This window comes from Oryza glaberrima, chromosome 7 (genome assembly GCF_000147395.1).
Source record: "Oryza glaberrima chromosome 7, OglaRS2, whole genome shotgun sequence".
NCBI lineage: Eukaryota > Viridiplantae > Streptophyta > Magnoliopsida > Poales > Poaceae > Oryza > Oryza glaberrima.
This window is the reverse complement of record NC_068332.1, coordinates 977,652-1,048,158: the sequence shown is the minus strand read 5'-3', so window position 1 is coordinate 1,048,158 and position 70,507 is coordinate 977,652. Positions and strand designations below refer to the sequence as shown.

General features: G+C 42.1%; 6 protein-coding genes and 2 pseudogenes across 6 annotated transcripts; 3 read left to right on the top strand and 5 right to left on the bottom strand.

Annotated features, from left to right (window-relative positions):
- Nucleotides 1–2,172: 2,172 nt before the first annotated feature.
- Nucleotides 2,173–8,726, top strand: LOC127779886 (mitogen-activated protein kinase kinase kinase 5-like). Its single transcript, XM_052306805.1, has 11 exons — nucleotides 2,173–2,797; nucleotides 3,116–3,766; nucleotides 3,861–3,948; nucleotides 4,272–4,334; nucleotides 4,410–4,573; nucleotides 5,541–5,616; nucleotides 6,036–6,095; nucleotides 6,701–6,820; nucleotides 7,116–7,325; nucleotides 7,395–7,474; nucleotides 7,580–8,726. The coding sequence occupies exons 1-11, from the start codon at nucleotides 2,262–2,264 to the stop codon at nucleotides 7,791–7,793; spliced, it is 2,262 nt and encodes a 753-aa protein (XP_052162765.1). The 5' UTR covers nucleotides 2,173–2,261; the 3' UTR covers nucleotides 7,794–8,726.
- Nucleotides 8,727–8,794: 68 nt separating this feature from the next.
- LOC127779887 (putative F-box/FBD/LRR-repeat protein At4g03220) lies at nucleotides 8,795–11,872 on the bottom strand. Its single transcript, XM_052306806.1, has 3 exons — nucleotides 10,800–11,872; nucleotides 9,836–10,024; nucleotides 8,795–9,242 (listed from the first exon to the last, which is right to left on the bottom strand). Exons 1-3 carry the CDS (start codon nucleotides 11,820–11,822, stop codon nucleotides 8,898–8,900), a joined length of 1,557 nt encoding a protein of 518 aa, XP_052162766.1. The 5' UTR covers nucleotides 11,823–11,872; the 3' UTR covers nucleotides 8,795–8,897.
- A 2,461-nt stretch (nucleotides 11,873–14,333) lies between these two features.
- On the bottom strand, nucleotides 14,334–16,924 carry LOC127778638 (F-box/FBD/LRR-repeat protein At1g16930-like; annotated as a pseudogene).
- A 20,744-nt stretch (nucleotides 16,925–37,668) lies between these two features.
- On the bottom strand, nucleotides 37,669–41,010 carry LOC127778666 (uncharacterized). Its single transcript, XM_052305288.1, has 6 exons — nucleotides 40,705–41,010; nucleotides 40,525–40,620; nucleotides 39,943–39,983; nucleotides 38,799–38,910; nucleotides 38,280–38,360; nucleotides 37,669–37,955 (listed from the first exon to the last, which is right to left on the bottom strand). Exons 1-6 carry the CDS (start codon nucleotides 40,933–40,935, stop codon nucleotides 37,890–37,892), a joined length of 627 nt encoding a protein of 208 aa, XP_052161248.1. The 5' UTR covers nucleotides 40,936–41,010; the 3' UTR covers nucleotides 37,669–37,889.
- Nucleotides 41,011–42,565: 1,555 nt separating this feature from the next.
- On the bottom strand, nucleotides 42,566–43,338 carry LOC127780400 (uncharacterized). Its single transcript, XM_052307309.1, has one exon. The coding sequence runs from the start codon at nucleotides 43,140–43,142 to the stop codon at nucleotides 42,714–42,716; it is 429 nt and encodes a 142-aa protein (XP_052163269.1). The 5' UTR covers nucleotides 43,143–43,338; the 3' UTR covers nucleotides 42,566–42,713.
- A 3,352-nt stretch (nucleotides 43,339–46,690) lies between these two features.
- Nucleotides 46,691–47,236, bottom strand: LOC127780642 (uncharacterized; annotated as a pseudogene).
- Nucleotides 47,237–50,964: 3,728 nt separating this feature from the next.
- LOC127779243 (disease resistance protein RGA2-like) lies at nucleotides 50,965–54,707 on the top strand. Its single transcript, XM_052305978.1, has 2 exons — nucleotides 50,965–51,247; nucleotides 53,182–54,707. The coding sequence occupies exons 1-2, from the start codon at nucleotides 50,965–50,967 to the stop codon at nucleotides 54,705–54,707; spliced, it is 1,809 nt and encodes a 602-aa protein (XP_052161938.1).
- On the top strand, nucleotides 53,342–58,466 carry LOC127780843 (disease resistance protein RGA2-like). The gene is made up of 4 exons (XM_052307817.1): nucleotides 53,342–53,459; nucleotides 54,892–56,389; nucleotides 56,527–56,567; nucleotides 57,727–58,466. The coding sequence occupies exons 2-4, from the start codon at nucleotides 56,344–56,346 to the stop codon at nucleotides 58,387–58,389; spliced, it is 750 nt and encodes a 249-aa protein (XP_052163777.1). The 5' UTR covers nucleotides 53,342–53,459; nucleotides 54,892–56,343; the 3' UTR covers nucleotides 58,390–58,466.
- The last annotated feature ends 12,041 nt before the right edge of the window (nucleotides 58,467–70,507 follow it).

Genomic DNA, 70,507 nt, shown 5'->3' with positions numbered 1-70,507 from the left:
ACTTTTTTTTTACCTTGGTATAACTCTGACTAGCTCCCCCATAATCTAACAACCTCATTGTTTGGCATATAGGAGGAAAAGGCAAAACGACATATTTAGAAATGAAAAATAGTTTGTGAATTGAACTTTTATATATGTGTCCTTACGATCTAAAAGCAAAGGCTGAAAAATAAACTACGATGAAAGATCCTTAAAGATTAAAAATTTAAATTTTAGCTGATAAATACTACCTCCATATTTTAATGTATGACGCCGTTGACTTTTTGTCCAACGTTTGACCATTCGTCTTATTCAAAAAATTTATGTAATTATCAATTATTTTATTACGACTTGATTCGTCATCAAATGTTCTTTAAGCATGATATAAATAGTTTCATATTTACACAAAAATTTTGAATAAAACGAATGGTCAAACGTTGGTTGAGAAGTCAACGGCGTCACACATTAAAATATGGAGGGAGTATAAAAATAAGAAAAATATGAGGCTGTAAAGCTCCCCAATAAGGTTTCCCTTTTTTTATTAAGACAAATTTTATCTCGGTTTTTGTTATCATGCTTATCAAATTGTTAAGTGGTGTATTTCATAAAAAAAATCCATATACAAACACCTTAAAAATATCAAATAAAATTCAATTTTCAATTTTAAAACAATTAAAACTAAATTAATTATATGCCAATGACTTTATCGTTTTATGTGCCTACACTTAATCTCGTCTTGAGCTAAATCGAACACAGCCCAAGTCCAAATTTATTCATTTTGTCAAATCTTTCTAAAAATCGAACGCAACCCAAGTCCAAATTTATTCATTTTGTGAAATCACTCTAAAAATCGAACGCAGCCCAAGTCCAAATTTATTCATTTGTAAAATCTTTCTAAAACTCGGACACAACCCAAGTCCAAATTTATTCATTTTGCAAAATATTTCTAAAAGTAGTTGTAGCTGCTATAAGTATCCTAAATAGGAGAAAACCCACTATGACTCGGAGAAGAATAATAACACTGAACCTGAATTAATTATTAATAAACTAATAGTGCCAATTTTTTGAGAGCTTGAGATTTTAGAAGACCTGAAAAGGCTGGGTTTTTATCGGCTGACCTTTATTAGTTCGGTGACGCGAGGTAAGCGAAGTCACCATGACATCATAATAAGTTTAATTGCTTCAGAGCAATAATAATATAATCAGCTTGAAACTGACAGAATACGAGATGCAATCATCATGACATCATCAGGACGTAATTAGAAAACACTGGATAGACATGGTCACAAGGATAGTAGTACCATTAGGATCATGTCTAATTTGGTTATTTAAAGACGTAAGACAAGGGTCCTGCTTAAAAACAACATGACCTTAGACTTTTGGTATTCAGTAGAAAAACAGATTTGACAATTGACATGCACTCGTTGAATTCAACTCCACCAACATAAAATTCAACCAATTCAGTCTTTGGTCCCACATGACTATACATTGACTTGCAACAAAAGCAAAAATAACAGTACTAGACTGTTGGTAGTAGTATATTTGTAGAGACCACATCGGCAATAAATTATGCATTTGGAATTAATTAACCGCTCATCGTTTGTCCTATAACTTATAAACCATTACTAAAATATAAATTTTAGTTTCTTTTTTTGAAAATTTAAATTTTAAAATTTAATTATAAAGTTGGTTTTAACTTTTTTTTAACATTGGTTTTTAATCACCAAGCATACAGATATAAAAAATTTACCCACAAATTATTCTTTAATTTGCTTTCACCTTTTTTTTTTTATGGTCTGACCCATATGGTTGGACTTCTTCAGTATTGACATTGCCGCGTTATTTCTCAACGTAATGAAACGAAAGTAAAAGGGACCTAACGGAATGGATGCTATTTTCAACTATACTATTTTTTTATAAAGTTTTTTAAAAAATATCTACGTTTAATTTGTTGCCAAATTTAGTATATACATTAGAAATCCTGCTAAAATTTTTACATATTACAATCTTGCTAAAATTTTAGTCAGAGTACAGTCTAAACATGTCCTTAAAAGAAATTAATCTCCATTAAAAATGCAAAAATAAAAAAGAGAAATGCCACGTCAGCAGGAAACCGCGAAGCTAGCCACCTCTCCTTTCTCCCCCTCTAAACAAACGCCCAGAAATTGATTGAATTTTTTTTTTTAAAAAAAAGAGAGGCCGCCCCAAATGGAGGAGGTCGCCGTCGTCGCCGTCTCCGTCGCCGCCCACCAACTCCGCCGCCCTCCTCCTCTCCGCCTCCGATGCCATTAACCCTACGCGCACGGGCCTCCTGGTCGCCGCAGGCCTCCGTGATGCCGACGTGGTGGAAGCGCTCCAAGTCGGCGTTCCAGCGCTCCTCCGCCGTCTCCTCCGCCCCGGCCTCGCCGGCGAGGGCCTCCACCTCGTCGTGCGCGGCGCCCGGCCGCCGCAGCGCCGCCGTCAGGTGCGCCGATGACGCCGGGGACCTCCTCCTCGCGCGGCGCAGGCAGCTCACGCGGCAGCGGAAGCTGCGCCACGTCGACGACATCGGCGTCGGGCTCGAGAGCCTCAGCCTCGTCGTCGCGAACTCCTCGCCTCCCCCCAGAGGCCGCGCCTCCACGTCCGCGGCCGTCGGCCACCCCGTCTCGATCCCGATCGCGAGGTCCGCGAGCTCCGCCGAGTTCAGAGCCGTGCACCAGCCGCCGCCGAGGGCCGCCACGGCGGCGTCGCCCGTGCTGCTCCCGCTGCCGCTGCCGTCTCCCAAGCCGGTGGAATCGGACACGTCGGAGCCGGATGTTGGTGGCGAGAGGGCGACGAGGTAATGTGATTATATTTTATAATTCTTTTCCCCTCTGAATTATTGGATCATGTCGAATCCTGCGATTGAATGAATTATTATATATGTGATGATGATCAAGAGATTTTTTTTTTGTATTTAATTGATGCGATGCAAGGTAAAATGTGATTGTTTTCCTCAAAATAAATTAAGTTTTTGTTATGCTGCGAAGAGATTAAGACGCATAGGAAGGTGCAAATTTTGTGATTGATTAGGCATTTGGATGTTGGGCATAGCAATGTTAACCTGAAACTGCAAATCTATGTTGTTTCCTGATGCTCACTTGTCTTGTGGTTGCAGGGTGACAAGCCAGATTGTTCAAAATTTTCCTGATAATAATAATAATCTTCCTGACAATAGTTCAAAGCGTACTACCACCTCTAGTCACCACAGGAAGGTGTTCCGAGAGAAGTTCCAAGATAAGAGTTCAACTGAAACTGCCAACTTTCGGTTGAACATTCCTGCTAAAAGTGCTCCAAGCAGTGGGTTTTCAAGCCCCGTGTGCAGCCCTCGAAGATTCAGCAATGCCGAATATACGACACCAACTGCTCAAGGTCCCCAAGCGTGGTCCGCTCCGTCTGTCCGCTCGGTAGATTCTATGGCAACTTCATCTCCACGGATTTCACCTGAAATATATACAGGGGTTACAGAGCAATCAACTTTTTCTAACTCATTGAGAAGTCCTATTCTAATGTCGAAGAATTCCAGTGCCCCTCCATCACCTCTGCACCCAAAATTATTCCCAGAAAATAATATGTCACGTATTGAAGGCAATGGGAATGTCAGTTTCCACCCATTACCACGCCCTCCTGGAGCTATAAACTCAATGCAGACAAGCATTGTTAACCAGTCTGCTCCAAAAGTTGAAATGCCCTCAGTGGCTGGTCAGTGGCAAAAGGGAAGACTCCTCGGTAGCGGCACATTTGGCTGTGTATATGAAGCTACCAATCGGTATGTGAGTGTTTTTCTTTTTTTGGTGTTATCAAATTTACGGATGCTACTTCATGTTGAGCTTTGAATGCAATTTACTGACATTAACATGCAGGCAAACTGGAGCTCTTTGTGCAATGAAAGAAGTCAACATAATTCCTGATGATGTGAAATCTGCCGAGTCTTTGAAGCAGTTAGAGCAGGTTAATTGACTGTGTCCTAAATAAGATTACATGATGTCCATTTGGGGCAACATAAAAATCTTCCATTTATCACTCCATTAGTTTATCTAAATGTATTGTTATATTAGTGTTCCTGTTTACTTTTTTTATGCTGAGAAATAAGCTTCTATGCCCAATCTAAATACAATCAATCTTCCTTTGAATAAAAAAACTAAACTCTAATGCCCTCCATTTTGTACTCCATTTCTTAGTTCCCACTGCAAGTTGAAAAATGCAGTATTTTCCCCTCCAATGACTTGACATTTTGGCAATTTCCTTTGTTCACTGAGTTTCCTATGTTTCAGGAAATAAAGTTCCTAAGCCAATTCAAGCACGAAAACATAGTGCAGTATTATGGAAGTGACACTGTAAGTCCCTGTGGAAATCTGATCAAGTATGTCCATTGTCATGATTTATTCTGAAGTTGTTTTTGGATCGTGCAGTTTGAAGATCGCTTCTACATTTACCTGGAATATGTTCACCCAGGTTCAATTAATAAGTATGTCAAACAACATTATGGAGCAATGACGGAATCAGTTGTCCGCAACTTCACCCGCCATATTCTTAGGGGTTTAGCGTTTTTGCATGGCCAAAAGATTATGCATAGGTGTGTGCAAATCTCTATCCTTGTTTACTATTTTTTTGTTGCTACATCATCTATTAGTTTGACTCCAACTGCTGTGTGTGTGCAGTACTTTACATATCCTTCTTTTGGTTTAAATATTCATTTCAACATGGACAAACTGTCTTTTCTCAGTTTATTTTGGCATGTTCTGTCTAACTGTGTCTTGCTCACCTCACAGGCCTCATCTTCACTTTCACCTATCTTGCTAGTACTTCAGAAAATCATTATCTTTATGCAAATCATTTATCCTTTTAATTGCTATTTTGCTGCATGTAAAAGTTGGAGAACATCAAACTAATTTTAGTTTGAGTAAAGTGTACGGGCGGTCCTTAAACTTGTAGGGTGTGTCATCTAGGTCCCTAAACTCTCAAAATGCATATCCAAGTCCCAGAACTTGTCATAGTGTGTCATCTAGGTCCCAAATCACCACAATCCCTTTACGATCCTACGTGGCGTTGATGTGGCATGCCACACGAACATGACGTGGCATTATTTTGACTGACAAATGAGACCCATTTATTTTTTTCTTATCTTTTTTTCCCTTTCTTCTCCTTTCTCTGTGATCTGTGCAGAAGAAAGGGAAAAAAAAGAAGAATGAAAACAACACGAAAAAGAAAAAGGAAAGAAGGAAAAAAAAGAAAAGGACATGTCACGTCTATGTGGCATTGCCACATTAGCGCCACGTAGGATCCTAGAGGGATGTGTCAATTTGGGATCTAGATGATACACTTTGACAAGTTCTGGTACCTGGATATGTATTTTGAGAGTTTAGGGACCTATATGACACAACCCTACAAGTTTAAGGACCGCCAATGTACTTTACTCTTTTAGTTTTTTGTGAAGATACTAGTACTTTCTGCACTTCCAGAATTTTGTTTATGTTGGTGTCCGCTTCAATTTATGTTACCTTATGTCATGTATGTGAAAGTAAACATGTCGACTCTTACAGGGATATCAAAGGAGCAAACCTGCTAGTTGATGTTAGTGGTGTAGTCAAATTAGCTGACTTTGGAATGGCCAAGCATGTGAGTATATCCTCAAACAGAGTACAGTAGCATTTGTACATATGGTACTTTATTGTGTATATCCATTTTAAACAGCATTTGCATGTCATTTTAGAATGACTGAGCAACAGCTTAAGCTATCATCTAATATTTTTCCAAATCTAACTAGCATCACTAAACAAGGGAGTTGTTGGATGCATTTGATATGTGCATATAACTTTTATCTGCTGTATGTTGTTGAGCTCTTGAATCCCATTGAGTTTATGTTCATTGTCAGCACTATTTGACATATAATTGTATTTTGTGGTACTATTAGCTCAGTCATATGCACGGAACCGTTTGATAACATGCTCTGCTTTGGGTAATTTTTAAAATAAATGTATTCCCTTATTACATATATTCTGTTTAATGTACTGCTTATGTTAATCTCTTTCTTTTAGTTAAGTACTGCAGCCCCCAATCTTTCACTGAAGGGAACACCATACTGGATGGCCCCAGAGGTAGGCATACACGTTTCTTAATAAGTTAAAACATCTTCTATCAAGGTTCAAAGAAAAACAAACATCGAGCTGTATAAGCGGTAGCTCCATATGATGCAGTGTTTTTCTTTGACCTTATACTGTTTTATCCATACTAAAGATAGGAGCTCGCTTTGTTTAGCTTCTCCTGGATTTGGTTCCTGAATTGTAGGGTTGCAGTATTTAAATGGATACAGAAAAATAAAAATACTTTGTCCGACACATGTGCCCAGCACATGGGCTTGTACAGCTCCAACCCAAACTCAGTTTATGTAACAGATAATGCAAATGTTTTTTGAAGTTGATAGGTTTGGTTTTGTCTTGTTTGCTTTAATTCAATTGAAATTACATTCTTTAATTCAGTTGGTCTCAGATGATTAGGCTACCCAATGGTTTAGTACGACAGATGTCTGACCTGAAACAACCTCACTAACATTGCTTTTTCTAATTTACAGCTGTGTTGGAAGTTCTACTTTCGAATGCAAATAAATTTAGCTGTAACATTCTTCGGAAAGGAGCTACGGAAATTCTGTTACACTCTTGTACCTTTATGCCTATTGAAATCTAGATTGTTTCTTCTCCTGCAGATGGTTCAGGCTACACTTAATAAAGATGTGGGTTATGATCTTGCTGTTGATATCTGGAGTCTTGGTTGTACCATTATCGAGATGTTTAATGGAAAACCTCCCTGGAGTGATCTTGAAGGGGTAAGAACTTGGAGTGTTCATCTTTACATGAAGCTTAGTAACATGCATGTCATGACTGTAGTCTGCCTATTGAAATCCCTAAATATGAACCACTTCACCCAACCAACATTTCTTGGTATCAATTATTGTGTTTCAATGCAAGTGTCACGCACACATAACCATTGTAATACCTATGTAACATGTTAATGTGATAGGTGTAGCCACTGAATGGCTTGGTAGTTTGGGTATGAACAACTAAACATAAAAAAGTATTATTCTGAAACACTAGTCATAATAAATCATTTTTGTTCTACAGCCTGCTGCAATGTTTAGAGTTTTGCATAAAGACCCACCAATTCCTGACAATTTATCTCATGAGGGCAAAGATTTTCTGCAATTCTGTTTCAAGAGGAATCCGGCAGAGAGACCAACTGCAAGTGAGCTGTTGGAGCATCCATTTATCCGGAATTCAAGTCATTACAACAAACATGGTTCCATACATTCATTTGCGGGGATTAAATCCAATGTAAGTCTATGTCTCCCAGATAAGCTCTTTGCCACCCACATGAGTATGTGATGTCACTTTATATGACAGGATAATAATAATGGAAATGGTTCAAGAGACAAAGCAGCCTCGAAGAGTGATTCCTGCGTGAAAGGAAAAAATACTGTAGGGTGAGTAGTTTCCTTTTATTTAGTGCTGTCTTACCTTAAAATGTTATTTTATTTGATTTTTCATCTTCTTAGATCATAACATAGCTGACATGTTTTATTTGCCAGTGAGCCAACCAATGCTAGGCCTTCCGAATCGTCAGCTTTTCGATTGACTCCACTATCAATCCAGGAAGTTGCACCTAACTTCTCCTCTAGACCCTTAGGTCTAACCTCCAATCCTAGTCCATCAGCCAATTTAGTGAACACTGTATATTTTCCGATTGCCAACTCTCAGCGTAGTCCTTTGCCAAGACCTAATGAAAAGGAGGCTCTGTTCTAAAGATATCAAGCATGCCATGGGGAGTGTGATTTCCATCTCGGATCATGTTCATGTGCACAACTTTGAATGCGAACTCGGTCCTAACTGTATTTATAGAATTAAAGCAGAGAAAGAATAGGAAGATATAAGAAGGAAGATAAATCTTGTGAATCTTGGATGTTGTGCTGTTATATCAGCTACACAGCAATAAGATAAATGGTGGAAGACAGCCCAGAAGAGACATACCTTGCACTAACAATCATGTGATGGAAGACATGAAAGTTTTGCAGCAGCCATCTTTAACTAAGTTAACCATTTTTGTGCAATAGTTGCACTATATGAATTTGTACAGCTTACATGTTCTTGTAAAATAGTGATTGCCTATTTGGACATGCGACTAAATGTTGCTGAATGTGACGGATCCATGAAAGCATGGGATCTTCATTGTTTTGGGATATTCTGATGGCATTTTTTTTTTTGTAACATACAATCAGGAATAACTGTAGATAAGTTGAAAGTCCCTTATTCTAATCTCATCTAACAGGTTCCACTGCTGTGTAATCATATTTTTGTTGTATTTTTGTACAAAATGGTGTGATTATAAATACTAGTATTTACCCAACATGTTTCATTTGATTTATTGGCGGTAAAAAGCTTTAGTACAGTACTTACTTTGTATGTGCATACTGTATGATAAATTACAAATCGGTATATCCATTATGAACACTAGATGACCAATGGCTCAAGTCAAACTACCTACATACGCGATTGAGAATGTGCTAGTTTGTAAACTAGTTGTACAATTTCTTCACAAAATTAATCGCTATAAACAGTCGCTTAAACAGTTGTACAGTTTTTCCACAAAATTAATCGCTATAAACAGTCACTTTAGACATAACTCGTCACCGCTCTTCAACTTCCAAATTCAAGCTTCTGAAAATAGTATTTAAACCCACATGAAAAAAAACATATAAAAAGAAAAGACATTAACCAATAAAAAGTCTTTATCATGGGTAATAGAATTTGTGACACTAACCTTGTACAGGATTCTGTTACCATTTTGATGTTTACATGCAATACAGTTCATACCAAAGTATACAACACTGGAAAGCAAAATGAGTACAATCAAGCAACAAGTTTAGTGCGGTGCATTTGTCCTCTGGAACATACAAAACCTGATGTCGTTTGTTGGTAAATGTAAAAATTCATGAGTATTTCTGGCCTAGAGAAACTTAGTAACATCTGGCACACCTTCCTTGCCATGCTCTCAGTGATTGAATGACAGAAATTTATTGTCATGTCTTTCAGCATTGCTGCCCAACCGAATAGCTGCTTCACAAGAGCAATTTGATGTTCGGTTCCCCTGAAGTTATTGATTTCTACCTCATGAAGGAATGCCAACTTTAGTTCCTCAGTTTTCCAATTTGGTGGAAGATCACAAGTGCAACTTGATGAACATGCAGCTCGTGCCTGGAACGAATGGCATATTAGTGTAGTAACATCAACTTGCCTAAAGTTGCCGGGCTGCCTAAACACCCTCAGGATGCATCACTGAACAAAGATTGCATAAGAATGACAACTGCAAACTAGTTTGAAGCCAACCTTTCGCAGAAATTGTAGTTATGTGCTATGATAAAGTTGTGCGAAAAACGTAAGTATAAAATTACCTAGATCCTCAGGTATCGCAAAATTAATAACAAATTGCCAATCAGTATCATCCCTAAATCCTAATTGTGTTTCCAAGAGCGTGTGATAGCCATGTGACAACTCAAACTCAGCCAACCCCATCTAGAGCTACGTCCAAGTATTAAAAAAAAGGGCAGTATGACACTTGCTGAGAAAAATGTTGTCAAGACGTGCATAAGCCATAATGCCATATATTTACAACATATATCAGTAATTCAATATCAATTCAAATCACAACCTAGGGTAGGGAATCTAGCCAAATAAAATAGCAAATCAAGCCTAGGTGTGACAAAGCATGAAAATGCAGACTGTAGTCCACAATTTCCTTAGTAACTCTGTATTATATAAGCAAATTAAGGATAGTTTTTAGCTTTTACCTGCGGATTACTAGAATAAATATCTGTTGCCAGCTCCAACCTTCTTATACTAGTGCTCATTCTCAGAACATGGAATACGCTGGGACCAATGGCATGTCCACTTGCCAATACAGTAAGGCCCAGGAACATAATGTCAGGGAGCATTGTCATTTCTTCCATCAAGTATTCATTTTCAAGGTCATTTAGTTCCTGTTGTAGAAAGTAAAACATATAAGGACAGAAAGATCTCACTTGAAAAAAGTTATTAGCACAAACCAATCAGTTGCCATACGTTAACACTTTAATTTTCATTTTCTTGTATACAATCTGGAGATTCTGAATCTAGAAAAGAGGGGATCATATATAACAGTTGGAGTAGAGAAACATATCCTTTGGGGAAGTAATTAGGGGTCATTACAAGCTAACAATTTCATTTGGATTTGTAAAAAAAAAAAAAGGTCTGGACACTGTAAGTTATAAGTCTAGCCAAGTCAGAAAAGTGCATTGGTTATTCCCATGAGCATACTGCATATCTCAATTTTAGAATGGCAATGATAATATATAGTGCACAAGTACAAATATCGTCTGTACTCGGTTCACATTCCCTTGATTATTGAGGTATCATGTTCCCTTCAATAAATAATAAACTAGTACTGTATTGCATAGTGCTAGCATATGCTAGTTCTCATGGTAAAGTGGAAAATGTAGCACCATCAATTAACAGTAAGATCTAGTGGGAAAGAATAAAATTTTAGTGTGATCAAACATGATGTATGGGCTTCACTCTTGAGCAATGCAAAACATACATGTTAGTACCTCAACAGCATTTACTAAATTTCATATGTCTTGACCAAATATTAAGATATTATGCAAATGAGTATGGTGAGATAATCATCTATGAACCACCTTGATTTGTTCGCTGCAGTGAATACACGGTAATGCACAGTGCTCTCATCTATGATGCTAGTAGAGGAATTGAACTCACCGACATATAGGCAAGCGTGAGGGAAAGACGGTCGAGGGCATCAAACTGAAAGCGCTGCAACAGCCTTAAACAATCGCCATTGTGGCCGAAGTCCTCTTGTCCAAATGCAAGATAAAAGTGAGTTCCCAGACACTTGACATTTGCCATGTTGCCAAACCGGACGGAGCTTGGATCGAAAGCATCCTCCCAGTGGAGAGTCTCCAGCTGAGGGGCTGAGATGTCGGCCACCGGTTGACTCATAGCCAGAGGATCGGAGAAGCAGGAGATCACATATAGCGCGCCGAGTGCCGGCGCAACGACATTGAGCTGCTTCAATCCTTTCAGTCCCCCCAAACGAATCTGCAGGAGAGACTCCGAGTGGATGCTGAGATTGCTCAACCCATGGGCATTCTGGATGGTGAGGCTCTTCAGGAATGGGGACCGTGGCGAGGAGACGGCGTCGCCGAGGTCGCACGGGCGGTGGAACCGGACGTTGTCGAGTGAGAGGAGGGTGAGCCGGGAGAACACGCCGGAGCGCGGCATGGCGACGGCAATGAACCCTAGGTCCAGCGCGAGGTTGGCGGCGCTGGCGAAGCAGGGCAGCTCAAGAACTTCTCCGGCGGCGGCGCCCTCCCCCTCGTCTCTCTTCGTCTTCGGCACCACGTTGAGAAGCCCTAGATAGCCGGAGAGGCGGCGCGCGGCGAGGGGGAGCCATTCCGCGACGGATCCAGCGGTGGCGCCCACGGCGGAGACGAGGAGGAGGCGGAGGGGAGGCGCTCCATGGTAGGCGAGGGCGGCGCGGATGGCGCGGGCGTCGGCTGTGGAGACGAAATCGAGCTCCGGGAGGAGGTACCAGAGGGAGCGCCAGCGCCGGGAGAGGACGCTGGTCCGCGCGGCGGCGCTCGTCCCTACCCGGAGAAGGATTTGGACGAGCAGGTCGTCGGGAAGCGCGCTGAGGCGGTCCTCGCCGCCGCCGCCTCCGCCGTCGCCGGCGGAGAGCTTGGCGCGCTTGGCGGTGCCTTCCTCCCCATCGCCGTCCTCCATCGACTTGGGTGGGTTTCGTGTTCGGGGGCCCAAAATCCGGAATACTGGAGGAGTTCTAGGGTTTCGATTTGATATGGTATGAATTCAAATCTCCTCTTCGTTTTGAATTTAAATTTAAACCTTGCGATGAACAAATTTGGATCAGGCTCCTCATTTCACCACAAATTACAAATCCCATACTCCCTCCGTCCCATAATATAAGGGATTTTGATTTTTCGTTTGTAACGTTTGACCACTCGTCTTATTCAATTTTTTTTTTTGCAAATATAAAAACCGAAAATTTGTGCTTAAAATACTGTAGATAATAAAGTATGTCACAAATAAAATAAATAATAGTTTCAAAAAAATTTGAATAAGACGAGTGGTAAAATGTTGCAAGTAAAAACTCAAAATCCATTATATTATGGTACGGAGGGAATAATTCATTGTATCGAAACATGGCTCCATATGGAACTGGAGATGCGGTTGGTTAGTGATGGAGGCATGTCATGAGGGTCTTCGACCAAACCTGCCGAAACCACCAACTCATGAAATGTCGGTTGAACCCAAGGGGTGCGTCTAAGGGCCTGTTTAGTTCACGAAAGAAAATTTTTGAGTGTCACATCGGATGTTTGACCGGATGTCGGAAGGGGTTTTTGGACACGAATGAAAAAAAACCTAATTTCATAACTTGCCTGGAAACCGCGAGACGAATCTTTTTGATCCTAATTAATCTATCATTAGCACATGTGGGTTACTGTAGCACTTATGGCTAATCATAGACTAATTAGGCTCAAAAGATTCGTCTCACGATTTCCCCCCTAACTGTGCAATTAATTTTTTTAATCTATATTTAATGCTCTATGCATGTGTTCAAAGATTCGATGTGATGTTTTTGGGAAAAAAATTTGAGGAACTAAACCAGGCCTAAGGCGAAGCCATAGGGCGAAGCTCTTGAGCGAAGCCGAATGAAGAAGACCAAAGGGTTCGCTATCAAGCTCACCAACCGCCTGAATCACCACAAAGGGTGAAGGCCATAAGACGAAGCAAAGAGGCCGTCGCCCGAAGTAGAAGATGCCTTCGGCTAAGGGCTTAGGAGGCTCTGTGGCTCATGGAGGCCTTTCGCCACTAATGGGCTGGCCCAAGAAAATCGCCTTAGGGCCCATGAATACAAAAGACATTGTATAACTATGTAAATTTCCCTTATTAACTAAACCCTAAAGGGTACGAGCCTGTACTTTGTAGGGTCTATTCGTTTTGAAAGAATTTTGTAATACATAGAAATAGGACAAATAGAGGAATAAGAATAGTAATTTTTAAAGAGGTTTGATTGGACGGAGAATTTCTTATATTTTTCTCCCTACAACTAGTAGGAGAGAAAATTTTCCTTCGGTATTTTATATCTATATTCTTCTGAATCGAATGACATTTATAGGAATTAATCTTTAGAAATCCATGTCCTTTGAAATTCCTCCAAAACAAATAAGCCTTATTCATTTTTACTACTGATTTAGCTGGTGAGAATTCTGATAATTTAAAAATTTGGAAGTAGCCGCATATGCCAGAAGCTCTCCATGTGCCCTTTGCCACCATTATTAATCTAGGATGTTACTCCTAACATTTCCCTTAGATCCTTATGTATGTCTAGCCTCCCATTGTTCATCAACCAATTTAGTGAACACATTAATCTTTCAAAAACAAACTCTCAGGTCTCAGCCTAGTCCACATTGCCAAGGCCCACTGGAGAAGAGGTTCTGTTCTAAAGATTTACAGCATATGCCAAGGAAGCGTGACTTCCATCTCTGTTAACTTGTACCTTACACAATTGAAACATAGAAAGATAACGAGATAAATCCTGCACATCCTCCATGTTCTAACTTTCTATCAGCTGCTCAAAATTAAATGATGGAATGAAACATTACTGCATCACATATGAGCCCTGCCTGCTCTAACACTCATGTGATGGAAGATATGCCAAAGTTTTGCAGCCATTAACTTTAAGTTCTAACCATTTTTGTGCAGCAGTTACACTACATGAATTTGCACGGCTCACATGTTCTTGTAAGATAGATGGCTGACCTGCATTTTGTCTAATATCTGAGAGCATTTTGATGTTTACATGCAACGCAGTTCAAACCAAGTACAAAACTAGAAAGCAAAATGAGTCTAATAGTCAAGCGTCAAGTCTGGTGCGGCGCATTAGTCCTCTGGAACATACAAAACCTTACGCCATCTGTGGTAAAAATAAATTTTCATGCATATTTCAGGCCTAGAGAAATTAAGTAACATCTGGCACACCTCTTTCGCCGTGCTCTCAGGGACTGAATGATAGAAATTTATCGTCATGTCTTTCAACACTACTGCCCAACTGAATAGCCGCTTCACAAGGGCAATTTCATGTCCAGTTCCCCTGAAATTATTGATTTCTACTTCATGAAGGAATTTCAACAAAAGTTCCTCAGTTTTCCAGTTTGGTGGAAGATCACAAACGCAATCTGATGAACAAACAGCTTGTGCCTAAAACAAGCAGCATTCTATTAGTGTAGTTACATTAACTTTGCCTGAAAAACACCTCGGGATGCATCACTGAACAAAGATTGCAAAAGCATGACAAATGGAAACTAGTTTGAAGAAATTGTAGTTGTTATGTGCTATGATAAAGTTGTGCGAAAAAACGTGAGTATGAAATTATCAAGGTCCTCAGAAATTACAATATCAGTAACAAATTGTCAATCAGCATCATCTCCTAAATCTTAATTGTGTCACCGAGAATGATAGCCATGTAAACTCAGACTCAGAAAACTTTCAATCTGGAGCAAAATGCTTCCAAGCATTCAAAAAGGAAAGAGCAGTATGGCACTTTGTCAAACTTGCAGAGCAAAGTTTTTCCAATAGGACATACATAAGCCACATGTTTACTACATATATCATTATCAATTCAAATCACTACCTAGCGTAAGGAAACTAGCCAAATAAAATGGTGAATCGAGCTTAGGTGTGACAGAAAATGAAAATGCAAATTGCATTCTGGACTTCCTCGGTAAGCCTGTAGTAGATAAACAAACTAACAATAGTTTCAGCTTTTACCTCGAGGTCAAGAGAAATATGTGTTACTAGCTTCAACCTTCTTACACTCGTGCACATCCTGAGAACATGGAATAAGCTGGGGCCAATGGCATGTCCATTTGCCAATACGTTGAGGTTAAGGGACACAATGTCAGGGAGCATTGTCATATTTTCCATTAAGTATTCAAAGTCACGGAGGTCCTTCTGTAGGAAGTAAAACATGGCGATTATATATAGCAATTGGAAAGGAAGGATAGAAAGATCTCATTTAAAGAAAGTTATTAGCATAGACAAATGGTTGTTGTAAGCTAACAATTTACTTATGATTTTCTTGTAAAAAATCTGGAGATTCTAAATCTAGAAAACAGGGAATCAAAAAGAGCAGTTGGAGAGGTACAGAAACATATCCTTTAGACTATGTGATTACCAAACAGGACATGGTCAGTAGAAGCTAAATTTCTTATTAAAAAAAGTATGGCCATTGCATGTCTAGCTAAGATATAGGAAACTGCATTGCTCATTCTCCTTAAGCACACATGGTATCTCAATTTAAATTTGGCAATGATAATATACAGGGCATCATTACTTGGTTTAAATTCTCTCCACTATTGAGGGATCATATTTCCTTTCAGTAAATATTAAACTAATGCAGTACCGCATAATCATTGCACATAATTCTCATGGCAAGGTGGAAAACATAACACATCAATTAAGAGGATAAAAAGACATAATGGGAAAGAGTGAGATTTTGGTGTGCTGAAATGTGGCGCAGGGGCTTGAGCAATTTAAGACATACCCGAAATACTTCACCGACATTAACTAAGTTTCATCTGTCCTATCAAATATCAGGAGATTATGCATATATGTATGGTGATAATCTAAGAACCTCCTTGATTTGTTTGCTACATTGAAAACATGAGTAAACAGTGCTCTCTTCTGTGATGCTAGTAGTATGATACTATGATGTACTCAACATAGGATAGGAATTGAACTCACCGGCAGAAAGGCAAGCGTGAGGGTAAGTCTGGAGATGGCATCACGCCGAAAGCGCTTCAAGAGCCTCAAGCAATCGCGGTTGTTCTTAAAGTCTTCTAGTCCATATACAAGAAAAAGGTAGGTTCCCAGACATCAGAGACTCGCCATCTCGCCAAATTCGACGGAGCTTGGATCAAAAGCATCTTCCCACTGGAGAGTCTCCAGCTGCGGGGCTGCGATGTCGGCGACCGGTTGACTCCTAGCCTGAGTATCAGCAAAGCAGAAGAACACGCTTAACACTTGCAGTGCAAGCGCCACGACATTGAGCTGCTTCAATCCTCTCACACTCCTCAGGTCCAGCTGCAGGAGAGAATCCGAGTGGATGATGAAATTGCTCAAACCCTGGGTGTTCCGGATGTTGAGATTCTTCAAGGATGGGAACCGCCGCGACGAGGCGGCGTCACCGAACTCGCACGGGCCGTGGAACCGGACGCTGTCCAGTGAGAGGTCGGTGAGCCGGGCGAACACGCCGGAGACCGGCACGGCGAGGGGAAGGAACCCTAGGTCGAGAGAGAGCTTGGTGGCGCTGCCGAAGCAGGGGAGCTCAAGAAATGGGGAGCCATCCTTTCCCTCCTCGTCGTCGTCGTCCTTGGCATCTCTCTTCGGCGCCATGTTGAACAGCAACAGATCCCCGGCGAGGCGGCGCGCCGCGACGGGGAGCCATTCCGCCATGCCGTGAGGGGCGGCGTCCTGGGCGGCGACGAGGAGGTGGCGTAGGGAAGGCGGTTCATGGGCGGCGAGGGCGGCACGGATGCTGCCGCCGTCGGCTTCGGGGACGAAATCGAGCTCCGGGAGGAGGCACCAGAGGGAGCGCCAGCGGCGGGAGAGGACGCTGGTCCTCGCCGCGGCGGTGGTTCCTCCTATCCGGAGAAGGACTTGGACGAGCAGGTCGTCGGGAAGTGCGCTGAGGCGGTCCTCGCCGGCGGCGGCGGCGGCGGCGGCGGCGGCGGCGGCGGAGAGCTTGGTGCGCTTGGCGGCGCCTTTCTCCCCATCGCCGTCCTCCATCGAGTTGGGTGGGTTTCGTGGGCCTGGAACTCAAACGTGTTGGCCCAGCCCAAGTGCCTTACATAACTGAAGCAGCAGAGAAAGTAGAATAGGACCCTGTTTAGATGGGAATAGAAATTTTTAAGTCTCTGTCATATCGAATGTTTGAACACTAATTATAAATAGTAAACGTAGATTATTAATAAAACCCATCTATAATCTTGAAATAATTCGCGAGACGAATCTATTAAGCTTAATTAATCCATGATTAGCCTATGTGATGCTACAGTAAACATTATCTAATTATGGATTAATTAGACTTAAAAAATTTGTCTCGTAAATTAGCTTTCATTTATGTAATTAGTTTTGTAAGTAGTTTATATTTAATGCTCTAAATTAGTATCTAAATAAAGAGACTAAAGTTAAAGTCTCTGGATCCAAACACCAGAAAAGACGAGGAAATAAATCCTGCACATCCTTGATGATGTAATCCTCTACCAGTCTACAGATGCTCACTACGATGGAGTATAATTGTGTAAGGAAGCATTATTGCATTGAGTAAGTTCCACCCCCTCTGTATCATTATATTATAAGTAATCAAACATTTTATAGAAAAAATTAGCAACATTTAAAATATCAAATTAGTTTCATTAAATTTAACATTAGATTTTGACAATATGTTTGTTTTGTATTGAAAATACTACTATATTTTTTTCTATAAATCTAGTTATATTTAAAAAACGACTTATAATATGAAACCTACGGAGTAACTTTTTTTTACAGCAGTTTGTAATATATAAATTGATACAGCTTCCTTAGAGAGCATGGAAACTAGCCAAATCTATATCCAGTAAACTAGCATACTAAGTCTAAAACTCAACACGTAACCATACCACGTCATCACTCACTAGCAATAATTATATATTTAACTTCATGCAAGCATACAACATCATCTACAATTTATTTAATTATACAAATCAACATGCAAGCATATCTAATCATCACCCCTCACATCATTTACATAATATTTTAACAAATCTATCTATCATTTTTATAATATTTAACATATACTTATTAACATGTTTCACATCATTTGTTTGTTTCATGGTAAGTACTGATAAACACAAATGTTTTATTATTTTTTTCCTTTTTACTCCTAGCTTGATTGTCGAAAAAATATATTGAGAATTACTTAGTAATTCCCGCAACAAAGTACGGGAAATCACCTAGTAAAATAGCAAATCAAGCCTTAGGCGTGACAAAAATGAAAATGCAAACTGCATGCATTTTGTGGCTTCCTTAGTAACTTTGTCCTACTCATATACTTCATTTGATAAGCCCAACGAACTAAGGATAGCACACGTGCGAAAGATGAATCAACGCGATTGTGTTCTTGTAATATGCCATTGTCCAATGCATTGTGAACCCAACAAAACGCTGTTACTTATAGAAGATTCACATTGCTTACGTACAAATTATAATTTACAAACATGGCGCTAATGAAGATTGTTCTCAATGGTTCTGCTCAGTGCTCTTGTGAAGAACATTATCTTCTTCAAACTGTTATCTTGATTCGTGAGTTAAGAGCTTACTCTAGAAATTGCACAACAGAAGTACTAATGTGGTTAAACAGGGAAAACATACAGAATGGTGACGGCCAGATGTGAATTCCTACCGACGCCCATCGGGGTATTATCAGGCATGAAGTCTATGCGATAAAGGTGCATGTATTTCAGACGATTAAGAGCGAGGCGACTTGTTGGCTATAAGGTTTTTTACAGCCTTTTCTTATCCCACATATATAATAGTTAGCTATTTATAATTAATATAGCGTCCACTTGTTTCTCTCACAGAATTTTTTGGTTCTTGCGTCCAAGCCGGCTGTAGGTTTATAGCCCACTTCTCCTCTCTTTCCTCTCTTCTCTCCTCCACCTCAGCATTTAGTCCACTCATAGCCTCCTATTATACTTGCTCTAAGGGCCTGCCGAATCTCCAACGTGCTTCAGCTTTTTAGCGACATGCAAAAGATAAGCTATTAGCATATTACAACTTTAAAAATAGGTTTATTTTTAAGGAACTTTTATATGAAATGTTTTTTTTAAGAAAAAACATAGTAGTACTCCCTCTATCCCAAAATGCACAAGATTTGGGTGGATGTGACACATCCTAGTACTACAAATTTGGACAAGCTAGAATGTGTCGCATCCACTCAGAATCCCTTATATTTTGGGACGGAGGGAATATCATTTAACCATTTGAAAAGCATAACATAAAACAGGGAAGTTTAGTTGGGAGTTGAAGCTGTAGTTTGTTAATTAGTCAGTAGAATGAAGGCAAATTTTGCTACAGAACATCGCGACTTCGTGGTTTTAGCTGTAGGACACCGCACAAACTCTTTTTTTATTTGGGGGGGGGCGCTTTCTAAACATTGTTATTTGCCAGTGGACACCACACCCATTAAAATATTAATTTTCGGTTGAATAGGAGACAAATAGCGTGAAAGGTCAAAAATGCCCCTGACCTCACTTGTCGTATTCTTCTTCCTCCTTATTTCCCTTTTCTCCTAGTCCCACGCCGCCACCGATGACGGTGTCCCCACCACCGACTTCCGGAACGACGACCGCGTCGGGCTGGCGACGCTGGAATCGGACAGGATGTGCTGCACCCTGAGGCGACGCGGCCTGCCGTGGGGATAGCCCTCACCTCCACAGGAGGAGGCGACGACTACTGCTACTGCTGTGACTATCCTGTGCTGCACCCTGAGGCGACGCAGCCTGCCGTGGGGAGCCCTTACCTCCACAGGAGGAGCCGGTGACTGCTGCTACTGCTGTGACTACAAGGGCGGTGGCGGTGGCAGCGTCGGGCGGTGTTTGGGAAGCAACAGCGTTAGTGGTGGGAGTGAGGACGATGCCGTGGACAATGGAGGCGCCGGCACGGCCGTGGTCAGGAGCACCGACGCGGTGTGGTGGGACATGGCGAGAGATGGGTGGCCTTGCACGAAAGCGGGAGAGCGTGGCAGCGGTGAGGCGGAGGGAGCGAAGTTAGTCAGCGTGGGCCGAGGCAAGTTGCTGCCGCAATGCTACCGCACCCTTCATGTGTCGCCACTGCTCCTTGCACTACCGCACCGTGTCCTCCTGCTCCACCTTGGATGCCGTGCATCCCGTCGCCCCCCGTGAACTAGTGACGCTACCGCCAACTTCGGCCTGTGCACCACATGCTGCCGTCGGTGCTCCCCGCTTCCACCTCTCGCGCCTCACTTGATCTACGCCACAACTGTCACCGCTAATGTCATCGCTTCGGCGTGGGCGTCGTTGCACGGTGTCCCCGCGCTGCCGCCGTCCTGATTGTCCCCTTTCCTCCGCCGTGCCTCTGTCATCGTCGCACACTCCGCCTGCTAGTTGCGCCGCCACTCGCGGCTCGCAGTCATCACTAGAGGGAGATAGAGGATGAGATAAGGAAGAAGAGAGGATGAGGAAAAGAAAGGATGGGCAATTTGGTCACTCCGCATAAAAATATAGGCCCCATATCGCCTCGTTAGCACGAATACATTATTTTAATGGGCGCGGTATCTGCTGATAAATAACTACGTTTAGAGAGTGTTTTTCCTTAAAAGTGAGTTCGTGTTGTTGTTCTACAGCTAAAACCATAAAGTCGTGATGTCCTGTAGCAAAATTTACCTAGAATGAAAGAATGGTGACATATCATAAATCTATATATAGAAAGATACGGAGACCAAGTTGATTATACAATAATTAACAAATTAGAATATACGAATTGAAGAAATTTTAAAATAAAGTGCCAGTGTCCTCAGTTCCTCACTACCTGATCAACAAGCATGAGGAGAGACTTCAACGAAAATTTGCTACTGCAAATGCGGAAGAAAAGGTCGATCCAATCATCTAATCATCGCAACATTCTAACTAAATGGATATGCTGACAAGCAATAGAAAGACATAATTACTGCTACTCCTGGTGATATGGAGTATTGGTGTCTTCACTCTTCAGGTGATATGGAGTATTCCTGCTACTCCAGTTTGCAGCCAACACATTCCTGCTACTTCAGTGTGAACTCAACGTTTGGTAGGCAGAATTCTAAGTGCTCAGTCATAAAGTAGCAAGCATAATCTGAAGTAGTAGCATTACTTGTTTATGAAAAACAGAAATGTAATTATTGTTCCAAATTATGCACACTTACTATGCTAAGTGCAGTACTAAACTACTAAACCACAACCCGTGCAAAAGACTCATACAAAATACTAACAAGCGCAATCCATGGACAAATCTTAATGCATGTCAAAACTACACCAAACATATAAAGCAGGACCTCTCTAGCCACACAAACTTTTGAGTCTAAACTTTACCTAACCAGAACACACAAAGCAAAGCGAGCAAAAGATATTTTTTAGATAATGGAAGCTTTTATTGAACCTAGTCAATTACATCAAGATGATATAATTAATCTGAGAACACTTCTGGCCTTTGCATAATTAAGATGCACACAGCCAAACATACAAAACCACACTCAAATGGAAAAAAAGAATGACATGGAGTATTGAAGACCATCAATCCAGGGGCATAGCTACAGGGGGTGCCTGAGGGGGCCAACATCCCCCTATCCAACCCCCTCCCTGTTGTACTAACTAGCGCATTAGTATGTTAATTAGTCCATTATCAATAAACATGATATAGAAAATTAATTAATAAGAAAGAGACAGAGAGACAACGCAAATCAACTCCTCGTCTTCATTGCTTCGGCTTCACATGTCTCTCCGTACTCCCATTGCGTCTCGCTGTCGAGCATGGTGTCTCAAGTCTCAAACTGTTAAACATCGAATGATACAACTAAAGAGCTAAATTCAAGCTTTTTTATAGCAGAACACATGATATTTTGTTTTATCGTCGGTATTGCTTACTCTGACTTACGACTTGTTTGTCCTGCCCACACCCCCCTAACGATAAATCCTGGCTTCGCCCCTGCATCAATCCAAAGACTAAATTGCCACCCATGAACAACTCTTTGGCCATCTCCTCCAAAAGCATAGAGTATTAAGAGTTCACCAACCCTAAGACTAGATCGCCACCCATATCCCTAGGTAAATAATTCCTTGAACACCTTCTTCAAATGGAGACAAGCTCCAAATCCGGCGAACCAGGCTTCTGTAGGATAGCCCATGTACGAAGCCAATGGACAAGAGAATATATAACCTGCAAAGATGAAGGTATGACTTTTTTTTACCAAAAACCACATTATTCATGCATAGCCAAAGAGACCAACAAGTAGCAGCTGCTCCTAATAGGACACGTGCTTTCAAATTATTATGAATTCCAGCAAGCCAGCTCCTAAACATATGCGCTACATAATGCGGTGGAGGAAGTCCAGATGCTACTTGGATGATGGACCAAATAAAATGGGCAAAACAACATTCGAAGAAAAGATGTCTAATTATCTCGTCATTGCAACAAAAACAACAGTTCTTATTGCCTTGCCATTTTCTTTTTGTCAAATTATCCTTTGTTAACACCACTCCACACACAAGTACCAAAGAAAAATCTTAACTTTTAGGGGTATCTTTAATTTCCAAAGACGCTTATTATTGTTGGGAATATTGATGTGAGTTAGAGCTAGATAATGAGACTTCTCCGAAAACTCCCTATTTGAGGTTAAGTTCCAATGAAACTCATATTGCTCCTAAGTTAATTGAAAACCAGTGATGCGTGGTAATAAATTATTTCACACCGCTAGTTTTGATCCTATAAGGTCTCTTCTCCATGAAAAAGATGGAGGATTGTTTTCGAAGACTTGTGCAACTGTAGCCTGCATATGCCTAACTATGTTGTAAAGGCAAGGATACTGTTATTTCAAAGTTAAATTGCCTAACCATTTGTCTTCCCAAAACCTGATTTGGGAGCCATCTTTAATTATAAAGGATCCAAAACGGAGAAATTCATGTTTCACCTTCATGAGGCTAGACCAAAAGTATGATTCCTGGGCCTTCCACTAAACTTAAGAAAGAGGTTTATCACTTAGATACTTATTACTTATCAACTGTTGCCAAGCCCCTTCCGTGAAGAGTAACTTGAATAATCACTTACTAAGCAGAGCCATATTCTTAATTTCCAAATCATGAATTCCCAATCCCCCTTGTTCCTTGGGGCAACACAGTATGTTCCATTTAGCAATATGATACTTTTTTTTTCTGACCATCACTTTGCCAGTACAACCTGAAGCGAAAGTAGTCAAGCTTTGTAAGTATCCCTGTTGGTATGACAAAGAAGGACATCAGATACAACAGGAGGCTACTTAGCACCGAGTTAATGAGCGAGCAAAAACATATAGTACATCACGACATAATCAACGGGTTAATTCCAGTTAAAGCTTGACAATGATAATATTAGTGCAAACATCTTTACTCGTCACTAATAGATCATAACAGAACCAACTCCAGAGTTTGGCACGACCTAATTATTTATCACTAGAAACAGGAGCAAACCAAAAGTGATGGAAACCTAGTGGATTGACTTAGAACTAGATTTCTTTAGCACACTTTCATCTAGTGCACCTTCGCTATTGATTTTACTCGTTGTAGCTGCTCTTTCGCTGTTGCCCTTCATCTTAGCTACACATCCATTAGCTTCAACACGAGCATTTCTTCATTTCCTCTTCTCAAGAGTAAAATTCTTCTCATGTGTTGTGCATTCATTTTCCCAGTTCTGGACCTGATAGTTGTGCTTCATGTAGGTCTTTTCCCAGTTAGAAACCTGATAGAGAACACCTACCGCTACCCCAACCATGATAGAAGATCGCCAAGGTTCAGGTTCTCAATTTTCCCGCGCCCTCCAAGCACTCAATCCTTCCCATTATATCACAACAACCACCTTGGAATCATATCACAACCATCACCTCTTCTCATTATATCACAACAACCACCCGAATTATTGGGTAAAAAACAAAACAAATTATACACAAGGATGTCAAACCTTAAAAGATTGTCAATAAGAGTTACTAATGAAAACCACCCAAAGCTTTCAAACACACGACGCTATTCGTGTCTCATTCATATTCCTAGTCCTATTTTAATAAAATTACTATATCATACGATTTTTCAAATACATTGTTTCAATATGTTGAAACACATTTTTGCTAATATTTTTAAGGCCAGTTAACATATTAATCTTCTATAAATAAGGTCAATTTTCATTAACGAATAAAGATGTAATCATATAGTGTTAATTGTTAAACGCTAATTTTCTAAAGCTCTTATTTCGTTCAACATTAATTTTCTAAAGCTCTTATTTCATTTCAATTGTACGTAAGAGAAGGAGTGATGATGTTTATACTTTACACCTATTTATGCAATGCGACCTATAGCTATTTTCACACTTCTCAATATATTACAAATTATAATAATACATAAGTAACTAATTCTTTATTATGAGACCATTTACAAATATGCAACTCTCCAATCAATATTTATATTGTAACATAAGGATTGTTATGCAGCTTATGCCCATTAGATTTGTAACAAATGTTGTATTCTGCTTTTTTCTAATTTAATTCTAGTATTTCTTGGACTATCTCATTATTTCTACATATGGAATTAATATTGTACACTCAATGTGTTATAGACAACTCTAGTACAACACAGAGGTAAAATGCTTACTCATTTGCATTTGTGTATATGGTATACCTATGCCTAGAAGATTACTAGATATACATAATGTATTATAGCATATTTCAGGGCAGAATTAACATAGTTATTATATATACTAGTTGATACCCTGCATTTTGCTGTGGGGTATATGGATGAATGCATGCCACTAGATATACGTAATGTATTATAGCATATTTCAGGGCAGAATTAACATAGTTATTATATATACTAGTTGATACCCTGCATTTTGCTGCGGGGTATATGGATGAATGCATGCCATACATTATAGAAATGGTATATGTATATGTTTAAATAATATGAAAATAAAGTTAAAATATTGATTTGACATTGCTTGCATATTGAGTTCTGAAAACACAACAAAATTTTAAATGATATATCATGTTTACATGATATTTAAGATAGTCTAGATAATAATTGCTAGTAGATGATAACGTGACACACTTACATGTAATTTAAAATACTCTAGAAAATAATTGCTAGTGGGTGATATGTGACACACTTGCATGTTGAGCTTTAGAAGTTAGTGGGCATCAACTTTATACTAAGATAGGATAAGTTTTATCACTACTCTGGTGTTTGAAACTGATGAAGATGAAGATTGAGTTGGTTCACGTAAAATGAGAAAGCTATTAGCACATGGTTAATTAATTTTTAATTATTACAAGTTTTAATGCAATATATTTGATATTTTAAAGCAACTTATATATAGAAAGTTTTCGCACGGAACACACCGTTTAGTAGTTTGAAAAGCGTGCTAACGGAAATCGAGGTAAAATATGTATCTTAGTGAGAAAAGAACATTGTTAGGAAAGTTTTTTTTTTCATTTTTTAAGAAACTAATCATAAGCAACATGCTTTACAACAAAATAAAAATATTTATATATATGTGAAAGATCAATTGGAGATCTTGAAAAGCTCTTGTACCAATTAAACATGCACTAAGGACTATAGATGTCCCCTAGAGAGGGTGGATGAATACGCATTTCCTACGATTACAAAAACTTGCAGCATGTTGACCAGACATTCCGATGCCGCTATAGATAGTTTGACAACACACAGTGTCGTACAATCCGACAACAACCGGATAATCTGATCAAACATAGAGAAAAAAGGAGAACTAGCCTACTAGAGTGTAGACCCAGACAGTCCGGTACCGCACCGGACAATGTTCGAAAATCCTAGAGCTATTGGACAATTCGGTCCTATAGAGAAATTGAAACCTATGGGAGATTAAGTACTTTGCACACTAGTTATAAACTAGAACTAGGAGGTGGTCAACAAGATACAAGCGTGCAACAATAAGATCACCAAATAGCTCAACATGAAAGCATAAAATGAAAAGTAAAGATAGCAATAGACAATGCACTGATTTTGTTTACTAAAGTTCGGATCCAACCTGTACACATCTCCATTGAGGGTCTTAGAAAAGTCGGATCCCTTTTTCCTCTTCCAAGCTACCACCTCCCTGTTGAGTTGTGATCCAAATTCATTTGTACTTAATAAAGGCCAGCTTCTGTCGTAGTGAAGCGGAGGCCTGTTGCTGGGAGGCTTGGGCCTAAACGGATCGTTATCCCTTTTAGGGTTCCACCATATATATACCTCTTGTAAGCCACCGTGCGGCGATGTAACCTCACCCCAGATATAGTGAAGATATTTTGCTGGCTGGCGCCCGTGGTTTTTTTCTCTCCTGTTTTAGGAGGGTTTTCCACGTTAAAATCTCGTGTCTTCTGTGATTAATCTATTGTTCTTTATCGTTTGTTTGCCTATCGTTTCCTAACACTCCCATGGTGTATTGGTCTCTTCAAGCAATCACCAAGGGCAAGCTCATCCTCCAAGCGATCCACTTGGTCCAAAGCTCAAACGCCACACAATTTCCCTCCAATGAAGCTTTCTCTACCAAGCACCCACCGAGATGTAGCCTAGCTTCCACTATTTCCTCTTCCCTTGGAGAGGCAAGGTATCAACCTTCACAAACTTCTCTTGGGCATACCACACTCCACTTGGTTGCCTGCAGGATTCTCCTTCTCCTTCTCCTCTTACAATGGCTCAAGTTCTTCAACTTGAAGCATACCAACTCCAAATTACTCCCAAATTCACTCCCTAACAAGCACACAAGCTCTAGCCTTCTTATAAATGTGCAAGAACTCACTCTCAAGGATAAACTCTCCCTAAATTCCTAAAAGGATATTCAATTAGCTCTTGGGGCTCTTGGGAAAGCACTCAGCTTGCTCAAGTAGAAGAGGGTCCAAACGTATTCAAACAACTCCATGGCACCGACTATATATAGCCTCAAAGGACTCTTTGATATCGACTGAAGTTCTCACTGCAGGGAGTGCAGCAATTACCTGTCCTCTACAGGGTATGAAGTGGTCAGAGCACAAGAGGCTCCTCTCCACCAAAGTTAATTTGCAACCTGACGCAAAACTGATGGAATTGGAAAGGTGAGTAAACGATATTATAAAGACTGCACTGTTTAAAGAGGGCTCTCACACTGGATTAGTAACTAGCAAGTCTACTGTAATAAGTGTGCATACCCCCATTTGAATCCAGTAGGCTGCATTTCAAATTGATGGACCATGTTTCTTGTTTCATTTATCCAATGGATTTTAAAACTTGAAAAATTGTTTGGCGCTAGCTCTACAGTATATATAATCGTGATGATCAAATCATCAGTTAATAACACCCCTACCCATACCCTTTTTCTCATGTTTTTTGTTTTTTTGGGCTCCTTGGACTGCTACCACGCTGTTTTATTCGAAGCAGTGCTCCTCAATTGGGTAAGGGAGACTGACAACACTATTCCAACAGTCACCCCACTGTTTGAATAAAGCAAGCGGTCCCCTCGTGTCCGGTGTGCTTCACTGGTTATGGGCGGTGAGGGCTTGCATGGAGGCCACGCACCACCCTACATATTTGTCATAAAATCCCCTGATAATCTGAGAAAGTAAGAAGCAACCCTTCCATCATATTTTTCTCATTATAACTTTTATGAAAATAACCATATACTTCTAAGAAATATAACACGGAGAAGAGAAAATTCGGTTTTTTAAGGATGGCGCTGTAATCCGAACCAGAATAAGGATATTTTTGCAAAATAACCTCCCAAACATATCTCCTCTTGTCTACCTACCTCATCCCCAACCCGTCACCGGCGCTACTCCCCTCACGCGCCTCCTCCTAGCGCCACCGCCGCTCCAGGACTCCTCCTCCTCAGCCTTGCTCGCGCCCCTCGTCATCGCCATCCACCCCATCTCCTGTTGCCACCCTCCTCCCATGCCCATAAACGCCGTCATAATACCCCACATCCCTACCTCCATCATGCGTGCCCGCGTGAGCCGTCGCCGTCTAGCTCGTAGATCCATCACGAAGCAATGCTTCTTCCGTCCGGTTTGTCAGTGCGGCGATAACCCAGTCGACGTGCTCTTCGGGCAGTGGACCGCCAGATCAGGTCTATGGAAGCCTCAAGCCTGGGAGGTGCAACGCCGTCGGATCTGGCAGCGGCAAGTGCAGTTTGGGTACAGCTGCACCCCCTGCAATTGCATTTCAAGCACTATCCTCCTGGCTGCCGCTCCACCTCTTCCCTATCCTCGTCGAACAAAGAATGCGATAAAGTGAGCGAGCAAGTGAAACGAGATGAGACTTCACGGTGCGCCTCCTACGACGTGCCATCGCCCGCGACGTGCTAGTCCCATCATCAACGCGGCGGCGACGCCAAGGTACGAGAGCCGCGCGCTGGTGGTGGCCAGATCCAGACATTACCTGCCCGCACAGGCGGCGCAAACAGCTGACGCAGCATGGGAACATCGGGTATATATGTCCTTCGCAGACTCATCTCCATGGATAAGAAGCCTGCGAGGAATCTCACCGGCTTTCTTGCCACCACTGCTGGCGCTGTCGTGAATAACAGCAATAGTGGAAAGTTGCCTGGTCTATCACGGAAGTTGTTACAGAAGGCGTTGTCAGAGCACAAGAAGAACGCACTGACAAAGGTCAAGAGCAGTGGCAACACGCGGGAGCACTCCATGGTGCTGCGCGACGAGTGGGAGGACGAGATCGCTACACTCCACCTCCAGTTCGAGCAGAAGGACATTGAGGTACACACATAGACACATCCACCTCTTCCCCACTCCTCTGTGCCATCTGTGAATTCCAACGTGGCCTTACATTGATTGCAGGGACACTAAAACTAATCTAATTAATCTTACAGGGACAACAATGTAGCTACACAAGTCTCATGCAACAAATATTGAAGACACCAAGGTGCAGTAAATGGCAAGCTTTATGATTTTGCTTTCCACAGATATCTTACATACATCATCTGGCTTTGAGGTAAGAAATATGGCATTATGTCAGGCTTTTAAAAAACATAAAGAAAAGGATAGTATAACTTGAATAAATGTAAGATGTTATCTACACTACTGCTAATTCCTTATGATGGTATATTGATATTCTTGTAGAACTCAATGATATCAACAAGCAAATAGGCTTTTTGATATGGGCAATTGGCTGATAAAACAAGAGAAGGGGCTTAGGTAAACTACACACATCATTACATGCATGTCATAAAATATTCTGCAACACTGAAAAGTAACAAAATTTTGCCTATTTATTTTTCAATTTGATTCTGTTTTGTTTCAAGGCAATTTCTGAACAATGGACAAGCAACAATATTGATGAATTACAACAGCAATAGCTACAATCAGCAAGGCTTCTCTTCTAATCACACCATGCTACAAACAACATTCAGATTTAACACGCAAAAATATGCAGTTTAGCATAGCTGCCCTACATGTACTTGAAAAAAAAGAGCCATCCAAAAAATATACTGATACAAATAAAAACTCCATACCCAGATTCAAAAATCCCAGCTAGAACCAAACCTAAAACCAAAAACAGAGGGTTCCAAACCAGTAGATGAATCTGTATGCCACAGCACACTCACAACATATACAGATATACAAATCAACATAAGCAGGGCCCCCCTCAAAACCAAAGAATATAAAAATGGGGAAAAAAAGAAACCCAAACAAAGGGAAAAATCACCTTGAATCCCAAAGGAGATAGAGCAAGCGTGGGATCTAAAAGCAAACCATCTCAAACTAGAAGAAATATTCCAAAAACAAAACCAAATAACAGGAGGAAAATGAAGGGAAAAATAACCTAAAACCACAAAGGGGTGGAGCAAACAAGGAGCAGATCCAGGCTGGAGATGGGAGGAACTAAAACTAGAGAAAACACAGTAGGCAACGAGAGACGCAGCCACCGAGCCTGTCGCCTCCGCCTAGGCCTCATTGCCACCAAGATGTCTCTAAAGAAAGTCGAAAGAGACAAGACTATGACGCGGTATTTCACTGTTCAAAATAGGGGAAATGCTAATAGGCCGGCCCAAAGTGAAACCCAAAATGCTCAAAGCGGATTCGGACCCAAATCGTAACACGAATCTTGGCACAAGACTGAATAGATGAAAAATCGAAGTTTTGGACCTCGAAAGCTATCAACAGCACCATAGCAAATCTATTAAAATAAATGGTTTGATTAAAAAATGATTAGCAAACTTACATGGTATGTTCCTCCAATGGGTATAAAGGTAGAAGGAAGTTCATTAGTTCAACTGAATAAAAAACATAAAAGGAAAATGTAATGTCAATAAGTTAATAAGCTTTATAAAACAAAAATCATGTCTTGTCTTCCGATAGTTCTGCCTTAATTGAAGAAGACAGTGTTTTTATAAACTCAGCAAATTTCTTTTGATCTAAGTCAGCTTTGATCTTCTGAAAGTTACTGTTGAAGTCATGTAGAAAAATTTCCACCTCAACCTCTAAAACCTTGAAAATGAATAAACTTTTGTTGATTTGAATTCCAATGCGAGTTACAATCATGATTTTCAAAACATGCCACCAACTAGATGATCGATCATCAAAATAAACAAATTGGAGCTCACTTAGTCAACTGATTAATATAATACTGTTTGGTTTCTTTCAGAATATTAATGCACTAGGCTTGGTTGCTAATTATTATGAAATACAAACTACTTGTTGTTGTTGTTGTTAGTGGCAGTTAGTATAACATAATATTTGCTAGTTGATGATCTTCTTTGATGCAACGCCAGCACCAAACAGGGCAGTGGCAAGTATAGCTTTAGTGACTGATTCAGCCCGGAAGGCACAATTGAAATACCCGGACTAGAAGTAGCTTTTGGTTTGAAATCCCAAGTATCTAGGTCTAAGGTGGTGCATATGTAGCTTTTGGTTTGAGATCCCAAGTATCTAGGTTTAAGGTGGTGCATATGTGGTGGAGGTGGTATAGCTTTTGGTTTGAGCTCCAAAGCATCTAAGTTTAAGGTTGGTAAGTTTATGGAAAGCAGCCAAAAGAAGGCAAACAATCTTTCGATTTAAGGCTACAACAGGTACAAAGGTAATTCAAAGCCAAAAGAGACCAAAGTCAGTTATCATTATGCTTTAAACAACATTAGGTGAGGTGCCTACTAGCAAAGGCGGTAAATCTAATCAAATTTAATTGGTCTAATAGTTTTAGCGCACTTGAGCCATCAGAAAATTCTCTTCGACAAAACAATAGAAGAATAAATACAATATTTTGTAGTATAGCTGAAAAAACAGGGGCATGGAGTTCAAATTCTCTTATAACTAAATAAGCTAAAATTATTCACATGATTTGGCACAATGTAACCAAGCTGTAAATAGCTAACTGCTCTGTAACTAGGCTGTAACTGGTCTGTAACTAAGTTGTAAGTGCTTGTAGCTGCTCTATAACTAGCCTAAAAGTAACTAATTTCTCTATTATGAGACCATTTAGAAATATGCAACTCTCCTATCAATATTTATATTGTAACACAAGGACTGTTATGCCCATTAGATTTGTACCAAATGTTGTATTCTACCTTTTAAATTTAATTTTAGATATTTCTTGGATTGTCTCATTATTGCTACATATAGAATTAATATTGTTGTACACTCAATGTGTTATAGATAAGCCTAGTATGACAGAGGTAAAATACTTACTCATTTGCATTTGTGTATATGGTATACCTATGCCTAGAAGTTTACTTGATATACGCAATATTGCAAGGGCAAGATTTAACATATTTATTATCTATAAAAGTTTTATCAATACTATAGAACATAGTTATTATCAGTCCTCATGATCATCGTTGTTGCGTCGTTGTTGTCGCCATGATGTCTTCGCGGTCCTGGCGATCACGGTCTTGGTCAAGATCATGGTTGTCGTCCCGACAGTTGCTCTTCTGACGTCCATCTTGGGCTCATCGATTCCCGTCATCACGCCGGTTCCCTTACTCCTACCTTCGGCCGTCAATTTGATTGCGAAGGTCACGATCATGAGGGTTTTGGCACCTCATTCTCGGTGTGAACCGGAGAGGTGGCCACTTTGGGGGGTGATTTCCGCTTGCACTGCCATCGTTGCCTCATCCTCGGTAGGCATTGAGAGGGGACGAGATCGGTACGGGAGTGAAGACCGGAAAGATGATGGATCCGACTTGGACCACAGTGAAAGCTGGCTAGGTTAGACCTCCCAGGCCAGGCTGAATGTAGAAGCCCTTGTCGGAGAATCCTGCTCTTGAATTCATCTCATCGAAATCTTTTAGCACCAAGTCCCCTACTTAGTGTGCCACTGTCAATGGACTATATCCAAAGATGGTATTTGGAGAGTATAGTGATCGTTGGAAGAACTAGGGTATACATGAGATCAGATCAAGCAAATAAGGAATAAGGATTTATACTGGTTCGGGCCCTCAAAATGAGTTATAACTCTACTCAAGTTTATATGTCTTATGGATGGGAATACCATATAGAGTACAAATGAGGAATAGAACAACTAGATGAATTCGCCTACTAGGAGCTATTGAATAAGGCCTTGGCTTCCTCTTCTGGATATGGCTCTGGTTTTGGCCTGTAATTTGATGCGCCTCCAACTTCTTCTGCAAGTACAACTTGAAGAGATTAAGTTGGATGTAGGTTTAAGGAGACCTTATCTTCCACCACTAAGAATTTGACACCTTCTACTCTGATCAGATAATTTCCTTCTTTATCTCCCGTATTTCCTTAATTGTAGGGTACCTTCCCATATACTATTAGGGTGGTGTTTGGATGAGAGGTGACTAATTTTAGTCCCTGTCATATGCGCTAACTAGGAGTATTAAACATAGACTAATAACAAAACTAATTGCATAAATGAGAGTTAATTCATGAAACGATTTTTTAAGCCTAATTGATACATAATTAGCACATGTTTACTGTAGCATCATATTTATATATATATATATATATATATATATATATATATATATATATATATATATGTTAATCATGGCTTAATTAGGCTTAATAGATTCGTCTTGCAAATTAGTCTAAGGTTGTGGAATGGGTTTTCTAGTCTACGTTTAATACTTCTAATTAGTAGGGACTAAAATTAGTCACCCTGCATCCAAACACCACCTAGGTACTCCCTCCATCCCATAGTATAAGAGACTTTAGATGGATGTGACACATCCTAATAATATAATAAATCTGGACAGACAGTCTGTTCAGATTCATTTGTATTAGGATATGTCACATCCACCCAAAATCCGTTATACTACGGGAAAGAGCGAGTATATGATATTGCCGTATCCCATTAACCTATGTATATGATTGATGCGAGCACGGATGGGGAGTGGGCTGGTGCGTTGATTGTGCGGGAGGATCTTGGGAGAGTTCTTAGCCATTAGATCTTCAGGACTCTAGCCACCATTACGGATTCTTTTAGTATATCTCTTCTCTCTACTCCTATAAAAATTAAAGATGTTTCTGCGGTCTGTCATCTGTGTTTGAGTCGGTTTAAATTTTATGTTTTGGTTTTAATCTATATCTCTTCTCTACTATTATAAAAATTGAAGATGTTTTTGCCGGTATTTTGGTATGTCATCCGTGTATGAGTCGGTTTTTAAGTTCGTCTGTTTTTGGAAATATAAATTGAAGATGTTTCCGCGGTCCGTTATTCGTGTTTGAGTCGGTTATAAAAATTGAAGATGTTTCCACGGTTCGTCATCCGTGTTTGAGTGGGTTTTAATTTTATGTTTTGGTTTTAATCTATATCTCTTATCTATCTCTACTATTATAAAAATTAAAGATGTTTTTGCCGGTATTTTGGTATGTCATCCGTGTATGAGTCAGTTTTTAAGTTCGTTTGCTTTTGGCAATACATAGCCGTATTTTGAGTTGGTTTTTAATATCGTTCGCTTTTGATAATACAGAAGGAATTATATAAGAAATCTGTTTAAAAAAAACTCGTATGCTAACTTGAGACGATCGGACTCCTGACTGCAGCTCATGATTTTCTAAAAATATATATCCAAGCAAACTCACACAGTGAATTTCATCTTAACTAAATCATATTATAATAATAAGATTAAAATAGACTTCACTTATTGCAATGCACGGGTATTTTTTCTTTTTCTACTAAAATAAGAAGATAAAGGTAAGCGATGGTGACCGGACGTTTTGGCCCAGCTCAAAAGAAACGGAAAAGGATCGCATTTGTGGGGGCAATTTAGGACCAATCCAACTGCAGCGGCTCAACATCAATTTGAACATAATTCGGAGAAGATCGGAGTTCGATTTGGCATCGGTTTGAATTTTTATTTTTCCAATTCTAAACCTATCCATATACCTGATACACGCACTCGTGTAGTCCCGAGGAGGCGCAAGATCCCCACCAACTCGGGAGCAACAGGGGAGGAAGACAGACACGTACGAGCCAAAGATAGATGGCGCCCTGGAGCACCATAGCAGCTCACCGTAGGGATAATTCTTTGTTGCCATGAAGAACATGTCGTAGGCCAACGCCACAGAGAACCGCCCATCACTCGTCGGTTTCCATCTGATCGATCTCATCCGCCGACTCAAGTTTTCTCTCCGTTTCTCCAGCTCCTGATACACCAACAGAGGTTGAGGAAATTAGGGAGCCAAAATACACTCTACTGTTGTACAGACAAGAATTAACATACGAACTAATTAACAAGCTGCTATTTAGAGCAAAGGTTAATAGTATAGCCAACTACTCACTCTAATTCATCTATAGCTAATCTAATAGCTCATTCATACAATGGTTACATATATATAATACATTATTAATACTTGGTCCCACCTATCATATATACACTGTGTCTTGGAGTCTGTGCTATAGCTGGCTACAAATCTGTAGCCCTCTGCTTTTCTCTCTCCTTATTTATCTTCTTAAAATATGTTTGTAGCTGGCTTATAGTCTGCTATTGTACCTGCTCTTAACAGCCAGCGAATCAGCAACTAGTAAGAAAAATCAGGTGACATGTACCAACATTGTGCAATAAAAACCAACCAATGGAAGGAAAATGTAATACTTAGTACTTATCTATTTCACAGTCGGATATTGATTATCTTGTGCCCCTGACCGACTCCGATCCGAGGGGAAATTAAAGTGGAATAAAATCCATATAAGTATTTTTGAGCTACCGACCCGCGGAGAGAGATAGAGAGATAGAAGAGGATGGCGATGGCGCGGTCGGCGTTGGCTAGGGTTTCCCGCCGCCTCTCCGGATCCGTGATGCGCCCACGCCCACTCATGGGGATCCTCCTAGCCTCGCCGCTTCCCGGACTAGCAGCAGCGCGCACCTGGCCCATCCCTAACCTCCAGGTGAGGTGATCGATTCACTTTAGGCGCCTGGTCTATTCAGATATACTACTTCCTTCGTTTCACAATGTAAGTCATTCTAGCATTTCCTATGTTCATATTGATGCTAATGAATCTAAATAGATTTATATGTTTAGATTCATTAACATCAATATGAATGTGGAAAATGCTAGAATGACTTACATTATGAAACGGAAGGAGTATTTGTTAAGTTTGGTCAATGCAGTGAAGACGCAACCCCCACTGTTTTTCACAATCCCTGCAGGTTTTCAGTGAATTATCAACGCTTTTAAGTTCTGCCTGATTTTCCTTTTTTTTCTTCTTTGGTATCAATGATTTGTGTTTTGCATGGCGCTGGCTTTCTTGAGTTCTAGTTTCACGGAATCATTCTAGTTTACAATTGAGGTTTCACTATTGTTTGTATGGGTTCCATAACATTGGAGTACCACCCAATGGAGAGCTTGATAGTTTTGCATGTGAAAATGTCCACTTGGTCATGGGATTTCTCTGCAATTGAAAGTAGGTTAAGTGATAGTACTGTCTTCCTTGTCCCACTATTTTTTCCCAACTGCCGGTACAAACTGTAAGGATCTGCGATATGCAATGTAGGAGTATTCATCTTCTTACAAAGAAACAGTTTCTCTTTGCCCATCACCCTATAACTTGTGGTTAGGGTGCAATTACAACTTGGATGTTGGAAAAATTTTCCTATGTGGTCCTCTGAATCAAAGAAATATCTATCCAAAAATCCTATAAATTTTCTTTCGATTGGCTCAAAACATAAGGGTTTTGGAGGAATTTTAATATCAGGCCCAACCTTCTTGGGGAAAAAAATCCTTTTTGTGTTATCTCTTCTCTACTATTATAAAAATTGAAAATGTTTTTTCCGGTATTTTGGTACATCATCCGTATTTTGAATCGGTTTCTAAGTTCGTTCACTTGTGCTAATATAAATCCGCGTTTGAGTTGGATTTTAAGCTTGTTTGCTTTTAGAAATACAAAAGGAGTCATAAGAAATCTCTTTTAAAAAACACCGCATGCTAACTTAAGGTGAAAGTCATACTCCTAATTGTAACTCATGATTTTCTAATATATATATATATTCAATTAAATTCTCACACTAAATTTACCCTATCTAAACCGTATAACAATAATAAAATTAAAATCGCATTCACCCGTTGCAACGCACGGGCATTCTTCTAGTCTCTTCTGAATTCTATGTTTTTATGCGCTCTACAGTTATTCCTACGGCTGTGCACTCTAATCTTGCATTTTTTTTCTCTATTTCTATGTATTTGAGAATCCTCAAAAGAAAAAAAAGATCCTACATTATGAAGGACCCTTTGATATCGACCGAAGTTCTCACTGCAGGGAGTGCAGCAATTCCCTGTCCTCTACAGGGGAACCGAGGGTATGAAGTGGTCAGAGCACAAGAGGCTCCTCTCCACCAAAGTTAATTTGCAACCTGACGCAAAACTTATGGAATTGGAAAGATGAGTAAACGATATTATAAAGACTGCACTGTTTAAAGAGGGCTCTCACACTGGATTAGTAACTAGCAAGCCTACTACAATCAGTGTGCATACCCCCATTTGAATACAGTAGGCTGCATTTCAAATTGATGGACCATGTTTCTTGTTTCATTTATCCAATGGATTCTAAAACTTGAAAAATTGTTTGGCGCTAGCTCTACAGTATATATAACCGTGATGATCAAATATCAATAGTAGGATGCTAGGGCTATAGTCTTATAATTGTTTTCATGCTATATTAATATGAATTCTCTGCTACCATGTGTATGCAAGCATTGTGTACTAGTTATCCATTTCAATCACATATACTTTTGTAGGTCGGCAGTCAAGAGGACAACAGCATGGATCGATAAACCGTGCAACGCACGTGTGGTGTTTTTAGTGTTTTGCCCTGGTGCTGCAGTTGCTTACGCTTGGATGGCGAGACTCGCTTTTTTTCCCGAAAGAGCTAAACTTGATGATGATGGAAAAGCTCATCCGATTAAGCACGCATGACGACTTAGTAACTTAATTGCTTGTTGTCAGGCAGAGTCAATTACGTTTCATGTCCGTGAGAAAGTGTAGTTGGACGGTCGAGTTCTAATCGTTCCGGCAAAGAGCATTATTTTATCTCCTTCTCCCTCTGTTTCATGTTGTAAGTAGCGCGTTTCATATTGTAAATAGCTCTTGACTTTTTCTCTAGTTAAATTTTTTTAGTTCATTAAGTGCAACATTGAATATATTTTGATAATAAGTTGGTTTGTGTTGAAAATATTGTTACAACCAATCTACTCCGTAATTATTATTGATAACTTATCTAGTTGGACGGTTAATTACCTGATGAATCATTTGTCAGTTGATTGGCTTTACTTCCCCACAAAAGAAAAACAAGAGTTTATTGGAATTACAGGTAGATGAGGGGAAGAACTACACTTTAGTGGAAACAAAAAGGGGAACAATTCAGAGTTGGAAAAAAAAAAAAAACAAGTTCTCGATATACATCAACAAGAGTAGTTTTGGATTTACTTCAAATGATGGTGACCACGAACAAGATATAGGCAAGCGGCAGGAACAAAAACAAACAAATTTTATCTACACTGAACAAGTAAATGTCAGATCGTCCTGGTTGGAATCCGTCAGACCGTCTCAGACCTCTGAGCAAGTAGAAGTGCCTCAAGTTCTTCTCTCCGTTTCTCCAGCTCCTGATACAACAACAGAGGTCGAGGAAATTAGGGAATGAAAATACACTCTACTGTTGTACAAACAAGAATTAACATACGAACTAACAGAATATTTAGCAGCGAATCAGCAACTAGCAAGAAAAATCAGGTGCCATAGACCAACATTGTGCAATAAAAACCACCATATTCTGACCAATGGAAGGAAAATGTAATACTTATATCCTATTTCACAGTAGGATATTGATTATCTTGTGAGCACGCATTTACTTGATGTCATATGTTGTGACTCAAAATACAGGCTCAGTGTCATGATTACTAAATGAAATTAGGAACCAAAGTACTCACCTCCAGATCCTTGACTGCTTGTTCTCGTGATGTTGCTTTCTGCTGCCTAGAACGCTTCAACACACCAATGCACAGCACACCCTACATATTCATCAAAGCTTTTAGTACACATAAGAAAACATGTGGCATGCAGTATAAACAGGGTCAAAGTTGGATTATTTGTTCAATGTGCATTGCAAGATCATCCTCTACTACATATCATTAGAGGCAATATCTCATTTTATGATGCTGATGCCTGTATGGAGAACGTCTGAAACCACATTTCAAGTTTACAACTTCGTAATGTTATTAGTCATTTAAACAAGCTCAATTAGCTACTGAACTAACTGTCCAAACAACAATGAGAACAAAATTGCAAGGCATCAAATTATTCTGCCCCAGTGGGGAATTATTTTCTGCTGAATTTAATATCTAGGCATCTGAAACTAACCATGTTTTAAAGTTCAGAATTTTAAAGGCTATTACATGGTACTAGTAATATTTAAACACAAATGAACACCCAAAATTTTGTAGACTCACCGAGATTATATAGATCAGTCCACATGCAAGAAGCAGATAGCTGGCAATGTCTTCAAGCAAAATCAAATCACCCCTTTCAACATTTGGGTATGCCTTTGTCATGACAGCAACACTGCAACAAACCAAATGAAAAACATTAATCCACCACAGGAACAGAATGGAGTACAATTCAACAAGGACAATAATTATTATTGAAGTTTTTCTACTATTCATCTGTTCATTACACTGTTCACATGCAAAAACATTACAGTTAAGATGTTCACGATCCCAAAATTTATGGTGCAGTTGGTGCATGCAACAGTTGTAATTCATGGTTCATGTACTGTGAGTGCAAAGAGGCCAATATGGTGAATGGCAGTTGGGTGATTATGGTTTTACTCTTTATTCATGGACTAAACAAGTTCTCTGCAGAAGAATTTTTAAAAGAGACTCAAATTTGTACGCAAAATACTACTGAGTTGAGAGTATGTTAATGTACTAATGTTTTGAGACCTAGGTAAGCATGTGTGAGATATTTCCAGCAAAACTTAGGTGCATCCTGTGTTCAATAAGCCACAAAGGGATTCTTGCTGTTCATCCTAGAATGGGAAACCTCTGGTTCACAGATTGATGCAAATCAACATGTGAGAAGTACAACACACTGAGAGGAGCACAGTTCATAATATACCTTATCACCTTAATACAGAACTGTTAAGAGGTTATCACTCATCAATATAATGAAACATAAGTGCTAGCTGGGCAGGCTTAACCACTTTATATAGCAATAGCACCAATATGGAAAGAGCATATCATATTGTGAATTTGTGATAGTCCATTTTAGAGCCAGGTTCTGAAGGTACTCTGTGCTCGTCATGTTATATCAAAACAACATGGATGTAGAGTGTTTGTAAAATATTCAACAAGTATTCTTGCATACCCTGTTACAGGCTTACAGCTAACCCACCTGTTTGAAATTTAATAACCCAGCTAACTAATTTTATTGATCTTCAATTTCTCCTATTACTTGCAAAAAAGCAACAAGAATGAAGCATATGCACTGAGTAGTCTGTGCAATCATATATTCCAATAAAAATGCAGAAATTGAGAAACAGATTTGGGATCATAATAGAAGGAATAGGAATCTAAATTCCTCCAGGATACTTACAAGATCTGTAACATTCCCCTTGCAGGCCAGTACTCCAAAATCTAGTCACATCAAAGAGTATAAAACATCAGTAAACTAACGGGTCAATAAAATTATGAAAAAAAAAATCTCGAGCTAACTAGTTGAAAGATACTATACCCACACAAGACAAGTCTGCAAACGTTCCATAGTATTACCAAACAAATAATTGTGAGGATTCAGCAGAACAAGCAAGATTTGGAGGCTCAAATGCAAAATTATTCACAGGTTAACAGCTTAGCAGTAAATAATTTGGATTTATCCACAAAACAGCTCATATAGGAAAAAAAACAAGCTTTACATAATTAATCTATGTGTAATTAACAAACATACTCATATGAAACAACAAGTACAATCGCAAAACAAAATATTACTGCAAAGTTCATTGCCATCTGCGAAGTGGCACTATTAATGAACAAATTGGACACTAATAATCGAAGGACGCCATCCAATAAATATTTTTTTTGCTGTAACTCAAGAATACTTATTGAATCGGAAACTGTAGCACCTGAAATGTAAATCGAGTGAAAAATGGCGTGCAAAACAAGAAGGAAGAAGCAAAACCTTGCAGAATTTCATGATGAATCCCCACTCTGTCTCGACCACCCCCACGAACAGCGAGATGACCACCGCGTAGCACCGGAATATGCCCCCGAATATCTGCAACCCAACCAAACAGCCCAAATCAGCTCGTAGCCGCGCCATGGCCGGAAAAACGAAAAGGAAAGGCAGGGGCCTACGCACGTCGAGGCCGGTGCGGAAGGACTGCACGGCGGAGAGGACGTTGACGGCGACGCAGAGCGCGGCGGTGGCGGCGGTGACGACATTGAAGCAGCGGCACACGATGAGGAGCGGGTCGGACCTGGACCGCGTGGGGCGCCGCCGCCGCGGCGTGTCCCCGCCGCCGGAGAGCTGCTGCTGCGCCTCCGGCGCGGCGCCGCCGCCTCCCGACGCCGACGCGGCCCCCTTGGCCATGGCTAGCCTTTAGGGTTAGGGTTAGGGTTAGATTTCCGAGAAGCTTCGAGCTCGAGGCCTCCTCCTCCTCCTTTAGTGGTGAGGTGGCCTTCTTCTCTTCTATTCTCTTCTCATATAAAGCGGAGGTGGAAGAAGACGCGGTGCACCGTGGACCCGGTCCACGGGTGTACGTGGACCAGGAGACTCAGGCTCTGCGGTGTTGGTGCACCCGGTCCAGGGAAAGGGTGGGGTGTGAGGGGAGGGTGGCAGAATGTGGGGCCAGATGCGTCCCGCCACGTGGGCGAGTGAGGTGGAGGGATGAGCCAATGGGAGGTGAGCTCGTGGTAGCTGACGTCATGAATGCTCCGTGCTGTTAGGTATGGGAAGCATTGATAAATAAATCTAGTACTACCTCCCTCCCAAAATAAGTGCAGCCGTGGATATTTGTGCCCAACGTTTGACCGTCCGTTTTATTTGAAAAATTTGCAAAAAATTTAAAAATATTTAGTCACACATAAAGTACTATTTATGTTTATCATCTAATAGCAATAAAAATACTAATAAAAAAATTTTTAAATAAAACGAATAGTTAAACGTTGAATGTGAATAGTGCAAAACTACACTTATTTTGGGACGGATGGAGTAGAATATTCTGATGGATGATGATTAAATTTCCAGAACGAGGATTAGTAGTGTACATGTGTTCAAATGAGGACAGTAGGAGCATGAGAGTTGCTCAGATGATTCAGCATTTCAAGAAGTGTGTTCGATTTTTGTTCGCTTCTGAATAAGTATTACTAGCAGTTTTAGGTTGTGTTCTTAAGCTATGGTTATTAACCTCCACTCTATTATCTCCGGCGCGCACGTTTCCTTAACTACTAAATAGTATTCTTTTTAAAAAAAAAATCTATATACAGGCTGCTAAAAATTCATAATAATGAGGTTAATTAGGTTTTAAAGCCTAAAAAGCTCAAGATTACATAAAATGGTAAAAGTATAATTTAATCATGGAAATTACAAGTTAGGCTTCAACCTGAACAAGGTATAGTTATAAATGGAAGCAAGGGATAACTTGCTAACTGGTATTCCGTGCAGCTCACTCTGCTAGTTTATGTTTTTTTCTCTTTTTCTATCGTAGCAAATGCACATCCGTTCTACCTATGCAACTACAATGCAGTCAACTAAGGTGATGTTTGGGAAGGAGGGACTAAAGTTTAGTCCCTCTCACAAAAATTTTAGTTCCTCTCATAGAGACTTATACTTTTGTGAGAGGGACTAAATTTAGTCCCTCCTTCCCAAACACCACATAAGGCTATGTTTAGATGTAGGGATGTAAAGTTTTGGCGTGTCAAATCGGATATACGGATATACATTTGAAGTATTAAACGTAGAGTAATAACAAAATAAATTATAGAATCCGCCTGCAAACTGCGAGATGAATTTATTAAGCCTAATTAATCCGCCATTAGCAAATGTTTACTATAGCACCACATTGTCAGATCATGGAGCAATTAGGCTTAAAAGATTCGTCTCACAATTTACACCCAATCTATATAATTAGTTATTTTTTTATATTTAATACTTCATGCATGTGTTCAGATATATTGTAATCTTTTAAAATTAATTTTATTATTACATAATGGTAATAGATTTGATCACAACGCAGTGTACATGACACTGCTGAATACATGAGCTTAATGCATGAAACAACAGAAGTTCCATCCTTCTTTGACACGGACATTTTTACCATAAACTTTTCGCATCATTTCGAACAATGCAAGCAAATCAATTCCAAGTCCTTACTCCCCAAGTGCAAATGCAGCGGCGTCAAAGGTCTTGCAGATTCCGGCGCCACTCTTGAAGGTCACCTTCTCCGGCGACGCCTCGGCGGCGTACACCTCGACGATGCTGAGCCAGAGCATCAGCTCCTTGGTCTTCACGCCGGTGATCTTCTTCAGCTTCCCCTTCTCGACGAACGCCGTGACCTCACCGGCGTAGGACACGTTCTGCTTGATCTTCTTGAAGACGTGCTCGATCTTCTTCTTCCTCTGCACCATCCAGATGAACCCGGTCTCCCGGTTGTAGCCGAACTCCTCGATGTCCTCCAATGGCAGGAGCCCCATGGGGAGTCCGAGCTCTCCCAGGAGCTCGATGGACATCTTCCTGCAGATGTCATCGCCGTTGACGATCTCCGCGCCGGCGCGGTGGCTCTCGATCTGTGAAGCCATTGGAGCGGTAGTTTCAGAGAAAATTAGAAGAGAAGTTTTTGGTTTGGAAATGTGTTGTGTTTTGTTTGTGCAAATGGGTTGAGAGATTGGTGTGATGGAAGATGAGATGTGGGGTTCTGTTTATATAGAGTTTTCTCAAGTCTTGTTAATTTGCTTGTTCATTGTGATGAAGATCTGTCCAGGCTGCAGATGTTGCGAGATCCCCCATGACTGAGAATCTGAGATTTAGTGTATCCCATAGCTAGTGTCATGATATTGAAGAAACCTTGTGCTCTTTATAATAAAATCAGTCATTATCCTTGAGTGTTGTCGTCACGTCGTGCATTAATCAATATAAGCAAGTATAAACGTGTATCATCAACTATTGTTATGTGTATCAATGAGTATCATCCAAAGTGCCGTTGTGTATCATCAAAGGTATCCTGAAGATTTCAATAGCTTGAGACGAAAACTTCATTGATTCTCAAATTAAAAGGGAAAAGTAGAAAAGAAAAAATGAGAAATAAACAACTCCCTTCCCAGGCGTGTGTGTTTCTAGAAAAAAAATGTCTCTGTCTTCCCAGGCGAAGGTTGGACTGATCGCTGATGATAGCAAATTCCAACCAAAAATCAGCATTCCATGCGTGGAGAACTTTGCAGAGAAATACGAAGCCATGTTATACTTATGTCGCGTTGAGTTGAAGGATTCAGAGATGCTTGGGAAAGTTGCAGAATGTACCTCAGTTTAGTTTACTGTCTGAATAAACTTTACTGTCTGAATAAAGTCAGGGATGAAAGCATAGCAATTGTCTGAATAAGGTCACTCCAGAGTTTGAGAAGGGCTTTTGAGGCTAGAACTTGAGACAGATTTTGCATGCCTTTTTTACTTTTTACGTATGTTAAAATTCAGCATATTCCATCAAGCATGGGGAGTAAAACCATCATGGAGCAGATAAATCAAGACGGCAACCGTGACGTCAGGGAGGCAGGACGGGTGGAGGCAACCTACTATCGACAAGAATGCTAATTCGTGCGCACGCTTCCGGCCCACACTTTCCACGCATGCGAGCACGTTTCTTATCTCTTTTTTCTTTTTTTTTCCATCACCACGTTTCTTTTTTTTTCTTTTTTCACAGTTTGCTGCCGCACGGGTAGGAGAAAAATCGTAATTAGTTTACTAGTGATTAGTTTTCTATTTTTATTAGTGATTAATTTACTAGTAATTTTTAAATCTTAACTTAAAAATTTTTAAATTTGAACTGGAAAGTTTCATCGTTTTCCTCATTCGTCAGGTTCCATGCATGAATGAAGTCAATCTGGGAGCTCAGCTTGTGAATAATTATGGACGAACACACACCCTGTACATAACTCTACACACCCTGTACATAACTCTGAAGCTCACTCACATCATTCCCCCGAGCGATTTTTTTCCTTTTTCTTTTTTTTTTGCGATTTTCTTTTTTTTTCTTCTTCCCTTTTACGTTTTTTCTGATTATTTTTTTAATCTTCAATACACGTGTTTTTAAATGTTTTGACTTGAAAATTTTCAAATCTCGAGTTGGAAGTTTTCAAATTTTGAGTTGTAAGTTTTCAAATCTCGAGTTGGAAGTTTTTAAATTTGAGTTGAAAGTTTTCAATTCTTGGTTGAAAGTTTTTCAAATTTGATATGAAAAGATGAAAGTTTTCAAAATTCGACTTCAAAAATTTCAAATTTCGAGTTAAAAGTTTTTAAATCTAGGTTAAAAGTTTTTAAAATTTGACTCTATGTATAGATTTATTTTCAATCTGTTAAACAAAAGCTATCAAAAAAAATCAAATGTTAATTGTCGTTATTATCTCTAACTAACAGGATTAGTCAGTACGTGTCTCCGAGAAAAAAATCCCGCCTCGTGCGCGTTGGCTGCGCATACGCGCGAGGTAGCTTTTTCGAAACAAATCATCCATAATCATCAGACGGTGTAAAAGAAAATCTTTGTTGATGATGCATGATGAACAGCACTGTAAAAAAAAAAGCATTCTCTCAACCAGTAGTAAAGGTTAACATCTTCTTAGCTTCCAAGGCGTAGTGAATTAAAATCGGTCGTGTTCTAGGATAAAATTGGCCGCAAAATAGGATTAGAGGAAATTAAAGCTCAACCCCGTGTGTCGCTCGGGCCGGCTAGCGTTGCTATGGAGTATGGATACGGGTCTCCCATCCCCTTGGGCCGTTCAATCAAGGCCGTGCGGCCCAGATGAGAAGAATTATTTACGACCCGTGGGCCTCACGAGCGGGCCCATCTTGGCCCAAAGGGGTTCGGCGTTTAAAATTCCGACCCCTTTCGCGGGATCTCTTTCCACCGTTTGATCACTCCCGTACGGTCCAGATGAGCTTGCGGCCTCGCACGCAGTAATCCAACGATTTCTTGAGATTATTATGCAGTTTACTTGCCCATCGTGGTGATCATGACAACATTTCATCATTCTGATGCTCGCTGTTGTTCTGCATTGTTTCGGTTAATTTGCGTCTTCAATGGTAGTTCTAAGTTGTGCAAAATCCATTCAATGTTTTCAGAATAGCTACAGGAACAAAAGATTGAGCAGGAAAAAAAAACATAACATTGGCAGCTTCAGTCAGCAATACAATGCAAATTGCCCTGCTGTTAACGAGATTCGCTCCTGCTCCGCTGTAATAATATATACAGTGACTTCAAATGACAAACTAAAGCTATGGAGTTCCTCATGGCAGGCTTGTCTCTGCTGTATTGTATTTAAGAACATCAAATTCATACCTTGATGAGTCATGCAGTCAAATCTCATTTTAGAATAACACACCCGACTGAAAATCCCAGTTCCATTAACTGAAAGTGTACAGCAGTTTAAAGGGTAGAAAATGCGGTTATATCTCTCGGTTAAGTCTTGCATTACAAACTGGATCAAACATCTCAATTCACCATATTTACGCATCTGAAATGATAAAAACAAAGAACCCAACAGAACCTGCTCATAAAGTTCAGAGAAGATGAAGACAACATAGTTATGAGTTATCAACATGGCTCACTAAAGGTAAAGCTGTTTGCTTGGCTGCTTGTCAGAAATAGACTGTCCACAAAACAAAATCTGCTAAAGAAAAAGATTGTTCAATCGGCGACATGCATCATCTGTAATCATGGGGCTGAAACAGCGAATCACTTGTGTTTTACTTGCCCTTTTGCAATAAGCTTTTGGCGGGCAATTGCAATTCATCCATCCATTCAGCAAGTGCAAATGCTACACCAACTAAAACCAACGCACAATCTGCCGGTAAAGCATTTTCAGGTCTTCTACCTACTTTGTTTCTGGGCGCTTTGGAATCATTGTCATGATGTAGTTTTCAGGGGTTATTCGCCTTCTATTGTTTCCTGCCTTCAAAGGTGTGTTAGTGAGGCGGCCCTCTGGGCAGAAAATCTGAAGACTAGGGTCTTGTGCAAGACAGCGCTTTTTCAAAACCGGAACAAATACAGGAATATACTCATATATGTTCGCAATTGAATACAAAAAAGATTTATATAACAGTACATGGTAGATGTAAGATAGTGTCTTTAAACCTTTTTTACATAATTAAGATTTATGAGTCTTGTCATCATTTCTTACTCCAGCTTATAGCTGACCTAAGTTCTTACTCCCCGAGGGCAAAAGCAGCGGCATCGAAGGTGTCAGACAGCCCAGTTCCCGTCTTGAAGGTGACCTTCTCCGGCGAGGCATCGGCGACGTAGACCTCGACGACGCTGAGCCAGAGCAGCAGCTCCTTGGTCTTCACGCCGGTGATCTTCTTCAGCTTCCCCTTCTCGACGAACGCCGTGACCTCACCGGCGTAGGAGACGGTCTGCTTGATCTTCTTGAAGATGTGCTCGATCTTCTTCTTCCTGCACTAGCCACATGAATCCAGTGTCCCGGTTGTAGCCGAACTCCTCGATGTCCTCCAACGGCAGTAGGCCCTTGGGGAGACCGAGCTCTCCCAGCAGCTCAATGGACCTCTTCCTGCAGATGGCATCTCCATTGACGACCTCAGCACCGGAGCGGTGGCTCTCAATTTGTGATGCCATTGGATGTGTAGTTTCAGGCAAAGAAGCTTTGGTTTGGAGATGTGTTGTGTGCAAATGTTTAGAGAGATTGTTGGTGATGGAAGATGAGATATGGGGCTCTGTTTATATAGAGTTCGTACTGATAAAGATCTTTGCAGACTGCTTAGGCAAAGGTTATGAACTTTGGATTCCAACTTGTTTATACACCAGCCTTTTCTGACCATGCAGTTGATAACTGCATAGAAATTCTGACGCACAAAGTCCCTGACCAAGTCCACTACCGATGTAATACTTACACTTCTTCAGCAAAGGATGACTCTTTATTTATTCATTTATTTATTTTTGCAAGGAGCCAGAGATGGCTTATACCAATTAATTAGCAGTGTTCAGGTCCAATTCGTTGGGCTCATGATCAGTACTAGTCTACTAGACACTAGTGCCATATCACCAATCAAGTATCAACATCATTTCAATGTTTTCAGAAAAGCTATAGGAGCAAAAGGCAGAGCAGAGCACAAAATCAAAATCATAACATTATCAGCTTTTTTTTTTTTGCCAGGTCGGCCGAAAGAGTGGCCGACCAAATTTCATTAAGATTTAGGGAGTTTATTACATGGTTCATTTCACTACATTATCAGCTTCAATCAGCAATAAAAGGCAAAGTGCTCTGTTGTCAAAGCGGTTCGATCTCAAATGACAAACTAATGCCACAGAGTTCCACATGGGAGGCAGGCTAGTCTCTACTCTATTTACAACAAATTCATACCTTGACGAGTCATCCAGTCAAATCCATTTAAGAGTAACACGGCCTAAAACCCCAGTTCCATTATCTGAAACTGTTACAGCAGTTTTTTTTTTTTACCGAACTGTTACAGCATTTTAAGGCACAGAAAATGCAGTCAACTCTCTCAGGTTTTTGTGTTAACGATTTCTTCAAGTTATTATTCAGTTTATTTTTACAGAGCAACCTTGTCACTACTCATCAGAGCAAGAACCAAGAACAAAGGATTCAGTATATCAATTCCAAGTGGGCTTCCAAAGCCATCATTTCTCACTTTCATTACAGACTGAAATCAAACATCTCGACCGAGCACGGTCAGATACTACTATGTTGTCTCTTCATACTTCAATTCCCTATCTGAAACGACAATAAAAGGACTACTCGCTCCGTCTAAAAAAAAGACAAACTCTGAGTTTCTGTGTCCAACGTTTGACTGTCCGTCTTATATGAAACTTTTTTATAATTAGTATTTTCATTGTTGTTAGATGATAAAATATGATTAATACTTTATGCGTGACTTGTCTTTTTATTTTTTTTTATAATTTTTTCAAATAAGACGGACGGTCAAACGTTGGACACGAAAACCCAGGGTTTGTTTTTTTAGGACGGAAGGAGTAGGTCTGTGTCACACCCCAACTAGCTCCAAATGGAAACCAATGTAAGGCGATCCAAATTAACTTGCTAACCTGTACGGCTGTACCAGTCCCAGAAAATAGAGCTGGTACAATAAGAAGATAGAATATCACAACGACAGGTATTTCTACGAGTAGAGATGCATTCATTGTTGGAACTACGGACAGACCCCGAGTTCATAGTTGCATTACAATGAGGCAGAAGTGGAGACTAGCCCAAAGCCACAAGTATGACTTGGAAAATAAGCCGAAATCCTAATACTGCTCGAAGCTGCTTGCTCCTAGAAGAACTCATCATCAGCTAGATCAACTATGTCAAAAGAACACCATTCTCTTAAAAAAAAGACCATCAATACAATGTTATTTATTCGATCTACTCTCTCTGTTGTTTAATATATGACGCCGCTGAACTTCTTGATACGTTCGACCATTTGTCTTATTAAAAAAATAATTATCATTTATTTTATTGTAACGATATATCATCAAATATTCTTTAAGCATGATTTAACTTTTTTTATATCTGCAAAAAAAATTGAATAAGACAAATGGTCAAACATATATAAAAAAATCAACAATGTCATATATTATAAACCAACGATAGTATATAATAATCATAATTAACTAAATTATACATAAATTAATCCCGAACCATTCCATGTATTTCTGTACTCTCACCTCTTCTTCTTTGTCATATTCAACTCCTCAATTAGAAGAAATCATTTTTTCCTTTTTTTTACCCTCCAAAGAACGGGAGTTCTTACTGTAAAAAAAAAAAAAAACATTTCCCCCCCTAAGCCTGCGAAGTGCCAAGGCTAGCAAAATGAAAACTTCGATTTTTGGATGGGATCTAGTAGTGTGTAGCAATGGCGACACGGGATTGTCTCCTGTTCAAAGTGCATTTGGCCGGCGAGCTGCTCGTTGGCGGGGGACGAAACCAAGTGCTTGGCGGCCGGCGGTGGAGCAGCAAAGGCAGCCGGATCTGGAGATTCCGGCGACAGCGGCGGCGCTGTACGGACGGCGATGCCTCTACAACCATCACGTCTGACAGGTCAGCTCTGTCTGCTCTTCATTCAGGTACTCAATTTCCAAGGATCTGGCGATCTGTAGGCTGTAGCATATTCAGAATATTTTATTTTCCCAGAGAAAAAATTGTATTGATCCCAAAAGGAATTTCAGATTGTAACTGGTTAGTCAGCTGCTGTCCAAGTGATTAACCATGATTTTTTGGTTTAAGGAATGTAGCAGCTATTCAGCTGTTTAAGGAGAGAGTAACCACGGTAGAAAAATTAAACATTTTCTGAATGTTTCTTCTCCGTTCATATCATTTTTGCTTGTCAGAAGAAGTAGAACAAGTAGAAGTGAAACCTGATTGTATCAACCTATATAACGTGGAACTCAACTAGTCAATTATATAATGTTCAGATCCTTTTTTTTTCTTTGTCACCAACTCACCATTGTAGAAGTATAAGGCCATTGCATTGTCTTGTATGTGTGTACTGGTCAACCAAAAATTCACATGCTTTTGAAACTTGATGGGAGATCTATGGTGGTCAGTCTTGTATTGTTATACAATGGTAAATTCGGAGAAAAACAGAAACTTGAGTTCAAAAGTTCAAACCAACAAATTAATCTGGGTTGAGATGAATTCCAGGTACGCGTGGAACTGTGTTTTTCTAAACCACAGTGCAATGCCTTTCTTTTGATGGACATGTAGAAGTGAGTATGCAACTTCCTTGATTTCTACTCTGGTTCAGATTATATAGTTTCTCTCTGATCTTAGTTCTTGTCGACCAAGTGATCTATATAACAGAAGGCCATAGCGTTGTCTAGTGTGCAGACTGGTCAATTAGAAACACACATGCTTTTGAAACTTGATGAGAAATATATGGCCCTGAACCAAATCTCTGGAATTTTCTTACTTCTTTGGTTGTCTTCGCTGCATGGTCAATCTTGTATAGTTATACAAATGCAATTTGAAAGAAAAACAAAACCTCCAATTCAATAGGTTGACGCCAAAAATTTGATCGAAATTTCAGAAAAATTCTACATACGTGTGGAATTGGTTTATGTAAACCACAGTGCAATTCTAGTATGTGGCTCAGTGACTGCCTTAGTTTGTGCTCCGCTTCAGATTATATAGTTCCTCTCCAGTCTCAGTTCTTGTCGACCTATCGTCGAGAGATCTTCAAAAATATTAGATTGCATAATTACAGATGGAGACATTTTTGTTTGCAATTCTGAGTGATCTTGCCACTAGATCCTTATCTTTCCTGATCAACAAGTACTCAAAACTGACATCACCAACCATGGAGGAGAAACTGCAACGGCTCCTTCTACGGGTCCAGATCATCTTGGAGGAGGCATAGGACCGACTTATCGCAAACCAAGCCATGCTGCAGCAACTGAACATGCTGAGGAAGGAGATGTACAGAGGGTATTACATCATGGACAGATTCAGATACCATGACCGTGAAGAAGAAAATACCAAAGACCACCAAGTGAGTAACTCTTTCGCTCCATCCAAGTTCAATCCTGCCAAGCGCATTCGGTTCTGCAGGACAAGTGGCCAGAGTTTACAACAGCAGCTGCAGCAAGTTCTTGCCAGCCTTGAAGCCACCATTGAAGATACCAGTGAATTTTTCATGTTCCTGAACAGTTATCCACGCTTGAACCGTCAGCCATATAGCATGCACTTGGTCTTAGACAAGTGCTTGTTTAATCACCAAATGGAGATGGAGCACATCATGAATTTCCTGCTTAAAGACAATACAAGTAGTAATCAAAATCCAGGTGTCTTGCCAATCATCGGTCCAAGCAATGTTGGGAAGAGCACGCTGATTGAGCATGCCTGCAACGATGAAAGGGTGCGTAACCACTTCTTTCAAATTGTGTGTTTCAGTGATGATGATCTTGAAGATGCAAACATGGTGACTCTTCGAAATTGTGGTGTAATCAAGCATCAAAACCATGCCACTGGTGGAGAAAGGATACTAATCATAGTCGAACTAATCAGAGACATCAATGAGGGAGCATGGAGAAGATTGTACTCAGCTTCCAAAACTTGTGCCGCAAATGGCAGTAAAATTATAGTCGCAAGCCGATCTGATAATATTTCAAGCTTTGGAACAACACATGCTCTGAGAGTAAAATTCTTTACTCAAGAAGCTTATTGGTACTTTTTCAAGGTGCGTACATTTGGAAGCATGGATGCAGCGGAGCACCCAAAGCTGGAATCAATAGCCGTGGATATGGCCATGGAATTGAATGGGTGCTTCATGGGTTCAAATGTTTACAGTGTACTTCTTAGAGAAAATTTCAATGATAAGTTTTGGAGCATGGCCCTGGCAGGAATCAGAGAATTCAGGAAGCTGAATCTCTTACTCTGCGGTACAAGTTATTTTGACGATCCTTGGCAGGGTGTTGGACCTGCATACGTTAGGAGGGTAAACAAAATTTGCTCCGGAAATCATGTGATTCATGAGGACTATAAAGTATGTTCTATTCAGAACATGATTCATTGTCACACAAACTCTGCTCACAGTGAAGATGATGTTCCCATGGTGAGTTTGCAAGATTTTCTCTTCGGAAGTGTTGAACCGCAAGGAAAATTCAATGTTCTCGCATGGAGGTCTCACCTTCCACCTCACTACAACTACATTTTCAACTGTGAGGTACGGAGGTCACATCATTTGATCTCCAGGAAGAAGAGATCTCAGAAGCTTTCCACCTGACCATCTCAGATGCTGATGCAGGGGAGCGTTGCCATGTTGGGCCAAAGCAAAATGAGCATTGTCATTACAGAGTGCATGCATGATAGTCTCTGATTGCAAGCACATGATTGGTTCATAGGAAATTATCTGATAATTGTATAGGAAATTGTCTTGCCTACTCCCTCTGTTCAAAACAAGACAACTTCTAGGGATGGATTTGAACATGCAGAGGGAGTATGTGTGGTATAACTAGTTTGTAAATAATTGTATAGGAAATTATCTGATACTCTCTTTTTTTTTTGAAAAAAATGTCACATAGAATTAAATGATTATAATACATTTGTCTATGCCAAGTTAATTAAATCCCTACAAGTTAATAGTGATGAAATCGAAATTGCAAATAAGGAGTTTATGTTTTACACTTTTGTTCTGCTTATTACAGTAGGCCATGCTAAGACTTTGTTCTTAAAATTAACATCCCCATTTTGGAAGCGTTCTCCTTTCACAAAATTTGCACGAGCGAAGGTGCCTCTGCCTCCTGGAATTAGGTTGGAGGGACTTTTGGTTTAAGCAATCTCTCAAGTCTCTAAAAAATAAAACTGATATTGACTAACTAGCCTATTCAATCATGTCCATATTTTTTTCTGGTTGCATACTATTCCTGAAAACGATAGCGTTCACAATTTTTCTACCCCATAAATAATGGATGCATTTTCATTGGTCTTCTAGTCAAACAAGTTGGCATAAAAAACGCGTTACCAAACTACAACACTTGGCATTACATGATTCCTCTCAACCTCCTTATCTATCCATTGAGTAGTATCTGCAAAATCTTGATGGGGAGAAGAAAAATTGGTTTCATTCCCAGAATGAATACTCTCTTGTCTGCAATCCTAGGAGAGCTTGCAGGTAGATCCTTCTCCTTCTTGATAGACAGATGCTACTCCAAACTGCCATTGCTGTCCAACGAGGAGAAGATTCAGAGACTCGAAAGGATGCTGCTCCGGCTCGCTGCTGCCATTGAAGAGGCCGATGGGAGGAGAATCTTGAACCATGGAATGCTTCGACATGTCAACATGCTGAGACAAGACATGTACAGAGGGTACTACATTCTTGACTCCTTCAGATTCCCTGAAGCCCACGAGGAGGAGATCATGAGCGAAAACAATGACAAAGTGAGTTACTCTTTAGCTCTGTCTAAATTCAACTCTGCCAAGCGTGCTCGAATCCCTATTGGTACTAGACGGCATGGAGATAGAGGAGAGCTTGAGCAGGTGATTGACAACCTAGAGATCGCCATGGCTGACATGGTTGAGTTTTTTCTGCTTTTGAACAACTACCCTTCCATTCATCGTCAGCCATACAACAGTTACCTGTTCATGGACAAGTGCATGTTTGGGCGTCAAATGGAGATGGAGCAGATCATCAATTTCTTGTTGCGTCCTGAACCTCCAAACACGCTAAGTGTTGATAACATTGGTGTCCTGCCGATTATTGGTCTAGCCAAAGTTGGGAAGAGCACACTTGTCAAGCATGTTTGCGGCGATGAGAGGGTGTGCAACCACTTCTCTCGCATCCTTTTTCTTACTGAGGGCGATTTTAGAGAGGAAAAATCATTGCTTACACTAAGGGATTCAGGAGAGATAAGGCATATGCACACATCATCATCGGTTTCAAGTGGAGGAGAAAGATTGTTAGTCATCATTGAGTTAGCTGAGGATGTTGCTGATGATAAATGGACAAGGATGTGCGCTTCTTTGCGAAGTTGCATTTCAGCTGGAAGTAAAATCATAATCACAAGCCGGTTAGAGAAGATCGCAAAGCTTGGAACAACACAACCTCTACGTCTGAAGTTTTTGTCGCGAGAAGCTTACTGGTACTTCTTTAAGGTGCTCGCATTCGGAAGCTCAGATCCTAAAGAACACCCTGAGTTAGCATCTGTATCAATGATGATGTTCAATGTCTACTTTGATCATGAATTGTACAAGAATTTCACTGGACCATTCATGGACCTAAATATCATGGCCAGCTTGATCCAAGCTACATTTTATGAGGGCAACTGGCTCAGCCTCCATGCACGCACCAGGGGTTATTTTCTGCTTAGGAGAGGTTTAGGTGATGATTTTGAGTTGAAGACAAAGTGCGTGCCTATTCCCAAGAAAAATGCAGTTGTGCAACAGTATTGTGTAATCTCCGATTATTGCCGAGTAGGGGTTGCTCATGAAGAAGATCAGGAAGTTCCCAAAATTGATATGCAAGATGTCTTGTCAGGGAGAGTTGCACCTGATGGGAGATTTGATATTGTGCTGTGGAGATCTCACCTTCCGCCATATTACAGCTACATATATAGCTGTGAGATCCATGAGTACAGGCCTGCATTAGCTACCTGCAAGATGGAACTCCGACAAAAGAGGAAAACTTAGATTGAACTAGATGGTTTGCCATATGTATAAATGATAGAAGAGTCTGTCCTATTTTATCACTGAATTCAGCTGTATGATTAACACTAGATTCATCTTTTTATGCTGTCTCTTGTAAACTTATCCTACAAGCTCTATTAGTTGCTGTCTTATTGTTTCCTCATGTGAATCTGTCCTTGATACGCAGGTCTATTGAATGGAACAGGATCAGCCGCAGTTGTTGTTTTGACTGCAACTTTTAACTTCAGCAGTCACCATGATCCAATCATTCAATACTCAACCAAGATCAAGAGGCTATTTCTTTTCTCATTCCTTTGATTAGTTTGCAGGTTAAGTAGGCGATATGTATGAAAACATTTATACATGGGGTAAGGATAATTACTTAATTATCTAGTTATGCTCGTTTGTGTAAAATTGGATTTTAGATTCTAGTTCAGAGAAAAACTAGCCTCTACTAATTTCATGCTGAAAGAGTGCCCTACTTATATCAAATTATATTTATATGAGTGGGGGAGCCCCTCACCTCATAAGCTAGTTTTTGGGGTGGAAAAGACCCTTTATGATCCTACATTAAACAACAGTCAAATAGTTTTTTTATATAGAGTCTTATATGAATGAATTTTCAAAATTGTAATTACTAAATAATTAACTTGGAAGTTCAGAATGAATTGATTTAAGTGTGGTAAATAACTATAATAAATACTACTCCAGTATTCAAGAAAGGCGAGAGGAGAGATGGGCTGTTGATCTAGAGCCATTGGTTACATGTTGGGTGGTTGGATGTAGGGACTGCTAAAGTTGCAGTCACAACTGCAACTGCAGTCGATCCTGGTGAACAGATGCTCACTGCTCATTTCCGATGCACATAATCTCTCATATTTTTTGAGTGAACAATCTCTCATATTCAACTCTTGAGAAAAAAATATCCACGAATTGAGTTGTTACACATTTTTAAGTCCATACATCTGTTTACATATGAAATGTTTTTATTTGTGTGATTGACTACATCAAAAGGCCATTATTCTTTTTCACACATTGCATCCCGAAATTCAAATAACTAGAACTAGATAATATAAATTAAAACTAATAATCATCCCATATATTCTCTTCTCTTCTTAGCATTCCTCTTATTTCATCTCCTATATCTTCTCACATAATTTCTCAACTTCTGTAACAATATGGGTCACACACCTTCTCTATGATATGATTTTGGCTCGGCATCCATCAATAGTATATATGGGGCTAATTATCAAAGGTAAATGTTTCAGCGATAAATCAAACCATATCCTAACTACAGGCAAATAAATTTTTTTATATTTTCAGATAATGGGACCTATACTGTCCATTATCCAAAAAAAATGTTCTTTTCTTTCTTTCCTTCATTATGAGTTTATGACTAACTTACCAAAGGCTGCCGAAATTAAAGCTTCAATTTTGGATGTACCTGTGGTGATACTACTGTGCCTCCAAGCTCCCTGATTCGGCAGTGATCGATGTCGTCCGCCACGAAGGGAGAAGGAAGCGAGCATCGCCGGTGGTGGTGCAGCAAAGGAAGTCGACATTGATACAGTGGTGGTGCCGGCCTGATCTGGAGACATCAGTGGCAACGGTGGCTCGGGTACTTCCGACAATTGGCAGCATGGATGGTGATGCCTCCTCTCCTCCCATGTCTGCTCTTGATCCAGGTACTTAATTTTCAAGGATCTGTAGCCTATTCTGAATATTTTATTTCCCAGAGAAGTATATTACAAAAAGGAATTTCAGAGATGTGGCTAGCTAGTCAGCTGCCGTACAAGTGGTTAATCATAATTCTATTGTCCAGGAAACGTAGCTATTCAGCTGTTTAAGGAGATAACAACCATGGTATGAAAACATTTTATGAATTTTTCCTCTCTGTTCATGTCGTTTTCTTTAGTCTTTCAGGTTAGACAAGTAGAAGTCAAAACTTAACTCTAAATTAACAAAGAGCAAAGAGTTGAATTTGGCCCTGCAAAAAAAAAAAGAAGGCTTGAATTTTGTATTGAGGCCTTGGAGGCATTGTCCTTAGCAATGATACATTTGATTTAGCCGGGCCGGCCTAAGATAGGCGGACCAAATTTACTTAAGAAAGGGGTATGTACATATTTACAAGATGATACATTTGATTAATTCCGAGCCATCTATAATAGGGGTACTAGATATTGCAACGATTTTCTTTTTCACATGGCAATAGCTAGCATTTGATATTGCAACGATTTATGATTCGTTGCGTTTTCCCCTTTGCAATAAATAGGAATCCTCATGACCGTGGGGCCTGGGCTGGTATAGGATGTAAATTTTCAATGGTTTTACTGGAAGGATTTGTTGAACAAGAAGGATAACGATTTTGTGGCATATTAATTCACCAGCAACAAAACTGAAGAAAATTCCAATTGTTGAGAAACTAATGGACAATAGAACAGCACATAAAATCCTTTTATAACGCAAGCAAAAAAATAAAAGAGCATGGCAATTCTGTGACATAGAACTTGGTATTTTCTTCATGTTCATCATGCTCTCTCTCTCTCTCTCTCTCTCTCTCTCTCACCGTTATCTAGAAGTATATGGACTGGTCCACAAAATCTGTCTATGGTGCATTGCAAAGTCTATGAACTGGTCAACAAAAAATACACGTGGTTGTGAAGTCTATGGTGCTAAACAAAATCTGTAGAATTTCCTTTACTGCTTTCATTGTCTCTGCTATGTGGTCAGACTTGTTATGCTAAAGCAGACTGCAGAGAAAAAAAAAATAGAAACTTGAATTTTTAAGGAGGTGTGGAGTTTCTGGAGTATGTGGCTGCCCTAATTCTCACTCTGTTTTATCATATCCTCTAAAAGTTTTCTGATTACACAGTTCCTCTCTGGTCTCAGTCCTTGTCGACCTGTTGAGTGATTTACAAAATTTCAGATTACATAGTTACATATGGAGACATTTTTGTCTGCAATTTTGAGTGATCTTGCCACTAGATCTATATCTTTCCTGATCAACAAGTGCATGAAACAGACAGAGTCAGCCATGGAGGAGAGACTACAGCGGCTTCTACTCCGGGTCCGGATCATCGTGGAGGAGGCAGATGAACGGATCATCACAAACCAAGTCATGCTGCAACAACTGAACATACTAAGGAAGGAGATGTACAGAGGGTATTTCACCCTCGACATATTCAGATGCCATGGATACAAAGGAGACAGTACTAAAGATCACCAGGTGAATAACCCTTTTGCACTATCCAAGTTCAATCCTGCCAAGCGTGTTCGGCTGTGCAAGGTCAGTGGCCAGAGTGTACAAAAGCAGTTGCAGCAAGTTCTTGGCAGCCTTGAAGTTGCCATTGAAGATACAAGTGAATTTGTCATGTTCTTGAACAATTGTCCACGTCTATGCCGCCAGCCATATAGCATGCACTTGCTTTTAGACAATTGCTTGTTCAGTCGCCAATTGGAGAGGGAGCACATCATGAACTTCCTGCTCAAAGAGAATACTCCCGGAGCTGAAAATCTAGGCATCCTGCCGATCATCGGTCCAGAGAACGTTGGGAAGAGCACCCTGATTGAGCATGCCTGTGATGATGAAAGGGTGCGTAACCACTTCTCTCAAATTGTGTGTTTCAATGACAATGATCTTGAATCAAGCATCAAAACCATGCCACTGATGGAGAAAGGATACTAATAATTATTGAACTAATCAGAGACATCGATGAGGGCGCGTGGAGAAGATTGTACTCAGCTTACAAAAATTGTGTTGCAAACGACAGTAAAATTATAGTCGCGAGCCGATCTGATAAGATAGCGAGCTTTGGAACGACAAAGGCTCTTAGAGTGACCTTACTTACTCAAGAAGCTTATTGGTACTTTTTCAAGTTGCGCACATTTGGAAGCACAGATGCAGCGGAGCACCCAAAGATGGCATCCATAGCAATGGATATAGCCATTGAATTGAATGGGTGCTTCATGGGTTCAAGTATCTACACTCTACTTTTGAGAGCAAATTTCAACGCTCAGTATTGGAGCATGGCTCTTGCAATAATCAGAAAATTCAGAAAGCTGAATCTCTTACTCTATGGTGCATGTTTTTTTGATGGTTCTTGGCAGAGGGTTGAACCGGCATATGTTAGGAGGGTAAACAAAATTTGTCCTGAGTATCTTGTGCTTCTTGATGACTATAAAATATGTTCTGTTCAAAACAACATGGTTCATTGTCACACAAACTGTGCTCACAGTGAAGATGATGTTCCCATGGTTAGTGTGCAGGATTTTCTCTTCGGAAGGGTACCTCTAGGTAAATTCAAGGTTCTCGCTTTTAGATCTCACTTTCCACCTCACAATGATTACGTGCTCAACTGTAAGGTACAAAGGTCATCTCATATGGTCACCAGAAAGAAGAGATCTCAGAAGCTTTGCACCTGACTATCTCATTGTTTTCTGAAGCTTTACAAATTACAACTGACATCATATGAGCCAACGCATAATGTAATTATCTTAAACTATATTCTGAATCTGAGTATTTGTGAAATAGTTTCACCTATTGTCACGCCTCGAACTAGTCCCGAGAGGAACTAGCCCGTGACGCTCCAAATTAACCTGTTAATCGATACCAGTCCCAGGAAACAGTGCTGATATCACAGGAAGACAGAATATCACAGCAACAGAGGTCTCTTTATTATAGAGTAGGAGTACAGTCATGTTGGGCTACGGACAGATCCCGAGCTCACAACTGCATTTCAAAAGGGAAGCGGAAGCCAAGAATTGGACCAAACATCACAGGCGCGACTTGGGAACTAGGCCGAAACCCTAAAACTCATCGTATCCGGCTTGCTCCTGGAAGAACTCCTCGTCAGCGGGATCCGCTTCATCTTCTTCAGCAACTGGGGGGGGGATTATGTATATAGGGCAAGGGTGAGTACGGGAGTACTCAGCAAGCCATGGGAAATAAGTGTTTAATGCAGGCTTCAAAGGAAAGGCTGTTGTTTTTGCAATTGATTTTTATTTAAACTCCTTTTTGAAACAGCTAAGTGAGTGCTTCTCAAACGACACGGATGAGACAGTGCATCGTGTCCGGTCGGAGTATGTGCAATGTATCAGTCTTTTGAATTGATCAAGTTTGGCACCCGGCCAACAGCTTTCAAACGGCTACCCGGGCCTGGCTGATCCCATCAGCCGCAGATTTTCCAAACATCAAACCCATTCCTCATCAGCAAATTTCACAAGGCAGTAGTCAAACAAAACTACGCTAGGAATCACCTCACATCCGCCCATGACCGTGGGCACGGCTGTTCGAACAGTTTAATAACCTCTGCAAAGGGGGTACACTTTACCCACACGACATTACTAACCCGGATCATCAAGCCCATACAGAACGGCCATGACTAGAGACCTTAAGGCTTTCATGACAAGGCATTTCGAAAGCCGACACAGGTTCACCATATGCCAACGAGAGGGGTCCCAGACCAACACCAGATTAGGTCCCAGACCATACTGTGCCAGGAAGCCCAGGGGTCCTTCCCGACACCACCCCGGCGAATCCACATGTCTCTTGGCATCAAGGCTCCCCTGATTAGCTAATTTCTCAGCCAGGGGTGTCCCATTCCACCCATGTGGTCGTACTTGCCTTATGTTCGGATGAAATTCCAAGGAAACGGTCCTTAAGTGCAAGAGCGGGAAACCGTACACCCGGTACGTTCCCCGGTCCGCGATTTTGGAAATTCATTTAGTTCGCAAGCACCGACCCAAGTGTCGGGTTTTTCAAGTCTTTTGTAAAACCCATGTTTTACTCATCATTGGATATTTTAAATTTGAGGGGAGGTGTTCCGATGCCCGTGCCCGAAGGCCCATGCATCGAAGCACCACAGTCGACAAAGGAGGTTTAAGTGTTCAATAAATCAAGGAGGGTAATTGCAGCAATTAGGGTTGGGGGCCGGCAGGCTATCTCGCGAGCCGCGGCCGAATTACTTGTGTAAATCCTATTCATGCAAAATTTACGGAAAGAAATACTTAGATTTAAATTATTGGTGCAAGATGATCAAAGGTGACTTGCCTTGCTTGAGATCTTGAGCCTGATCCTCGAAATCCTCGTACTGCGGGTCTTCGGGCACCGAAACTACACGCGAAACGGGACAACTCAACAAACGGCGAAAATAAAGCCCTATTATTGACCTCTAAGCATGCCATTAGATAGATCTCGAGATTTGAGGAATTTTGGAAGTTGAATGGAGTCAAACGGACTTACGGTTGGGAAGATATTGAATTTCTAAGATTATTGGATTTTTGATCTAAAGGAAAAGGATTTATTTAAACCCTTTTTTTTTGAAAAAGAAAAGAAAAGAAAAGAAGGGGGGGGGGGAATTAGACTTTCCTCGGGCGGCTAGGGCGCGGCCCGAGAGAAAGGGGCGGCTCGGCCAAGCTTAATGGGCCGGCCGGCCTAAGAAGGCGGCCCATGGCGCGTGCGGGCGGGGAAGGGAGAGAGAGAGCCGGTGGGCCGGGTCCATTCCGCGTGGTCCCGAGTGGGACCCGCTTGTCAGCGACTCGGCTCACCGTGAGCGAGGTGCACGCGGCGCGTGCTAGGGTTCGGGGAGAGAGACGCGGTGCACACGCGCGGTTCGCGGCGGACGCGGATGCGGCGGGCCCACGCGCAGCCTCACGGCTCACGGTGGACCGCGTGCGCGAGCGGGGCCGGAGGTAGCAGCTGACCGGGTCTTGGCCGAGCTGGCGCCGACGTGGCGCCTACGTGTCTGCCACGTGGGTCGGCGGGAGGTAGACGACGACGTCGGCCGAAACGGACGGCGGACGACGGCAGCGAGCGGCGGAGCGTACCACGGCGATACAGGCGAAAGCGAGCACTCCGGGAGGTTGCACGGGACGAGAGGAGACGAGCCAACGGCTTGGATTTGCCGGGGGATGCTCGACGGCGGCGGATTGCGGCGGTGGCAACCGGCGGCGAGGGAAGGGGGAAACGGCGATGAGGTCACGAGGGGTCGATTCCCGGCGGTGAGAGCATCTACGCGGCTACGGGAATCCGTTGCTAGTGTCGGATTGGGCGGAGCTACGCCGAGCGAGGCCGGCGACGAGCGGGTGCTACGGAGCACGGGCGGCGACGGCGGCGAGCACACAGCGGGCGGCGGCAACGGTCGGGGCGGCGCCAGCTAGCTACGGGGAGGCTACTTGTGCTACTATCCGAGTCTAAGAGGAGGAGATGGAACGAGAAGGGAGAACGGAGGGAGACACTACCGTGCGGGGAAGGGGGCGCAGTGACGAGAACCGACGGCGCGGGAGCGATCTCTCCGGCCTCGGGCCGGGGAAGAGGAAGAAGAGGGCGCGCCCGGAGTCCCCTTCCGCGTCCTTGCTCGTGCCGGCTCCTCCAGCACACGCGACGGCGGCGGTCGGCGAGAGAGACGGCAATGGCGCGGGCGGAAAACGGGGAAGATTGGGAGGGAAAAAGGAAGGGAGGGCGCCTGGGTTTATAGGGCGGCGATGTCGGTTTGGGGGAGGGGAACCGACATTGGACGGTCAAGCCAGCGAGCTGGCGCTCCGGCTAGCGGCCAAATCGGCGACAGGGAGGAGGGGAATGACGCCGGCGGAGGAAGAGAAAGAAAGAAAAAGGAAGGGAGAAAGGAAGCTTGTCCCTTGCCACTTTGGGAAAAGGAGGAGGGAGCGGGGGCGACGCGGCAGAGGGGGGGGGGCTCTGCCTCCGTCCCTTGGAGGCACGCGCGGGGAGTGGCGGGGCCGAGTCGATGACGACGGCGATGACGGCGGAGGCGGCTTGGAGCGGAGCGGCGACACGGGCGGCAGGCGTGGCAGAGGCTGACGGCGGCAGCGACCAGGCGGTCGGCCACCACGGCGCGCGCGCGCGCGGGAAGCAACGTCGCACGGCGACGATTTGGCGGCGTCGGTGGGAACGGCAGTGGGAAGCGGGAGGGAGGGCTCGGCTCTGCGCGGCTCGCGCGCACGCGCGTGCAGCGCTCGGGCAGAGCGGGGAGAGGGAGAGAGAGAGAGAGAGAGAGAGAGAGAGCCGGGGAGGGAGGGGGAGATGGGCCGAGAGGGATTCGGCCCATCGAACCCTAGGGAGGCGAATTAGACTTTTGCGGAGGGATTTGATTTGGGAAGGATTTGGATTCGGGATTGAACTCGACGATGGCTCGGGGATTTGAGATCTGAGATGGCACGGGCACTAGACAACAAGCAAAGAAACGGATTTCGCAAATAGGATTTTTATGAGCTAGTTTTTCCGCTAGGCGCCACGACGGAACGGGCGCTACAGACCAACCCCCCTAACAAGAATCTCGACCCCGAGATTCAGCACCTAAGGGAGCAGCTCCGGGAACTCGGCGCGGAGAAGATCTTCTCGTTCCCAGGTTGCCTCATCCTCAGAATGATTGCTCCACTGGACCTTGTAGAACTTGATAGTCTTTCTTCGGGTCTGACGCTCTGCCTCTTCAAGAAGCTTGATCGGTCTTTCCTTGTAGGTCAGGTTCTTTTCCAGCTCGATATTTCCCAGGGGGACTTGTTCTTCTGGAACTCGAAGACATTTCTTTAACTGGGATACATGGAATACATTGTGCACATCTGCGAGACCTTCAGGTAACTCAAGCTGATAAGCCACTTCGCCACGTCTGGCGGCTATGAGGTAGGGGCCGATGTAGCGGGTGCTAACTTGCCGGACATCCCAAACCTCCTCATACCACGGAGAGGTGATACCCGCAGGTACACGTGGTCTCCTTTTTCGAATTCAAGGTCACGCCTCCGATTGTCAGCGTAATTCTTCTGACGGTTCTGAGCTGTCTTTAAACGTTCTCGGATCAGCTTAACTTGTTCTTCTGCTGCCTTGAGTATGTCGGGACCGAATACCTGTGCTTCGCCCACCTCATTCCAGCACAAGGGAGTGCGGCACTTTCTTCCGAACATTGCCTCATTCGGCGACATCCGAATGCTGGCCTGATAACTGTTGTTGTATGAGAACTCAGCATACGGCAAACAACGATCCCAAGTGCCTTCGAAATCCAGGACACACGCACGTAGCATGTCTTCTAGGATTTGGTTTACCCTTTCTGTCTGACCATCAGTCTGCGGATGGTAAGCTGTGCTAAAATTTAGATCGGTTCCGAGAGCTTCATGCAACTGCTTCCAGAACCTTGAGGTGAACTGAGTGCCTCGGTCTGACACAATCTTCTTGGGACAGCCAAATCTACATACGACATGGGTCATGTAGAGTTCTGCTAATTTCTTTCCATCATAGGTGGTTTTCACTGGCACGAAATGAGCTGATTTTGTGAGTCGGTCCACGATTACCCAGATGGAGTCGTACCCGCTAGGGGTTCTTGGCAAACCGGTGATGAAATCCATTCCGATCTCTTCCCATTTCCACTCGGGGATCGGTAGGGGTTGCAGCAGACCAGCTGGCCTCTGATGCTCTGCCTTGACTCTTTGGCAAATGTCACACAGGGCTACGTATTCTGCGACATCTCGCTTCATTCCAGCCCACCAGAAGTATGCCTTGATATCCTGGTACATCTTCGTACTTCCTGGATGAATGGAGTAGGCGGACTCATGAGCTTCCTTTAGGATGAGATCTCTTAACTCCTTCTTGGCCGGTACACAGATGCGTGGACCACACCAAACCGTGCCTTGATCGTCTATGGAGAAATCGGTGTTCTTCTTCTCCTGTATTCTTTTTATTAACTCTTTTATCCCTTTATCATCTTTCTGAGCTTCCCGGATTTGCGATTCTAGGGTAGGCTGCACTGTCAAGCTGGCAGGGACACCTGACTGTACCATGGTCAGCCTTAACTCCTCCAATTCTCTGCACAGGCGATCTTGGTCTGGTCGTGTTTGAGCTACATTGCAATAGGTCTTGCGACTTAGCGCATCAGCGACCACATTAGCTTTACCGGGATGGTAATGAATTCCAAGATCGTAATCCTTGATTAGTTCCAACCATCTTCTCTGCCTCATATTTAACTCGGTCTGCGTGAAGATATACTTAAGACTTTTGTGATCGGTGTATACTTCACATCTGTTCCCGATTAAATAGTGCCTCCAGATCTTAAGAGCGTGAACCACGGCTGCCAACTCGAGATCGTGGGTGGGATAGTTGACTTCATGGGGCCTGAGCTGCCTGGATGCATAGGCCACAACCTTTCGTTCTTGCATTAGGACGCATCCTAAGCCTTGTCTTGATGCATCACAGAAGATCTCGAAGTCTTTTCGGATATCTGGCAAGGTGAGAACTAGGACAGTGGTTAACCTTTTCTTCATTTCTTGAAAGCCGTCTTCACAGGCTGCTGACCATTCAAATTTCTTTTCCTTCTTTAACAGCTTAGTCATAGGTCTGGCTAGCTTAGAGAATCCTTCAATGAATCTTCGGTAATATCCAGCTAAGCCAAGGAAGTTGCGGATCTCTGACACATTTTTGGGCGGGTTCCAAGCAAGTACAGCTTCAACCTTGTTGGGATCTACTTCGACACCGTTGGAGGAGATCACGTGTCCAAGAAATGCTACTCGGTCCAACCAGAATTCGCATTTCGAGAACTTAGCGAATAGTTGATGATCCCTAAGCTTTCCCATTATCAGCCTCAGGTGTTTAGCATGTTCTTCCTCATTCCTGGAGTATATCAGGATGTCATCGATGAATACCACGACAAACTGGTCCAGGTATTCCATGAAGATCTTGTTCATTAAGTTCATGAAGAATGCTGGAGCGTTGGTGAGTCCGAAGGACATCACTGTGAACTCATATAGACCATAACGCGTTGAGAAAGCGGTCTTCGGGATATCTTCAGATCTGATTTTTAATTGGTGGTAACCTGATCTCAAGTCAATTTTAGAGAAAACTCTTGCTCCTTTAAGTTGATCAAACAAGTCGTCAATCCGTGGCAACGGGTACTTGTTCTTTATAGTTACTTCATTCAGGGCTCTATAGTCGATTACCATTCTCTCAGAGCCATCTTTTTCTTAACCAGGAGCACTGGGGCTCCCCAAGGGGATGAGCTAGGTCGCACATAACCTTCACTATCCAATTCTTCGATTTGTCTTTTGACTTCTGCTAACTCATTAGCTGCCATTCGGTAGGGTCTTTTTGCAATTGGTGCGGTGCCTGGTGCCAGTTCTATGGCGAACTCAATCTCTCGATCTGGTGGCATACTCGTTAATTCTTCTAGAAATACGTCGGGATATTCACAGACTATGGGCACCGACTCCAAGGAGGTGACTTGTAAACAGGTTAGGATAGACCGACTTGCTGTAGGGGTGTTAGAGGTAAAACGGACTTGCTTTCCTCCGGGTCCTTGCAAGGTGATGGACCTTTCAGCACAATCTATCTGTCCTTTGTGCTTAGCCAACCAATCCATCCCTAGGATGATGTCCAACCTTTGCGAGTCTAGGACTATCGGTTTGGCTAGGAAGTCAACTTCCTCAATTCTAAGGTTAACTTCCGGGCATATTTGAGTTGCCCTTATATTCCTTCCAGGGGAATGTACTATCATTGGTACACGTAAATTTTGGGTTTTCCAACCATTTCTTTTCACAAAAGCTTGTGATATGAAAGAATGGGAAGCTCCCGAATCAAACAGGATTATCGCGGGTACGGAGTTGACAGAGAACATACCCATCACAACGTCCGGAGCATCTTGAGCGGTCTCAGCTTGAATGTGGTTCACCCGGCCTCGACCAAAGTTGTTGGAAGCACGAGAACCTTGTCCACTTGCTTGAGAGCTAGGACGAGACTGAGCTGCCGCTGGAGTAGGAGTTCTGGCAGTGCTGCCATTAGCATGCCCTGAGTTGGTGTTGGTAGGATTCTGAGGGCACTGTCTGGCATAGTGACCCATCTGGTTGCACCGGAAACACTGAACTGCTGACAGTCCTAGCGGTGACTTGAAAGAGGAAACACTGTTTGGCGCAGTATTGCCACTTGGGGCGCGCTGCTGTGGCTGAGGTGCCGGTCGGTTCATTTGAGGGCGAGGGGCATAGCCTGGCTGGCGGTTAGCCTGAGTGACCGATTGGTGATATTGCATGGGTTGACCAAAGCGAGGGCGAGGTGCGCCTCGGAAAGAATTCCCCTGATGGTTAGACTTGCGTTTCTTGTATTCTTCGGTCGCCTCTTTTCTGGCGTCCTCAAGTAGAAGTGCCTTGTTGATCATATGTTGAAAAGTGGGGAAATCGTGGGCAAGCAACTGGAGTCTCATTCCAACTGCGATTCCCTTCAAGAACTTCCTGATCTTCTTCTTGTCTGTGTCCACTTCCTCAGGGGCGTACCGAGCCAACTTGTTGAACTGACTTAGGTACTCATTGACACTACTATGGCCTTGCTTAAGCCTGTTAAATTCCTCTTTCTTCATATCAATAGCGCTTTCGGGCACATGAGCTGCACGGAAAGCCGTAGCAAACTCATCCCAAGTAATGTTAGTGGGTTGAGGGTGTGCATTGCAGTAATTCTCCCACCAATCTGCGGTAGGTCCTCTTAGTTGGTGAGAGGCGTAGAGCGTCTTCTCAACAGGAGTACACTGCACTAAGTTGAGTTTTCTATCAACATCCTTCAGCCAATCGTCAGCCTCAACGGGCTCAACGGTCTGAGAAAACTCTGGCGGCCGAGACCTCAGGAAGTCTGTCAGCTTGGATCTATTGTTGCCCATGTGAGGGTGGCCATTTCCATGCGCATTATGCTGAAAACCGGCTATGGCTGCGGCTAATCCTTGCAAGATTTGTGTCGGAACTGCCATCAAGTGCTGCATGTTGTTTTCCACATGAGGTGGGGAAGGGATGCGTTCTTCTCCAGAATTGTGACTGGCGGTGCGGTGAGAGCGGTGAGATTATTCTTCTTCTGCATTACAAGAAGCTGTGTGATGTGAGCGATTGCTGCGGTGAGGTTGCTCAACTTCTGCATTGCGGGAAGTAGTACGGTGCGAACGGCTGCTGTGGTGAGACTGCTCATTAGCTGACTCATGATTTGCTTCTGGCTCAACTCTACCTTCCTCAAAACCGAGGCGGGCTGGTGCACGAGCGGCATGGCGGGGGCGGCTAGCCATCTAAACTCCCAGAAGAGGGCGAGGTAAGAATCAGATAAGCACTTAGGAGGGCAAGGAGCAAAATAAATATCAACTCAGATAGCACGCACTAGGCATAAACTGGATTTTTCAAATCATAAAAAAAAACACCTGATACAAAGGGTGTGGACCAGTCGCAGAGCTACGCCGAGCTTGACTGTACGCACACCACCTAGGAGATCCAGACTACCAAACAACACCCACATCAACACACGCACGCACTACCTCGCCACGACTCCAAAAGAGTTGGCGGCGGAACAAAAGGGCCTGACACACGGACGGCTGCTGAAGACTGCCTCCTCTACTCCTCGTCTGCCTGACTGCCTCCTATAGTCGGCTCCTCAGTCGAAGAAACGTCGATCGGCGGACGCGAAGGGACCGGCGGAACCTGTCGAGGGCCGGCAGCAGCACGGGCCGCTGGCGGTGGGGGAGCTGGGTAGTCAAAACGGAACACGGTGGAAGCACCAACAACACGCTTCCGCGCAGTGCGGATAAAGCGTGGGCCACGGCGTGAGGAAGCAACGGGAGTGTGTCCGGGGGTGTAGGAGGGGCTAACTGGGTGTGGGTAGGGGGAGTACACTGGTGAGTACGGCGCACGCGAGCTGGGGGAGCGCGGGCCACTAGGAGTGCGAGCAGAGCCGCGAGAGCTGTGCAAGGACAGGTGGCTGGCGTGGCAGAGGCGGCCTGAGTCCCAAGAGACAGTGTCAACTGAGGTGACACCCTCCTCGGCCAGACGGGCCTCCAGAGCGGAGTAGCGGCGGGCAAGGGAGCGGTAAGCCTCAAGGAGTAGGTCGTGCTGAGTGGCCTGAGCCTCCGAAAGCTCAACCATGCGAGTCAGCACTGGCTGAGACTCGCTGTACGGACAAGGGTACCTGGCATCTAGGTGGCCAGAACGAAGGCGTGGGAGCTGCCGGAAGGCAGAGCCCCCGAGACGGTGGCTATAGTCGTGGGCCAAGCGACGAAGCGCAGTCCAGGAGAGGTCCTGGTATGCGATCTGGATAGTGGGCCTGGCCACAGTGAAGTGGTGTGGGTGAAGGCCAGCTCCGTATATACCTCCACGAGGGTAAAGGTACACAGAGAACTCACAGCGAGGGGGAACACGGTCCACGGAGTACCCCGTGTACTCAGGACACGAGAAGCCAAGGAAGCGGGCGAGGTCACGAAGCTGAGCGACGTGGTGACCCTCACCAAAACCGTGGGAACTGAAGCTAGCGTTCACTGCCATCTACAATTTTGAAAGAGGGAGAAAAGATCAGTAACCATTTTAGCAACAAACTATTGAAAATGAAGAAACCAAAAGAAGCCTTAGCTTTTCGCAAGTAGTTTTGAACTTAGTATCCTTAGGGTCGTACTAAACGTCGGGTTTCGCCCTAGGGCCAAGCCTGTGCTCTGATACCATCTCTTGTCACGCCCCGAACTAGTCCCGAGAGGAACTAGCCCGTGACGCTCCAAATTAACCTGTTAATCGATACCAGTCCCAGGACACAGTGCTGGTATCACAGGAAGACAGAATATCACAGCAACAGAGGTCTCTTTATTATAGAGTAGGAGTACAGTCATGTTGGGCTACGGACAGATCCCGAGCTCACAACTACATTTCAAAAGGGAAGCGGAAGCCAAGAATTGGACCAAACATCACAGGCGCGACTTGGGAACTAGGCCGAAACCCTAAAACTCATCGTATCCGGCTTGCTCCTGGAAGAACTCCTCGTCAGCGGGATCCGCTTCATCTTCTTCAGCAACTGGGGGGGATTATGTATATAGGGCAAGGGTGAGTACGGGAGTACTCAGCAAGCCATGGGAAATAAGTGTTTAATGCAGGCTTCAAAGGAAAGGATGTTGTTTTTGCAATTGATTTTTATTTAAACTCCTTTTTGAAACAGCTAAGTGAGTGCTTCTCAAACGACACGGATGAGACAGTGCGTCGTGTCCGGTCGGAGTATGTGCAATGTATCAGTCTTTTGAATTGATCAAGTTTGGCACCCGGCCAACAGCTTTCAAACGGCCACCCGGGCCTGGCTGATCCCATCAGCCGCAGATTTTCCAAACATCAAACCCATTCCTCATCAGCAAATTTCACAAGGCAGTAGTCAAACAAAACTACGCTAGGAATCACCTCACATCCGCCCATGACCGTGGGCACGGCTGTTCGAACAGTTTAATAACCTCTGCAAAGGGGGTACACTTTACCCACACGACATTACTAACCCGGATCATCCAGCCCATGCAGAACGGCCATGACTAGAGACCTTAAGGCTTTCATGACAAGGCATTTCGAAAGCCGACACAGGTTCACCATATGCCAACGAGAGGGGTCCCAGACCAATACCAGATTAGGTCCCAGACCATACTGTGCCAGGAAGCCTAGGGGTCCTCCCCGACACCACCCCGGCGAATCCACATGTCTCTTGGCATCAAGGCTCCCCTGATTAGCTAGTTTCTCAGCCAGGGGTGTCCCATTCCACCCATGTGGTTGTACTTGCCTTATGTTCGGATGAAATTCCAAGGAAACGGTCCTTAAGTGCAAGAGCGGGAAACCGTACACCCGGTACGTTCCCCGGTCCGCGATTTTGGAAATTCATTTAGTTCGCAAGCACTGACCCAGGTGTCGGGTTTTTCAAGTCTTTTGTAAAACCCAAGTTTTACTCATCATTGGATATTTTAAATTTGAGGGGAGGTGTTCCGATTCCCGTGCCCGAAGGCCCATGCATCGAAGCACCACAGTCGACAAAGGAGGTTTAAGTGTTCAATAAATCA

Bases quoted from the DNA above. Each gene is read 5' to 3' on its own strand.
- LOC127779886 (XM_052306805.1), top strand. From the start codon at position 2,262: ATGCCATTAACCCTACGCGCACGGGCCTCCTGGTCGCCGCAGGCCTCC. The intron at 4,335-4,409 runs GTAAGTCCCTGT...TGGATCGTGCAG, and splicing joins AGTATTATGGAAGTGACACT to TTTGAAGATCGCTTCTACAT. The intron at 4,574-5,540 runs GTGTGTGCAAAT...CGACTCTTACAG, and splicing joins GGCCAAAAGATTATGCATAG to GGATATCAAAGGAGCAAACC.
- LOC127779887 (XM_052306806.1), bottom strand. From the start codon at position 11,822: ATGGAGGACGGCGATGGGGAGGAAGGCACCGCCAAGCGCGCCAAGCTC. The intron at 10,025-10,799 runs GTGAGTTCAATT...TTTCTACAACAG, and splicing joins TCACGCTTGCCTATATGTCG to GAACTAAATGACCTTGAAAA. The intron at 9,243-9,835 runs GTAAAAGCTAAA...CATTCGTTCCAG, and splicing joins TTTATTCTAGTAATCCGCAG to GCACGAGCTGCATGTTCATC.
- LOC127778666 (XM_052305288.1), bottom strand. From the start codon at position 40,935: ATGGCCAAGGGGGCCGCGTCGGCGTCGGGAGGCGGCGGCGCCGCGCCG. The intron at 38,911-39,942 runs GTAAGTATCCTG...GGTTTGTTGCAG, and splicing joins AGGGGAATGTTACAGATCTT to TGTTGCTGTCATGACAAAGG. The intron at 37,956-38,279 runs GTGAGTACTTTG...TTGTTGTATCAG, and splicing joins AAGCAGTCAAGGATCTGGAG to GAGCTGGAGAAACGGAGAGA.
- LOC127780400 (XM_052307309.1), bottom strand. From the start codon at position 43,142: ATGGCTTCACAGATCGAGAGCCACCGCGCCGGCGCGGAGATCGTCAAC.
- LOC127779243 (XM_052305978.1), top strand. From the start codon at position 50,965: ATGCTGCAGCAACTGAACATGCTGAGGAAGGAGATGTACAGAGGGTAT. The intron at 51,248-53,181 runs GTCAGCCATATA...CTGCAATCCTAG, and splicing joins CAGTTATCCACGCTTGAACC to GAGAGCTTGCAGGTAGATCC.
- LOC127780843 (XM_052307817.1), top strand. From the start codon at position 56,344: ATGGATGGTGATGCCTCCTCTCCTCCCATGTCTGCTCTTGATCCAG. The intron at 56,390-56,526 runs GTACTTAATTTT...TCTATTGTCCAG, and splicing joins CATGTCTGCTCTTGATCCAG to GAAACGTAGCTATTCAGCTG. The intron at 56,568-57,726 runs GTATGAAAACAT...TGCATGAAACAG, and splicing joins TTAAGGAGATAACAACCATG to ACAGAGTCAGCCATGGAGGA.